The 72,089-nt window shown below is 45.0% G+C and overlaps 2 protein-coding genes and 2 long non-coding RNA genes across 4 annotated transcripts; all 4 read right to left on the bottom strand.

The window, feature by feature from the left end:
* Positions 1-9,914: 9,914 nt before the first annotated feature.
* LOC135389607 (uncharacterized protein K02A2.6-like) lies at positions 9,915-11,361 on the bottom strand. Its single transcript, XM_064619642.1, has one exon. The coding sequence runs from the start codon at positions 11,274-11,276 to the stop codon at positions 9,915-9,917; it is 1,362 nt and encodes a 453-aa protein (XP_064475712.1). The 5' UTR covers positions 11,277-11,361.
* A 40-nt stretch (positions 11,362-11,401) lies between these two features.
* On the bottom strand, positions 11,402-13,946 carry LOC135389606 (uncharacterized protein K02A2.6-like). The gene is made up of 2 exons (XM_064619641.1): positions 11,553-13,946; positions 11,402-11,485 (listed from the first exon to the last, which is right to left on the bottom strand). The coding sequence occupies exons 1-2, from the start codon at positions 13,944-13,946 to the stop codon at positions 11,402-11,404; spliced, it is 2,478 nt and encodes an 825-aa protein (XP_064475711.1).
* Positions 13,947-25,171: 11,225 nt separating this feature from the next.
* Positions 25,172-26,450, bottom strand: LOC135387258 (uncharacterized). The gene is made up of 3 exons (XR_010420989.1): positions 26,278-26,450; positions 25,649-25,709; positions 25,172-25,240 (listed from the first exon to the last, which is right to left on the bottom strand). It is a non-coding gene; the product is annotated as an uncharacterized LOC135387258 (long non-coding RNA).
* A 24,680-nt stretch (positions 26,451-51,130) lies between these two features.
* LOC135387257 (uncharacterized) lies at positions 51,131-51,457 on the bottom strand. Its single transcript, XR_010420988.1, has 2 exons — positions 51,396-51,457; positions 51,131-51,311 (listed from the first exon to the last, which is right to left on the bottom strand). It is a non-coding gene; the product is annotated as an uncharacterized LOC135387257 (long non-coding RNA).
* Between the last annotated feature and the right edge of the window lie 20,632 nt (positions 51,458-72,089).

Here is a 72,089-nt window from a genome sequence, read left to right as displayed (position 1 = left end):
TCTGTCCATGTTGCAGCCGTCATGGTGACGATGTGACGATGCACTTCTTCCCAGGAAAGAACAAGGCCGGACCAGGGACACGCTGAACCTCTGTGAGCTCCTCCTGTTCATTGGAAAAAATGCATGGTGTAACTGACACTTTGCACGCGTATAAATACAAGAATCCAACACACTAGCAGAAATGAAAGGCTCTGTTACACTCTTGCATGTTTGCAATGAAAATTTACTTTTATTTTCACTTTTACTATGATGTCCAAGCCTTACAGGACCTTGCGCACACAAGGAACTTACTAGCGTGATGAGTGCGGCCTTGCACTTCTTCGAGCGAAGATAGCGGTCAATGTCTGCGAAGCTGTTCCCACCATGTAGCCGAGTAAACATGTTGCGTACATAGTTGAGCTTTTCTACCATCTCCTTCGATTGGCCGTGGAACCTCAGTTCGGTTTCCAAAGCTAGCTACAATATTGATTTATAAATTTTGCTTGTCATGCCCTTTGTAATTTACTTGTCAATTCAAATCAAGGACAGTGACTCAGATCAATCACTGCATGCAGTATTGTTGCTTGTCCTGGTGCAGAATAGTACAATTGGAAAAGGTGCTAAATCTCAAAGAAGCAAGTGCAAGAATTACGCTTTGTTAGTATGGGCTGTGCTTGTTGCACTAATCGTCAGCTACAGTTTGCCAGTTTCTGCGCTATATCTAGCCCAATGTGGCAACACTGATTGCAGGAAATAATTTGAAAAAAAAAAGTCAGCATGTACTACGTCCTCGTTGAGTAAGTATGCTGGTAGCTTCTCAGGGTACTCTAGCTTCCTAACTTCATAGGATTCAGCAAGAAGCAGCTGGACACGTTGTAAGCTGAGGCTGACATGTTGATGTCCCAAGTCTGCCAGTGCCTACATAATATAGAAAGGGAACAGTCATGATTTTGAAAAAAAAAAAAAACATGTGGCACAAACAAATAGGTGGTTGGCTGAAACTAGGGGCTGATAATTGAGCTCGGACGTGGGACTTTGTCGTGCACACTAGCACTTCACACAGGGCCCCAAACCACTGATATTTTAACATCTGTACAACAAGAGCAAGTCTCCAAGTCTTGAATTCTATCGAACTTGTACTACACAAGTTTATTTGGTTATATTAAATATCATGAACAGCCTCCACGGACCGCTCCAGCAATAAGGAGCATTGAGGAGCATGGTAGTAAGAGTACAGCACTCTAGGCACAAGTTCATGAATCATGACACATCTGCAGAGTTAGGTTGCTGTCTCCTTGGATTTAACTCTCTGTTGCAAACTCCATCACTAAAAGCAAAGCAAAATAAACAGAAGAACTGTAACAATTCAGAAATTCGTAAGTGGTAAGCGTTTCTGTGAAAATGCGGGTCTTGGTCAGAGGCAACAAAATTTTGAAGTGCCTTCACTCACATTTAGTTCGCTCAGTGCCTCATCACAGCTCATGGCATGACCCAGGACCCCAAAAACGTCTTCACTACTCTCCATTGTGATGCACTGAACATCACTTGTGGGACGCTTATTTTTAATACGTTTTGCTCTCAACCTGCGCATCTTCCGTTTTAGTGCCAACCGGTTCATGAAAACGCTCTGCAGGGGGAATATGCTCAAATCATAATGTTGAACTGTACCAAAGCTGCATCAATTTAGTTGCAAGCGGCTCCCAATGTTACTTCATGTAGCTGACAGGGGGATTACAGTTGATTTGACACAATAAATGATGTGACCACTCACCCAACAGTGCTTGCCATTTTGTCCCTTTGTTCCAGGCTTTCCCTTAGGCCAGGCTATGTATGGATAACACTTTAGCAAGCATCGCCCCAATGCCTTGTATTGCTCGCGCAGCGTCCAAGGCTCTTCATTAACTATCAGCCCATTGTCACTAAATCAGAAAAAAAAAATCACAAAGAACTGAGCTGGGCAAATTGCGTTGGTCATGGATGCAAATTTGTTACCCGTAACACTTTAAGATGTTCTCAAATGCAGCTACTTCGAGTCTGTTTCCTTACTCTATGCAGCAAATACCAGCAACACTTACCATAACAAGCTATATAGCAAGCAGGACATGAATAGCAGAGCAAATATGTTGTGTACATTACGCAATGTGGTTCCCCTTTTGGTTTTACCAACTGTTATGGATATTTCTTAATTGTGTCCCTTGAATTTGTTCTTGAGTACCGTATGTACTTACTCCAAGTACTCAATGACGTCATCTTGGAGTTGAAGCTGGAGGAGTTTTTCCATTTTCTCGGGAAGTTCTTTGCCATCAAGAAGTGGCCCAACCATCGGTGAAAACTGTGGCAAGTGACGCGGAAAAATTAGGCAAGCATGAAACATGTTTTTAAATTCCGTGTTAGCGCCGCGAAGCAACTGTGGCTATGATCGGCGTACAGACGTGGATAGATGGAGGGAGGACAGCAGGAAGAAGTGGGGAACAGGGGGTTAGTATGCGTCCTGGGCCGACTTCAGGGGGAACTGGGCCGACATTCGTCTGGAAAGTCTTCGGAAAACCCAGGGAAAACCTCAGACAGCACAGCCGGTGACAGGTTTCGAACCCGTCTCACCTCCCAGTCTCGGCGTGGAAAGCGATCATCCTAACCACTATGCCACGGGAGCTGGTCAGCAGAATGAAACATGTAGGTCTGAACTAGTTTACAATATTTTTGTACAAAGCAAGCAAACCATAGTCATGGCTCATTATACATACAAATGCAAAATTGGAGCACAATTTTTTTCATGGTTACAAGTCTGGTCAGGAGCAAGCTTCAATGCCTTTTCAAAAGGGCTGCGAGGGCACAAAATGCAAGCATCGTGGCACACAAATCACGTCATTATTGCGCTAATGATACACAAAACATGGCGAAGGGTACAGAAGCCTGTCAGTGGACACAACTACTTCGTGATCTGTCGACTGCAGAATAAACGCATTGATTTTGCGCTTGAATTCCTTCTGAATCAGTAGATTAGCAAAAAGGTACTTTTCTGTGCCCCTGCATGTTATCTGCATTACTTTTGCAAACATAATTTCTGAGGAAGGAGTTTTCGAAATCAGTACATCTCCTGCTTTGATGTTGACGTTATCGACAAAAGTGGCGGCCACAAAGTTCACCTCACTGCCAGGAAACTGAGCTGGCATACCTGCCGAAATCAACCTCTCGTCAACACAAACAGGAGCGGAGTGCTGTTCAATATTTTCTCTGATGCAGTACTTCCTTTTTGGAGCACCAGACCCATTCCAAAGATTCACAGACGAGTGTACTTGATAGAGCTCGCTTACCGAGAATGGAAGATTCTTGAAGTTGTAGTATTTTTGGATTTTGGAAGAGCGTTTGCAGTTTCGCAACTCATTGTGGAGTGATGTTTGAGTGGGCCAAATTGCTTCACTTGCTCTACCAGGTGTACCAGCATGTGAATCTTCGGAATGAAATTAGATGCGCCATAACACTGAATGTACAGGTTATTGTGCTCTGCAACTGCTGACTCAAGGTCACTGAGGCTGTCAACGCTCATTAACGGTGACGAGCAAACCTGAACAATTTGGCCGAGTAGCACTAGGCACGACATGTGCGGACCTTCAGGCACGTCATCAGCTAGCATGAAAGGGAGATGCAAAAGTAGCATGAAGGCAGTACTAGCAGACGTGACCAGAGAGAGGTCTGCTTCGAGGGGTCGACGGTGGTCACTGCAGCTAACGCTAGAGTGAAACTGGAAGTTCTGCAGTCGGCAGTTTGAAGTCTTGCGTGTAAATAAGCATGCATTCCTTACACAGTATCGGAAGAATAGTGAGACTTCCTTGACAACAAGCCCCTCCAACAAGACATGCATTGGATCGAATAAAATATCGTTTGTGAGGGAAAAGTACTGAAATTTTGTGAGCACTGAATCTCTATTCAAGCCAAAACTAGCTGAGAGCCTTTTAGGCTCTACTTCCGCTTGGGCATTTCACACATTGGGTGTTCACACTCTCAATGCATTCTCGGAGGAGCACTTCTTTCGCAACAGTAGACCTTAAGCTTTTCGAATTACCGACACCAAGCAAAAATATGTTGCAAGTCTGGGAGCCTACAAAAGGAGGCATGTTTGCAAACATGATGTAGAATACTGTCAACTTCCCTGTATTCCCCCTCTTCATTCCCAAAGGGTTTGAAACTTTGATATCATCACAATACAGTATAATTGTGAGGGCATTCTTTGGCTTGCCTCTTAGGACTGGGTGAGATCTGACCCGCAAGCCGTCATGAAAGTCCCTAAGCAATCCTCCATTGGGGCTCCTATTAATATCACGAGAAAACCAGCTATACACATCTGGATGCCTCAGTAAATTAGAAAGCAGCTGCCTAACAGGGACAAAGTACGCTTTCTTACCATCAGGTAAAATCACCTGTTCAGGGGGGACATAAATTCCGCGCTTCACATACTCTGATTTTCTGCGCTTGTCACCGCACAGCAATGACAAGTCACAAGGAATATTGTAACATCTCATGATGTTACTTACAGATTCAACTACTTCATCTATAGTCTTCTTTTAAGTCCTGTGGTGCCCTTCCCAGGCGAAAATTTTTTGAACTGGTACCAGTTGAACTGTGTTATCGAACAGGGACCAGTTCAACCAGTCCCAGGTCAACTGGTACCAGTTGGGACAACTGGCCCCTGTTCGATAACACAGTTCACCCAGTCCCAGTTGCAACCGGTCCCAGTTGAGACTGGGACCGGTTAGAAACCAGTTTGGCCAACTGGTACCAGTTGAGACTGGGACCAGCCAGAAACCAGTTGGGCCAACTGGTACCAGTTGATCAAACTGGTCCCTGTTCGATAACACAGTTCGCCCAGTCCAGTTGCAACTGGACCAGTTCAACTGGGACTGGGTGAGCTGTGTTATCGAACAGGGACCAGTTCGATCAACTGGTACCAGTTGGCCCAACTGGTTTCTAACCGGTCGCAGTCTCGACTGGAACTGGTTGCAAACCTCATTGTTGAGCTGGGACCGGTTGAAGTGACTTCTCTTAGAGCGGCCTGTACGGACAAGGGTTAGCTTGTATGTAACCAGTGCCCCTTTGCGGGAATGCTGTTCCCAGCAACGGCAGATCCAAAGAACTGCAATGCAAAATTGTATTTTATTTGTAGTCAAACATTACACATATTCTAATGTACATGTAGCGTAACTGTAACGTAATTAAATTATAGCAGTAGATGAAGTACAGAGTTACATGGAATAGATAATACTTCATGGTTGATTGGTTCCTTGCTTGACTGCCTTGTGGACATCTTGAATCATTTAACAAAGTATTTGAGATGTTCATAATAGCACACGATGGATCGATATTTTCCTTTGAGCCCCAGCAGCTTAAGGTTTCTGGAAAGTTGAAAAGGCACAAGTGAATATGCATTCAATTGCCACATGTAATTGTAGTGTGTGCCTGGACAGTCACTCAATTTGAGCAGTCGTGGCCCCAGAAAGTACGCGAATCTCTCAACATTTCCGTTGTGCAGTAGTTGGACCTTTCAACTAAGAGATTCGCCGGCTTTCGGGGGCAATGAGAACTACTCCGGCGCACTACGCTAGTTCGACAACATCCGTGGTGTGAAGGATCTAAAACACGAGAATGAACGAAAAAAAAAGCAAAAACAAAAACATGAATGAAAAAAGTTTCTGGTAACGTTAACATAAACCGGATGTTACTCGTAAAACGGCATGCACTTGCAGGTGCCACGAATGTGACGCGGAACAAAGAGAAGAGGTTTTAGTGGAAGTAATATTTCTAAATGGTGCACAAGGGAGAAGCATAAGCATATAGTACTCACGATATAAAGCGGTCTCCACAGTTGTAGTCGAGCTGTAATCCTATAATACCCACCCGCACGGCCGCTGGCGCTCATTGTTGATTGATTTCTGGGGTTCCGCAGGGCTCTAATCTCGGCCCTTTATTCTTCTTAATATTTGTGAATGATTTGTCCTTGGTCGTTCAACACTCGCAGGTGCTACAGTATGCTGACGATGTTAAACTGTATCGGGTTATTTCCACAGTGGACGACTGTGAGCTACTCCAACGGGATGTTGTTTCAGTAAATAACTGGTGTGAAAATAATTTTTTGTTACTTAACCCTGCAAAGACGAAGGTGTTGACGATAAGCAAAAAGAGAAAGCCCACGCATTTTTCTTATGTTGTCGAAAACATTGATATCGAGCGTGTGCCCTCTGTTCGTGACCTTGGCGTCATAGTGGACAGCGTCCTTTCCTTCGGTCCACATGTGAACACCATTGTGAACAATGCTGTCAGGTCTCTGGGTGTTATAACGCGATTTACTCGTGGCTTCACTGACCCTCGGTGCTTGTTAGTGCTGTATATGAGCCATGTCAGGAGCAGACTCGAACATTGCAGTATTGTTTGGAACCGCTTGACTAAAACGGAGTCAGACCAAATTGAACGTGTACAACGTAAGCTGGTCACTACTGTTTATGACAGATATATTGGTAGGAGGTTATACTATGACTATGAGCGCATTCTTGATTATATAGGACTTCCGTTATTGTCGTGTCGAAGACGATGTATTGATTTGCGATTTTTGGAAAAACTAATTAACGGTGAAATCGACTGTCCCATGTTGTTATCATCCGTTAATTTTCTGTGTACAACAAGGACAAGGGCACGAAATTTATTCTACATTAGTCATTCAAACGTTGCTTCTCCTTTGTCTCGGTTATTGAAAGTGTATAATGACTATGGTTCTGATCGTGCGACATTTCGATAGTATATCTTTCTCTTAATTTAGTTATCTCGGAATCTTTAATTAGCCAGCATTATGCATCTGTAGCTCCCTGTTGTATATAGAGTATGTATTGTGTTTCGTGCACCACACTAAAGGCCACGGCTGTTTGTGGGCACTTTAAATAAAATCAATCAATCAATCAATTGTACTGTCGCACTGTCGTAACTTGCAGACAAATCCTTTAGATTACAAAACCAACGCCTATGTCACACATCACGCTAAGAACATAACGGGCAAAAATCGTTGTACAAGCACGCTGCTAAGCAAGCGACCGTTGCACAGTAGACGCATCATTCAACGCGGGAGCAGGAACGCACAAAATACAAATATAAGAGTTCCAAAATAACTTTCGTTAACACTAACGAACTTTACCAAAAATTGAAATATGATTGTTTCTACTAGTAAAGTTACTTTCTCATCGTTTTTATAACTTCGTCTTGCAATCTTCATATTAACCTGTCCTGGCACTGAAACCGAAACTTCCTCCCAAATATGTAAACGGGTCCAGTTCGAACTGGCACCACCTCACTTCCAGATGCTGCCAGTCCAGCTTGAACTGGTACCAGTCCACTTTCCAGTTGCCACGATCCCAGCTTGAACTGGTTGCACACATTGCCCACTTGCCACCAGCCCAGCTTGAACTGGTACCAGTTCACTTTCCAGTTACCGCCAGCCCAGCTTGAACTGGTACCTGTTCACTTCCCAGTTGCAACCAGTCCAGCTTGAACTGGTACCACAAAGTGCCCAGTTGCCACCAGCCCAACACGAACTGGTACCAGTTCACTTTCCAGTTGCCACCAGTTTGGTACCAGTTGGTTCCAGTTGACCACCAGTTGGTGCGAACTGGGAACGAGCGGGTACCAGTTGGCTTCCCAGCTCAAATTTTCGCCTGGGTTGTAGGGTACGACAAAGGTCAGAAACGAGTGCCTCAACATCATTGTGTGCTGTGTCTCCAGGAGTCTCAGAAGCAGTCACATGGCCCACATTGCATATCAACTCCATCAGAAAAGTCAAAATGTTCGGTGTCAACTGCAGCTGATGTAGCAAAACGTGCTGGCAATGCACGACAACCAGTGACATGTTCTTTGTAACGTTTAGCATAACCTTTGCTTGCATGGCAGTGTAGACAAACAAATAAGGCACGAGAGTTGGGAGAACAAGCTTTGCAATGGACCCTAAAGCGTCGATAGTTTGCAGTGGAAAACCCACAAGATCCACAAATGTTTTCAACCTTTTCTTTTGAAGAGGATCCCAATGTTGCTTCGGGGTTGATATTCTAGATGGGTTGCAGTACAGACGATGATGCAGGCTCGCTTGGACTGCTTGTTCCACCTGTGAATAACATTGTTATCGCCCTCATACAGCTCTACCTCAACGCAAACACACCTGTTGCAAGTGTGGGACCCTGACTCATCTCCACGGGCGTTATGAAGATGGTGCAGGCTTGAGACTCTGCAAAAGAGAGAGCAGTTGCTCTTGCAGTGCCTGACAAAAAGCCGTATTTAAAAGACATATTGAAAAAGACTCCTACAAAGAGGAGCCGAAACTGCTGTGAAGATGTGGTATATATTTTTTTAACCCACAAGGGAAAAGCCATAATCACCACTGATTTGTTATCGCTGCAGTATAGTGCAACACTTTCATTATTCTTTATCCAGCTCTTGTTTCCTGCAGTTTGGCTGGAGGCACAGCTTCTTGCGAGAAGCGCCTCTCCGCTCCACAAGCGCCTTGGCAACTCTGACAAAATATTTCACAAACTGATGATCACGGTCTGTTAAAACATAACCAAAGCACTTTAATTTTGACCTGGTCGGAAATGTGCAATTGAGAGCGTAGGTGAAGATGATGCCGTCGTACGAAATTGTGGCCCCCCTGTCCCCCACTCCTTCCTGCTGTCCCCTCTCCATCTGTCCACGTCTGTACGCCGCTCATAGCCACAGTTGCTTCGCGGCGCTAACACGGAATTTAAGAAAAACGAAATTGTGGCGTGATGTGTTAAGCGGGATGTCAAAAATACATAATGTAGGTTATTCACGTTATGGATAAGAGTAGTATAGATTCGAGCCCCACAACAGCCACTTTTTTCTAATCCAGTTCTAGGAACTTCTAATCCACCACCCAATTCTAATCCAGGTCAAGCCACTTCTAACCCAGCAAACCAAAGTCCATACGTGCAACGATTGTTGAATCGCGAGTTGCGACGATGCGTCCTTTCACTGGACGAGCGGCTATCCCCGAAAAATCTTCGCAAAACAACCAACTTGGCCACCCGAGTGAAGTCCCTGTGTGCTCCCATGAATCTCCCCAAGGAGAAAGTTGGGATCATCGTGCGTGCGTCGTCCGTAGTAATGCGGTGCAGCTAGCATGCAGGGAGCGTAGCTCCCTTCGTCGTCCCGAGAACCACACGCGCGATGAAGTTGGGGTCATTATGCGCTCGTCTTTCGTAGCAGTATGGAAAAGTCAGCGCACAGGGATGACGACGGAAGCTCGCGGTGTACGAACTTCCGTGTCCTCTGGCGAGGAAGGGAGATCAAACGGCAAGGTCGTGGGACGAAACATTTATTTTTAACAGTAAATTTCAGAGATACTGTAAACAAACTAAACATAAAATGTACAATATAAATAGTGCAGCTGCAGTACGCTGAACTATGCGCTCATAAAATATCACGCAGGCCGGATAATTGCGACAATGCTGGCCCATGACTAGAATTATATAAAACTAGAGACAGAACAAATATACTAATAGGTGTGTGCATAAGCCTTCCTTCATTTGTTATTTAAAAAGATGTAAGTGAAAAGCTAAAAGCAAATGAAAAAATGAGTGCTGGGTAACTTTGTTTCATGGAAAATAATCTCTCATTGCAACTGGTACGGTGCCCGCTGTTGCGTCTTTATTCGTGGTGTGCCACAGGCACTACATGGTACATACATAGAGCTAGCCGCTTGCTAGCTTGGAGTCGAAAAAACATCATCACGTAGCGGTCCGGCCTTTTATCACAGTCACCCTAGCGGCGGACATAACAAGTAAGGCCCCCTAACGAGCATAACGTTCAATCACAGTTACATACATAACACTCCTCCCCTCCTAGACCACATAGTCTTTTAGGTAGTCAGGTCGGCGTCGTTGTCTCTACGGACGAGTCGTGCGCTCAGGAACCGGAAAACTTGCTTCTGATCGTTCGGTAGGCAGTGGTGAAGATGGGACAGGAACTACTGTTGAGCCATGTCCCGTCGTAGTTTCTTCAGAGCTGATGGGCAACGATGCTTGTTCTGCCAAAGGTACATCTGGTGGTAACGGAAGCCGTGGAGAAGACTGCGGCTGGAACACTGGGTCTGGGACCGGCAGCTCAATCATTGGCTCGTAATATTCAGTCCACTCACGATGACGAATCTGATCCAAGTGACGTCTCCAAAGGCGTCCATCAACGGTGCGTACCTTGAACGACACTGGTCCTGTGATGTCTGTAATAATTCGTGGCAGCCATTTAGGACCAGAAAGATAATTCCGAATAAAAACAGCATCCCCCAGATGAAAACTTCGAAGTCTTTGGTTTCCACTCTGCATGAGCTTTTCCTGTTTGTCTTTCATCTCAGTCAGCATGTCGGGATGAAGCCTGTCCAGCACCGTATGAAGTCTTCTGCCCATTAGCATTTCGGCTGGGCTCTTTCCAGTCGTGGAGTGGGGAAGTGTGTGTTGACTCAGAAGAAACCGTGACAGCTTTGTAGTCAAGTCGCCTTTACCCAAGCGCTTGAGGACTTGCTTGGTTTCTTGCACCATTCGTTCCACCTGGCCATTAGAAGACGGATGATAAGGCGCCACCCTGACATGTCGAATTTGATTTCGCTTCATAAATTCTTGGAATTCTTGGGACGTAAAAGCTGCACCATTGTCCGAGACGATGGTATCAGGGACACCATGCGTTGCAAATAATGTTCGTAGTTTTTCACACACCGTTACTGAAGACAAAGACGTTAACTGAAAGACCTCCAACCATTTGGAGTGGGCATCCACGACGAGAAGAAAACACCTCCCTTGGAAGGGACCCGCAAAATCGATATGGAGCCGGGCCCACGGGTTCCTGGTAAATTCCCAAGGGTGCAGCCTTGCCCTTAACGGATCTGGCCTTGTTTCCTGGCACTGCAAACAGGTTCGCACCTTTCGTTCAATTTCGTCGTCGATGCCAGGCCACCATACCACGCTTCTCGCAAGTGCCTTCATGCGAACAATACCTGGGTGCACACTGTGCAGTAACCCCAGCACATGGTCCCTGGCTTGTCTTGGGATAACAACACGACTCCCCCACAGGAGGCAACCTCTGTACTCAGACAGCTCATGCTGACGTCGAGCGTATGGCTTGAACTGTTCAGTCACCTTGCCTTGGGGCCAGCCATTCACGGTCCAGTGTTTCACCCGGGACAGAACAGGGTCGTTCCTTGTACACTGCGCAATCTTCCTCGCATCCCAAGGTATCTCAGGTGCCGCTTCCAACATCCGGACCTCGAACAGTGGTTCGTCTGGAACTTCCTTCTGTGCCACAGGCAGCCGACTGAGGGCATCAGCATTTTTTAGTTGACTGGCAGATCTGTACTCCAGTTCATAGTCATACGCACATAGCATCAACGACCACCGTAGCATCCTAGGTGATAGCACTTGCGGAATAGGCTTTGTATGGTGTAGAAGTCCCAGTAGGCGCTTGTGGTCTGTTACAATACGAAAGTGACGTCCATAAACGTATTTATGAAACTTCTTGATCCCGAATCCAATTGCCAAGGCTTCACGGTCGATCTGCGCATAATTCCGTTCGGCGGCTGTCATTGTCCGAGACCCATACGCTACTGGTAGCTCCCTACCATCGGCTTCGACGTGACTTAATACCACTCCAAGACCATATGGAGATGCATCACAGGCCATGACTAAAGGCTTCTGGACATCATAGTGCACAAGGATGTCCGATGACTGTAACAACTGCTTGGCTTGTTGGAAGGCTGTCGCCTCTCGCCCTGTCCATTTCCACTTGCTCTGCGCGTCAAGTAATCGATACAGTGGCTCCAAGGTATGTGCTGCTCCTTGCAAAAACCTGTTGTAAAAGTTCAGTGCTCCGAGGAAGGCCTGTAGCTCCTTCTTGCATTTTGGTGCAGGTGCTTCATGGATAGCCTTAACTTTGTCATCAGTTGGCTGGATTCCGCCGGCGCTGATCTTGTGTCCCAAAAAAATGACTTCCTTTACCCCAAACAGGCACTTGTCCTTGTTTAAGCGGACACCATCCTCAAGGATCCTTCGCAGTACAGCTTCAAGCCGGGTGTTGTGTTCTTCCTCATTCTTGCCGCCTACCAGTATGTCGTCAAGGTAAACCTGCACTCCATCGAGGCCTTGCAACAGTTCCTCCATATAACGCTGGAATATAGCAACAGCTACTGCCACTCCGAAGGGTAGACGTGTGACACGGAACAGACCACGATGCGTAGTAATGGTTAACAGATCGGCAGTCTCCTTATCCACTGTCAGCTGCTGGTACGCTTGACCCAGATCAAGCTTTGAAAACACCAAACAACCAGAAAGTTTAGAGAACAGTTCTTCTGGAGTGGGCAGTGGATAAGTTTCCCATCGGACAACGGAATTAACAGAACTTTTGTAGTCCCCACATACCCTTATTGCGCCGTTCTTCTTGACCACTGGCACGATAGGTGTGGCCCACGATGAATGTCTAACCGGCTCAAGGATGCCTTGCTCAACAAGTTTGTCCAAAGCTTCATCCACCTTTGGCAACAATGCAAAGGGCACTGGTCTTGCCTTGTAAAACTTTGGCTGGGCGGTAGGTTCCACTTCTACCCTTACTGGCGGTCCCTTGCTCTTTCCCAATCCTGGTTGGAAGACCTTTGCGTATTTACACAGCACCGGCGTTGTTGAAGAGCCTAGGTTCTTGACACCGGCATCCAGTCGATGGATCTTCACCTCAATTTCCAGGGCCTTGAACCAATCCCTGCCAAGTAGACTCACACCAGCTCCCTTGACGACCACCAAGCGCAGTCGCTCTTGACGACCCTTGTGGCAAACATTTACAGTTGCGGAACCCAATACCCTCAACTCCTGTTGGCTATACGTACGAAGGCGGAGCTCACAGGGCTGAAGTTTGTGTTTGGACAGACGAAGTCGCCGAAAGGTCCTCTCATTGACCACAGAGCACACTGCTCCCGAGTCCACCTCCATTTCAAGAGGCTGTCCATTGACTTCTACCGACACGCGGACCGCTGGTTCTTCAGCTGTTATTTGGAAAACGCCGTAAACGTCGGCTCCTCGACCACGACGGTGGCCGTCTGGTCTCCCGCTTGAAGATTTTTGCGTCGTCGGCGAACGTCTCGCCTTAGCTTCCTTCTGGCAAACTTTCACGATGTGGCCCCGTTGTTTGCAGTAATGGCATACTGCGTGTCGAAACGGACAGTCGTCCGGTACGTGAACTCCTCCGCAGCGGAAGCATTTCGTTGATGCACTGGTTGGCTGTCCTGCACTGTCATGTTTCGGCTTCGTCTTGTTAGGCTTAGCACCTCCTGCGACGCCATCCTTCTGAAGACTGTAAACATCGGTGGGCATCGCCCCCCGAATCTTCTCGGTCTCACGAAGAGCATATTCTGCTACTATCGCCTTGTCCTGAGCCAAGGTGAAGGTCAAGTTAGACTCAGCTAACAGTCGTCGCTGGAGAGACTCGTCACGAAGTCCACAGACAAGTCTGTCTCTAAGCATGTCGTCAAGCGTTGACCCGAAGGCACAGTGTTCGGACAACCGACGAAGTTCGGCGACATAGTCGGCAACACTTTCCCCAGGCCGCTGGTCACGCTTCCCGAACTGGAACCGCTGGACGATAACCGAAGGTTTCGGGTTGAAGTGTGTTGCTAACTTAGAGACAATGTCTTTATAATCCGTTTCCGAAGGCAAAGACGGGGAACAGAGGGAACGGATAACTGCATACGTCGCAGCACCGCACACCGTGCACAGCACAGCTCGCTTCTTGTCGCTTGAAGTGATGTCGTTGGCGGTGAAGTAAAATTCTAACCTTTCCAGGTATGAAGGCCAAGCAGAACCCGGACCGGGAATAAATTCTTCGAAGGCTCCGAATGTTAATGCAGTTGCTTGCTTCCCGCCGCTGGTTCCGTTGCCTTGCGCCATACTTCGTAACTGCGTAGTTCGTAGTTCACCTCGTCGCCATGTTGTTGCGTCTTTATTCGTGGTGTGCCACAGGCACTACATGGTACATACATAGAGCTAGCCGCTTGCTAGCTTGGAGTCGAAAAAACATCATCACGTAGCGGTCCGGCCTTTTATCACAGTCACCCTAGCGGCGGACATAACAAGTAAGGCCCCCTAACGAGCATAACGTTCAATCACAGTTACATACATAACACCCGCGAACAACAGCTTGCGGAACACGCTCCAGCGCATTCATTCCTCAGAGTGACACGCACATTTATGTGAGTCCCGCCAGTAGCGAATGGGACCATACGAACGTACAGACATTTGCCTACGGAACCCAGTCACCTGTTCGCAAGTCTGTACAGCAACGTACGCTGCTAGCGTGTCACTCTGAAGAAGGAATGCGCCGGTGCGTGTTCACTAAACTTGTGTCCAGCATTGTACTCAGAAATGATGTTTCAAGACCACAATGATTGTGACGCTATTCCAATCTCCAACCATGGACTCCACTTTTAATTTGGAATTCCACTTGGAATTTATGCACACACCTAGTATCTTGAAAAACTGTCAGGTCAACTGTTGCTTTAAAAAAGTAAAAAGTAATCTGGAACAAATAACACGAATAAATGTCCGTGTCCTCAGGTTTCTTTTCGTACAACAGGAGATGAACAGTCGTGCTTGTCAGCACATTCTTTGCAGTTGACGAACAGATACAAGACATGAGTAAAAATATGTGAGAGCAGTAGCATAAGGCTAATGCCTCTGTGGTGACCGCATGAACTTAGAAATGCAGCTAAGTAACTTAAGGAAGTATAGCTCACTAATCTAGCTCACCTCATAAATCAATCATAAGATTTGTTTTTCTGTGCACAGCTTCACATCTGCGATAGAACGTGCTTGTCTGCAGAAGCCATATATACATATTCACTTTGACAGTTTAATAAGATTTTAAAGCACCAGCTCGGTTAAAATAGTATCACTTGTATTAAAAGTATGCAAATATTACGAAGCACGCAAAATGTGGATAAACTAGAATGGTGTTCAGTTCAAGTAGTACCACCGGCAACACGTGAACATGTGTATTTTTCTACACAAATTTATTCGAACGGTCGTGCAACTGTTTTTCCCTGGCGACAATGTCATCTGCTGAATGCAGATCCCATTGAAATGTATGGTGCTCGTTATTCAAGGATCAGAAAACGGTCCGTGTGAACACCACCTTAGAAGATTTTTTGAGGAGCTACAAACGTTTTGACCCATGCACAAAATCTGCCTCCAAAAGCTTCTTGGAGGAAATAACAGGTCATTACATCATTAGCGGTTTTGCAAAGTTATCTTGCAACAGTTGTTCCTGGTATACTTTATGTGGGCACTTCAACTACACTTTCTCACAATGCGGCATTTCAAAGCTTTTAGAAAAGTACTTGCTCAATGCAGAGGGGCCGAAGAAATGTCCGAGGTGATATCACAATCAAACACTCTGCTAAGAGGTACACCTCATGACTGTTCACGTATTTCTTATTCCCCAATCACTCGAAATTACAGTTTGAGGCATCATCGCCTTTAAGGAACCTGGTTTGGCGATGCTCCGCCACTCTCTCGCCCCTCGCCAAGTTCTCTTTCGTCGTGGTGACCTGTAATGCTTCGTTGGATCCTTTCCGTAGCATGTCCGAGCCACGACTTTATGATGTTTTCCACTTGCGCTTCTGTTGCTCGCTTCGCACGTGGGTTTCGTAGTACAGATTCTGAAATAAACATGGCATGCAATCATTAAATGTACTACGAAATGTAAACGAAAGCGAGTGAGAAAAATGTAAGAGTGAAAGAGAAGCGAGTGCATGACGTGTTCGTCGCAATTTACTTGAGCCACTGAAATTCGCATTGAAAGCCATGCCTATATGGTACAGTGAAAACGTGCATGGGTGAAGGAATGTTCAAATATACAAAATTCAAGATCAACAGGCAAGAACAGGCAAGAAATGCAACGCTTTTATCTACCTCAACTTCATGTGGATCATAGATGTGCCAGCAGGTGCCAGCAGGTGTGCCACGATAAAAGTTCTGTGGTGCAGGCGAGCTGGTGCATTGTAACGCAATGAAGAACGCCAGACAAGGAACAAAAAGGAAGCACGCACACACACACGTCCTCAAACGCAGCAAACCTTTTAATGACACAAAACATCTACAATCCCATGTTTTTGAAAAGGTGCGTGACCCAGCTGGGAAAGTTTTAGCTGCGTTCAATTAAGCTCCCCACTCATCATCTCAGAATAAATTTGTTCTTGTTAGCTGAGTTCAAGGACATTAGGTCCAGGGGCAACTGTGTTAGCGTTTCCTGTGTTACACCTTTCCACCCATCAGGATGTTATTGGGAGTGTAGGTGTTTTGTGCCATTAAAGGGTTTGCTGTATTTGTGAAAATGTGTGTGTGTGCACATTTCCTTTTGCTCCTTATCTCAGGTTTTTTCTCATTTTACAGGTTACATTTAACTTTGTTTCTTATGCTACACACGGCAGCATTAATCTTAGGACTTCACTTTGCATTGGCATGATCAGCGAAAATTGTTGGAACTTAGTCAGCTATTGCTAAGAGCCAGTCCCATCAAACGTAAAAAGTATTCAATGTGTTAATTTTCAGAAGGTTGTGACGGCGTTGTGGAAGCCACCATAACGACAACTAAGGTACTGTCAAGCTCATTTACAAGGAATGCTTTTCTAAGGAAAAAAGCGTTATAAAGATACCACTTGCATTTTCGCACTGCCCCCAAAAGCTCTGTTGTATATTGAAACATTTACAGCGACACTGAGTGTAAAAATACCCTTGTGCATGTCATTATCCTGTGTGGGGCCTCAACGTCCTTATGTACCTAGTTTTTTAGAAATGTTAAATGGCTATAGTAAGAACTGCTGAATCTTATTATGACATGTTGAGCATATGTTTGTAACATATTAGTCTTAGTGAACATTTGCAGGAATCTGCACCATCGGTAATTGTGAAATCAGTTTGGTCTGTGGTGATCAGCTGCACATTTTAAAGTTATCTATACGCATGTGTGGCAACAACAATGACATACCGTTACCAGAAAGGTGGTCAGAACCTTCTTTCAATAGACCGCTGGTTCGCTACGCATGAAACATTAGCTACGCTACGGCATTATATACATTCTTTTTTCTCCTGACAAACAAAATTCTGAAACAAAATATGCCAGATAACTGTGATTCATACTATATATCATTACTACCAGATATCAAACAAGATTTCATTAGATACATACTAATGATGATTCTGCAAACATTCAGAGCGCTGAAATTGTGCTTTCCTTTGCGCCCTTTGTAGCTGAAATACTTTGCCACATTGTCAGACATGAGATGTTGAAGGATCCGTCTCGCAGTGTCCCTTTCATCTGCACCCCCATACCTCATGAGAACAAACAAGAGAACGGTAATGCTATGATTGATGCGTAGCTACACCAAAATTGTGCATGCAGAACACATGCACCATGGTGTCGAACGTACCAAGTCGAGTCTTTGTGGTGCTGAAATAAGACTGGCGTCAAACTCGAGGAATTCTTCAAGGTCCTCGTACGGTTTCTTCAAAACGTCATCGTTTCCAGCCTGTTCTCTTGGTGCAGTTTCTAGCTTGGATAATATCAGATCTAGCACTGCAGTGTGATGCTCCTGAGTGAGCTTAATGGTGTGAATCATCTTCAGGGCTTGAGACTGAAATGCTTCACAATATTCTGATTATTAAAAACAGCAATTGAACAATAACAGTTTCATTTCTCCAATATGTAAGATGACCAGAGAGCAAAACTGAGAATGTTATCGGTTGGGTTCGGCTGTCAGTTAAGTTTGGCTAACATCAATCATTGTTTTCAGTTGGGCTCCCTGATGAATTGATGTGTTCGAAATAAACGCAAGAATGCTGACAAAGCCCTCTGCATGTGTATCTACACAACAGTCCATGCAGTTATTGTGTGACACTATTATTGAGGTCTTCTTACCGCTTCTGTTTTGATCCACATGTGACAATTGCTCTGTATGGGTAAACGAACCATAACATTAGTTTCTTGCATCATGCACCTAATCGAAAAAACATGCAGACGTGGACTTTTTGCTTACGCGTGCAGTGCTCATTTGCAGATATTCCAGATGTCGTTGATGAAGCTCTGGAACGTGTATCCCCTGCAGGAGAAGCAACTCAATCAATAATGAGTAGAGTATAGCAAGTGGGAAAGCTATGACACATCAAATATTGGAGAGTTTAAGGAAGGAGTGATAATTTTTGATATCACATGATCCAACCACTGCAACCTTGTGCTGAAGCATGATAACGTACCCCTCTCAGACGCATCAAGAACATGGTCCACTGAACGGCGGACGTTTGTACCTATTGAGAAGGTGCCAAATTGAGGTCAGATGTTTTGCGCTTAGAATAAATGACAAATATTCAAGGCAGAGTTACTGAGCTGATATATGTACTAAGTAGACAGCGTACTGTACATTGTTTATTATGTCCAGTATAACAGTCTTGGAATTATTACTTACTTGCTACAATTTTACTGCAAGCATAATAACAAAAAGGCAATGAGCTAGAGATAATAATATGTACTCTTTTTGTTGTTAGCTGTGCAACAGTGTTTTAAAAACATAAAATGTACGCACCATGCACAGGACGGAAGAGACCTGTGTCACAGTAAGCACTCGCTCCATCTGACTGACTTGCGCTGGCACTGTGTATTTCTGTAAGCCATTGTGGTGGAGTGAGTTGATGTCAGTGAAATGCATTAGTGCAATTTAAACCTACCACGTAGTGGTGTATGTGAGAGTTGACTGGGCCTGGCTGAGTGAAACTGGGCATGCTGGATAGGCTGACTCACTCGATGAGGCTGATTTTGGTCAGTGTCTCTTGTTTGGTGAACGGGAGCTCTCAGGCTGGCAGGGACCCCATATGAATCTGTAGGCTGTAGGCATCCTGTAATTTTTGTTGATGGGCTTGGTGATTTTTTTTCTCAGGACAGCAAAAAAAAAAAATTCATGAGAAAGTACTCATATGGTTCCTACGTACCACGGTGAAGAACTGAAAAGCCTGGGGACCCGGTCTGACTCATAGCAGAACGAGGAATGTTGGCTGAAATTTCAACAAACATAGATTGCCAAATATATCAGTGTTGAAGAAAAAAGACTGATCTCACAGAGTGTAGCTGCAGGTGACGGGGACGGCTGGAATGGTGCAAAATGTTCCATGTTCCTTTGTGGCACGCATGACACTGCGTAATGTGATTGCTTAGTGAAGAACACGCACCAGGGAGACCCCTCTGTACCTACCATTCTCTGTTTTTACCTCTACATTCTTTATCCCTCTCACTTTTTCTCCCTTTAATCATTTTGACATTTGAAGGGTACCGGAGTAGTCTAACTGACTTCAGTGTATTCATCAACTACACATTAATTTGACCCATCACATATTTACATACAAACAATGCAAACATCTAAGATCCTTAAGATCCTGAATAATCATAACAGCAGCGCGCTTGCTCTGTGTGATCCATTACGTGACAAATGAAAAATTTAAAAAAATCCATGGAAACAATACGAAGGTTGAGCAAGATACGGTTCTTGTTCCAATTTCAAAAATGATCTGTGAAAACATGACATCAAGGGGTAGCACAATTATCCCAAACACAAGTGTTCCACCGTTCCACACCAGAAGTGTTATACCTGGAACCGCAGAAGTGGTCCTGTCAGCACCAGAAACCAGGGACGGTGTAGATGGCATGGGCAAGTGGTCTTAAATATAGAATGTGAATGGCACGTTTTTAGCTGCTGCAGAAATATTTTAAACATTGCAGATCATGGTGCAGTTACCTCGAAAATCGATCAAAGTGGTGTATGAAGGAGGAGAGTCACTTTGAGGATGGTATTCCGACTGGAGCTCTGCGGACATACAAAGTGAAATTATTCAAAACCTCGAAAGATCAATAATTATCACTTATGTTACGTAGCAAACGATTTCAAATATCTGATATGAACTGGTGTGGCCATCTACCTCCTTCAAAACGCGGTGGCGTTGGTGGTCGTGGAATATCCCAAGAGTTATCGTGACTACTGCCCGGACTTAGTGCTCTTTCTTGTCGTTTTCTTTTTCCCTTTCCAAGTTCCGTATCGCTCTGGAGATCAGATGTCACTTCTGCCATTGGCAACTTTTTTCTCGCTTCGTCGTAGGATGCTACAACAGTTATTTGGTAAGACTAACAAATCACTGAAAAAAGAACTAAGCGGAGACTTACAGAACCACCCCATATCCACGTACTGCTCCTGTTTCCAGGTGCCTTCAGGTTCAACACCTTTCTTTATCATCATTGAGATCCTGCTTGGTGGTGTCTTGGTTGGCCACATGCAGCAACCATCTCTAATCCATTTTCTGTGGACAACGGCAACTGCGTTCCCTTCATTTGGGAATCTTACAATTGCGAAACTTTTACTGCCTAGAAGCAGGAAGCAATTATATAGCTAACTTGACATGAAATACCTAGATTACTAATCTGGTAAAGTGCGCACTTATTAAAACATACACTGAAAATGGCGATGTACGATAAACAAGAAATGCAGGCATCATTGTCATTCATAAAACAATTAAATCAGGGTCCATTGAAAAAAAAAAAGACAGGCTATAATTATAGCACACCTAAATCCTGATGCTAGAGTTCATTGTTTGATAACGTGTAGCCGCGCCATCGGAGCTATCATTCCGAGCACATTATTGTGGAAACTATCCAGGCTAACATATCAGAGCAGATGTAACTACTTATGCGTAACGTGGAGGAGTGGAAACACAACTGCCTTGTTTTCGAATGGCAGCTTTGCGCACTTGGACGCGATAGATTCGACAGGCCAACACTGCATCGTTGATAACCGTGACACTGAATGCACGCCCATCAACGACGATTTACACGGATACTCGTAGAAGTCGCAAACATTGAGAAACCTGCGTCCAATGATCTGAGGCTCCCCTGAAGTCTTCAAGTAAGCAAAGTTTTCAACGCACACTATGCTCCCATCCTTCAACATGCAACAGCTGTCACGCTTTCCCGTGCGGAGCATGAACTTGTCCGGGACTATGATTTTCTTGTACTGTGGTCCTTTGCACTCTGGAGGGAGCGGTCCTCTTCTGTGTTCCTGGAAAAACGTAAGGCTTCTACGGTTGATGACGGAAGAAGGGATATGCTTCTGTTCCTCAAGCCTGCAGCAAAGCTGTTCGAGTTGTTTGCAAGGCTTTCTGAGCTGCTTTTTGAGGATCTGCATATAATTTTCGAACACAAATGCACTCCAGAGGTCAAGTGCACCATGACGACGTACGTCATTAGTAAGATGAAGTAAGCCATGAATATTATGGGATACGCAGTCTTCGCCATAAAGCATGATGAACACCGTTACAAAGTGCTGCAATAACTTCTCAGCATAATCTGCAAATACTGAGTGGTAACTTGGACTTGCAAGGATACGTATTGCAACGTGAAGGACCAAGAAGTTTTTGTAGAATTCCTCAGGAATTTTCCCAGCAAGCACCAGAGGTCCCGTGTAAAGCAGGTGAAGTCTAAACTCGGTTGCTTTCCACCGGTCTAAATCGGAGAGAGTCCTTGGTTTTCGGCTGAAGTCAGATGGGACATACGGTTCCAGCTCAATATTACCAACAGATATTTCACTTTTTACTCGACTGCTCAGTCTGTAGGTTTTCTTTCCCTTAAACCAGAGCACCATCAATTTCCGTGTCACACCCAAGCAGACCATATGCATATAATCAAGTGGGACTTGCCTCACCAGGTCAATAGGCAACTGCTCAAGTACTGTGGCACCAGTGTGGTACTCGTCATCTGTTTTCCTCCGAAAGCTATCATCGGTTCTTTCTGTTCCTGTCCTACCCGGAAAACATATTCTACCATTTTTAAATTCACCCTCGACAGTACATTTGGTACAACTGTAGTATCCTGTGTGTCCTTTCACTGACAGGACATACGCTTTTGCAGGGGCATCACACACGATTGCGCCTAATTCAATACGTACAACTTTTCTGTCAATGCACAAGCCAGTCAACAACAAGGCATTAAATTCTGATACAAACGGTAGCAGGAACTCGTTCACGTCCGCAGGCTTACTCCTTCCATAATATACCCCCACAGGGAAAGGGGGCATGTCACTACAATTTGTAACTCTGCAGAGTATCGGCCAAAACTGGTCGCGAGTACTCTTTGTGAGTGGAAGTCCATCGATGTTCACATTCAAGGTGATGACATCCGGAAGACTGGCTTTGTCCTTTAGGCAGTGCCTCAACCCACTGGTTAAGCCGAAGTGACAATATTTTCCGGATCCCATTTCGGTAATTTTGGTCGCTCTTGGAGTTTGAAGTAAGGTCCTGGCACACGCCGGTAAGTCTTCCAAACCCTCCTGTGTGCGTAATATTTTCAGGAGAGACGTGATAGTGTTGTGTGCCACTGCAGACACCACGCTCCATTCTCGAAGTCGGTCTATGATTGGCGGGGTTTCCATCGGGTCATCCTCATGGTGATGAGTGTCACTTGAGTGGCCCTCGTCTAGATCGTTAACTCCGCTTTCGTAATATTGTTCACTGTCTCCACCATCTGGTACACCAAAAGAATCACGGATGTCATTTACATCGCGAGGAAGCGTTTCTTTCGTCGAAACCGCCAAAATGTGACCTTGGCTAGCGTCAGTGCTACAGAACCTGCCGCCTTCGAATGCGACCGAAGAATATGCGCCCACATTCGCTGTTACATTATTCACGACTTCTTCACTGCTTACACTTGCTATAGTCAGCAGGCTCTCACGGACGCGAACGTTGATGTTGCGTCGGAGCGTCCTCGCCGACTTCCACATATTCAGAACAGACTCTCCGCTAACGACTTCTGTTTTCTCTTTCCACCACCAGCTACGAAGACGATACAAAAGCAAAAATTATCAACACTTGCCGTTGCCTGACATGATGTTAGTCCAGTCACGATTTAAATCCAGCGGGCTACTCACTCTGGAACCTCACAACAGCAACACTCCTTTGTGCACACCACTGATCTCTATCTATAAAGGCTGGATGGCGCATGGGAGAGGGGCTCGTGGGGGAGAGGCGTGCATTCGGGCCGCCATGTTGGGAGGCCCTAAAGCGCAGTGTGCGCCCATAGAAAACAATGGTAGGCAACGGAGATTGTGAGTATTTATAGCGCTGCAGGCGTTGATCGTTGCTTGTCATCACACAATTTTGTAAGCTGCCAGTATACTGATGTATCCTAACAGTGTTTCACAGGTGTCCTGCCGTTCGATTCTTAATTACGTTATGTTTTGCATTCCGAAACTAGACCGTCACAGCAGTGCAGCGCTGGGGATTGTACTACAGTACGTTTCCCAGCCAATATTTCAACAAGAAACGATGTGAGGTTAACAACCACCATGTATGTAATATCCCGTGCTGCGTTCTGGACAAAAATTGTTCCATAAAGAACGGTCCGGGAAAGGATATACTCGCATGGCAGAAAGAGATCGTTCTGTAGAATCACAGCCGTTGTTTTATTAGGCCGTGTATCGGTTTCGTATGATTTATATCAAGCACCGCTGCAGAAAGTGTTTTTTTGTGAATGACTGCGGTCCTTTGCCTCGCAAATATGGACACACCGAAGCAGCCCAAATACGTTGTGAGCGTAATTTAATTGCTTCACGCAATTAGAACACGCTCGTTAGGACAGTTAATCAGGTAGTGATGTAAGCTTAATCAATTAAGTTACTTAAAAGTGGTAACACCTCCTTGAGACACAAGATTTACCTCTTTTTGAAGTACAGCCCTTCTATGTTTGTTTGTTTCTTCCTTCATTTGTTCTGATTATTTGCAGGCGCGGCTGTGCCAAACTGAATGTCCTTCTCGAGTACTCACATGCTTTTGCTGAATACAACTGCAGCGTGAGCAAAGCTGCTTAGGAACGGGGGTCTGCTATCCAGTGCTGACTTTGTCATGCTTGTTATGTGGAGCACGTTCAAAAAATGCAGCTGCACATCAAACTCCAATGAGTATCATCGTCATCTAAAAGAGGGCGTCGTATCACCGTTGTGAGACCAGACACGCTTTCTGAATATCTTCTATGGCACCTTCCGCAGTTTGCACAATTTTGTTCAGCATCGAAGTCTCTCATAGGAACCACTTTGCATTAACTGTGACTCCCATCTTACATTTTGATGTGCAAGGGCCTTCTTGCACTACACACGTATGGTCTGCAACAGGATAATTGAAGCAGGACGATTTGGAGCTTGAAACAGTTGTGATTTTGTCATTTTGGCCCTCGTGTACCCCGTCTGTGAAACGTAAACAAAAAAAATCTACAACAGAGAGAGGGCGCAGACAAGCTGGTTCGTGATGACAAGGATGCAACCCAAGGCAGGGAAATAAACAACAGACAACAATTTCCTCAGATGGAAAAACAATGGAAACAATTTCCTCTGAGGAAATTGTTGTCTGTTGTTTATTTCCCTGCCTCGGGTTGCATCCTTGTAAAAAAAAATCTAACACGATATGCTTTTGTAAAGAAGGTCACTGATGGTGAGTAAAGAGAATATACAAGTTCAAGTTTATTCAACATTTTATATCAAGTTTATACAACATCAAGTTTATTCAAGTTAATTCTTGCACTTATGCGTTTCAGGATACAATGAACATGCAGGGAGGTCACAAAAGACTACATTTATTGTTTTATGACCTTGCTACAATGACAATATATATTTTAGGAATGACAATGGACAGGTACTCTCTCTAAATTTGTAACACTCAATTTTAGGTTAGAATGAGCAATGAATAGCAACTTCCCTCCTGGTATTTTCTCATATATGATGAATTTTGAATTTAATGTGATCAAATATGTGTTAATATAATAATATATATAAGAATATAATATGTGATAAATGAATGTGATCAACAGTAGATGTAAACAACACCAGTAGCCAGAGAAGTGCATTCTCAAGAAATAATTTTCTTCTTATAGCATATATGTGCATGCCTATTAACTGAAACAATTATCACGGTTCTAATTTCTGAGAGTGTACTGTAGAGACGGCTTAGATCTACAACAGTTAATACAAGGTATTATATACTGTGAATACATTTAAAAATCCCATGTGACACATACTTTCTGGAGGTGCTATGGTAATCAAAGTTTGTGGGCATTACGCAGGTTCTGCACCCATTTCTTGAGTATGTCGAGGCAGCTGTGAAGTAACCTGCATTGATGATGATTATTCCAATTTTTATGGTGTATCGACAACAAAGGAAATCATACATCAGAACATTGGTTTGGGTGCAACCAGTTAAAAATGAATATGTTGTTTAATAAATGCATTGGACAAATGTTAAAACATCAGTTTAAAACATGGTTTACAATCCCTGTATCTTCTAAAAATTAAAAAGATTAAAAACTATTCTAAAAAGAATATGGGGAACTCTTCTAAAAAGAATTATACTCTCTAATTATTATATTGCTGGGTGAAGGAGCCTAAAGTGTATGGTGTGTTTCTGATGTGAACATGTAAGAAAATATGCAAAACTGAGAGAGGCTAACCACAGTGCGTGCACTGAGGTTGTTCCTTCCTGTAAAGTAGAAACCAGTGGATGAGGAACGTGATACTTACCTGCACACCCAGCCGTATCACACTGCACAGATTATTCACTGGGTAGCCCTCATGACGAAACCTGTATTGAGAGACCACTTTTGCCTTAAAAACTGCTACAAATAGCACGACACGCTACAGATTATTACTATCGTAACAAGCTGACGATACAGCTCAGACACAAAGGCGTTATTCAAGTCGCGCCACACCACCGTTACGTAGGATTCTTTGTCACAAATCAAACCAAGGCACAAAACAATACCAATGCATGAAAAAAGGTGACAATCGTGGTCTCGTTATGACGTAATACCGAACTTGTGCGTGAAGGTAATTCCAAGAAATGAATGTGGCACTTGCTTCCGCAGAGAACACCGTGTACCATGCTAGCAATGCATGCAAAAAAGCGCTCGAGTGCTCGCACATATATTGATGACAACACTACCTGTGTAGTGTAACGTGTTCTTTCAAGCATATTATGCACTCAAACTGTATTTGCCGCCGGGTAAAATGCAAGTGTGCTCGATTGAACGTCGGAAGAGCGATCAAGCAACCTGCATCCAGTGCTCGTTTTGGGCAAAAAAACACTTCATAATGGTCAACTAAATATACAGAATGAACGCCTGTTTATTCCTCGATAAAGAGTGACTCACCTGTATAAATTTAGGCCCTGTAACCTTGCCAGTACGGTTGGTACGACCGTAATTGCAAGAAGTTGCCATGATCGCTGCGGCGACTGTCGTGGGCACCGTAAGATGGCGGCCGGTTTCTTCACGCTCGCGCTCCCTATCCGCGATCCAGCCTTTTACCATCGAGATCAGTGGTGCACACACGCGAAATGAAACACAACTGGCCACTGTAAAAGAGCACCAGTTGCGTACACGTATTATTATATTCCCAAGTGTTTCGAAAATGCTAGGATAAGAATAATAACGCAATCTAGTTTTAGAGTTTGCTTGATACTTACCAGTCTCTGCATTGATGATAAACATTTTAGTAAACTTCTATGATTCCGTATTTGGCGTCGGTCATTTGCATGAAAGTTTCGGTTTCATGCGTACCTGTGATGCCTCTTGTTGGCGCTCAGTTTTTGTGAAATACTGAAACCCTCAACTCTAATCCACATCTATTTCCAGGTGCCATGAGAATAACATAATCACTGATCAAGAACGATAACGTGACGCATCGTCATTTGCATGAATAAGTGGGTGGGTAACGTACGGCAACTATGGAACGCGGGATGCATAGCGTGCTTTTGCAAAGCCGTTGGGGGAGAGTGAAAATAGATTTCCTCCTTTGCTCTCGCGTCGGCATATTTTTTGTTGGTATGCTCGCAGGGCGTTCTCAAACGGACGACTATATGGCGACAATGTGATCGTCGTTGGCGACGTTCTCAGGAACGGTCCGCGGATGTACTCGCCCGTGTGAGAGCGTGAGACTAAGAGGGGATGATCTGGGTACGATGTGTGTTTGCTGGGAAGTCCCCTGGTTGGTTGGTCACGGCTCCACCCCTTCACGCTGATTGACCGATCCAGGCTCCATCCCTTCATGGTAATCCATCTAATTTCCATGTGATTGGCTACCCTTCATTGCCACAACATCTGCTCACTCGCTCGTAGACACCAAAATGATCTATTCTATTCAATTCTAAGCCGGCTCATAGGCTTTCAAATCGCTCACCTGTCTATTGGTCCGGGGGTGGTCACTTCCATTCATTCCTAAGACCTAGTGATTGGTCTATTGGCTGCCTCTCATACATGCTCGATAGACTCATTTGTCATTTCCACTCTCTAGTTACTCGGTCACATGCTTTCAACTGCATATTGCTTCATTCCAGCTGCATCATAGACAACCACTCATTGATCAATCCCATTCGTTTCTAGGCCAGCTCACAGTTCCCCCAAATTGCTTATTGGTCCGGGAGGCCTTTTTTTTAGGCTGGACGACTCTCGACAATGGTTGGGACACAAAAACATGGTAAATAGTTTTCAACATTTATTGAGTACATCATGGCAGTCTCTGAGATATTGTAGTTCTCCCTGGGGCACCTCCATGCACGCCATACATCTCCGCTAACATTCATAGTGTTCTTCACATACGTACTGTGTGGATCACCCAGGCATTCGTCATTTTCTGTTCATGGCCCAGAGGCAAACCGCAGGAGAGAACAGTATGTGACAAAGGCATTAATATTCTTCCTGCACATCTTCTGAAGCAAAAAAGAACATTATGAGCTTCACTATTTATATCACCCACTGAAACTTACCATATTCATAGCTTGCATAAGGATAGGAGTCGATGTCATTGCAGAGGTATCTCTTGTCATTGTATGCCATCAGACTTCTTTTGACATTTCTGATGGTGTACATACACTGATTTTTTCCAACGATTGATATTTGTTCATTCGATACACTCGTGTGATTGAACAAGGTATCGTAGTATGTCCCATGGAGGAGGTGCTTGCGTACAATATTCTTTTTGACCCCTTTAGCTCTTGCAATTTGATTTCCTCCAGCTAATTTGATGGAATACATTTTAGCTTTCAAACATACTACTTCCTCAATAGGTACACTACCAGTTTCGCTTTTGAATGCCCCAAGTCTTCCACAATTCTTTTCACTGTACAGTGGATGATCCCGATGGAAGGAAGACAAATCTAAGTGGTTGTCGGCGATCGCTCATAACTCATCTTCGTAGTCCTTGCAGAACAGGCCGAGGATCAGAGAATCCGTCTCAAAGTAACAGGTAATCACTGGACAAGTGAGCTTACTCAGCAGGGTGTCATAGTAGAATGAGTACATGGTTAATTTACTGAGTTCTAAAATCGTAAACCCAATCTGGAGCGGGAAATCGCATAGCACTTTTCTTTTCCGCATTTCGTACATGACACAATCCGGGGACAAAATTTCCATCCTCACACATTCTGCCCGACTCCCGAGGTGACTCGCCGTCTCCTCATCGAAGGCTACTCGAATATCACTCATGTTAAATTTATTTAAAAGTGTTCTCCCAAAGACTGCATTATTTGAGAGTTTGTAGAAGTTTTTTTCGAAAGTCGTGCCCGAGGCAACGCGTCTGGCAACATTGTCCTCGATGTAGGGATGCAGGAATGGTACCTGTTGGAATTTTAGAATTCGGTGAATTCTTGTCATCCTTATGCCCAATCTACAATAGAGTGCGAGCAACGCGTAATGAACGACGTACTCGACCTTGTCCTTGCACGTGAGCAACAGCTTTTTGCTGTTAGCTGGCTGATACATTAATTCATGAGAAGAGAGCCATTTTTCTGGGACTACTGCCTTCTCGGGAGCCAGGGGGAAGTACCTCGTTAGAGCGTGAATAGATTTTGGATACTCCAAGTCACATATGTACACATACCCCACATCCCAATCTAAGGGGCGACGCATAAAATCCACGGAGCTAAAATCCTCGACCCATTCGAAATCAACAATGGGGAGGTGCTTTATCATACTGAATCCGTAAAGATTGTTGCAATCTATGTATGATATGTACACCTCCTCTTTATCGGGATCATAGCCACTACACAGAGGGTTGTTAGCCCGCAAATGACGCCTGCTCGCCTGACAGAGCCCGCCTCTAACGCCCGATTCGACGGTTCTGTACATGTCCTCGTCGATGATTCACTCCAATTTTGCCTGCGTGTAATTTAGAGCGCATTGCCACGAATAGGATGCCAGAGAAACACAATGAAGCAATTCCAATCCGCGTGCGCTGTCGCACAGACTTCTAAAGTGCTGCATCTCGTCCGCATGTAATAGGGCATCCGTTTTCAAGTACAGTGCATTATAATCCCTCAAATTTGAGAATCCAAAATGTTCAAATACGAGCAACACATACTGGTAGTCGTCTTCACTTATATCCTCCCCCGTGAGATCGTTTCGAAAGGAGGATTTTTCTGGCAAGGCCAATTCATCGTACACCGCGAAAGAACTGACATGGCTGTACGGGAATACACCTTTACGAAGTAAAATTTTGTACTCGTTTCCAAATGCATGCTTCAAGCATTGGAATGCCTCTGCACCCCCCCATGGATTTGACGGTTTCCACGAGCTCCCCCAGCGACGAATTTAGATATAGCATGGTATCTCTAAACAGGAAGGTGCCAATTTCGAATGAACGAATTTTTTCCATGGAGCTGGCCACAATGAAGGGAGGTGGCTTCCACCCAAGAATGTGAAATTCCCGCAGCAGCCCATCCAAATCGTAGGAGAAATTGTGTACCATGATCGGCAATTTTTCTCTCGTCGTGCACGCAACGTTACAGGGGTTACACAATGTCGCCATATAATTTGTCTCGCCTGCACTAGAATGCTTTGAATGGTCGTGATGCCGGACATGGGGTAGATCTTTGGTAAACTCCTGTTTACAGTACGCACAGTGGGTAGCAGCTCTGTGCTCAGCGCATTGCTCATCATTCAGCACCATTGCAGCGGGGCAAGCGTTCAGGGCGATCATCTCATCACACATTTCCATGTGGGATGAGATGAGGAATCCCAAGTAGCACATCCTATCGGGCCAGTCGCGGGAGCGATCGGCGCTCCAGCGGAGGAAATCGGCCGATCCTCCCCGTCAGAAGCCGATGTCATGCCGAGCGGGCCGAGCGGCGAGTGGTGTGCGAAGAGAACCGGGAGAGAGAACGACAAGGAGGAGAGACTGCGCGGTGGCGGTGAGCGGTGACGTCCCCGCACTTAGTTTTTCTTTTTGTATTGGCTGCGTTGCGCATGCGCAGCGGTTACTTCGAGCACGCTTCTCCCAACGAAGTTTCTCGTTTCCCGGCTGCTGGTACGAACTTCGTTGTTTGCCAAGTTACGACTTCGTCGTGTTCACAGGTAAGAAGCCGCTAAAGTGTGCTTCTGTGGTTAACTGTAACGTGTTGTGTTAGTAGAAGACTTCTTGCGGCGTTTGACAGAGCACATGCAGCGCCGTACATTCAAATTGTCATGCCCTCGCTATCGTGCAACCGTCGCCAATTTCCGAAGACAAAGTAAACGCAAAACGCTTATCTGCAGAAGTGTGCATAGTTGCAAGTGGTGCAAGCGTGTTTGGTTGGTTTGCTCCGCTGTCACGGTTGTGTAAGCGTTCGGGGATTAGAATCGGTCTCTTCAGTTAGATTGCTGTCTGTCTGATGTATCAGTGCGTCCGGTCTTGTGGGAAGGCACTTTGCTGTCGGCCCGCGCGGCGCGTGTTCCTATGCGACGCCAGTTGTGCTTTTATTTTCCAATTCGCAGGTGCACCGGTGATTGGTCCGAATTACGCAACGTCGCGCTGCAAGAGGTACAGGAACGTACCAAAGGAGGTCATGGAGTTGTTGCAACAAATTGAAGATGGCCAGGGCATTTTTTTTAAATATCATCTCCAGCATTCGTGAAGAAAGTGGTGTATGCTATACATTATATATATTATATATGGTATATACTATAAACACTCATATATCTAAGTATATAAATAAGGTCTCTTAGACCGGTCCTCTTTAATTTTACAGTGTAATAAATGTGTTGCCAAGGGCAAAACGACACTCGTTGAACACCCAGTATGTGGTCTCCTTCTTCTCCCGCAGGTTGACTTTCTGGCATGCATTGGACGAGCACCACTACCTTCTTCAGTTAACCTCATCATGAAATGCTTGTTGACCAATGACCTTGCCTTAAAATACAGCCTCAGGGGTCTGCAGAAGAAAAAGGCTTTCCAAGAACTCGCCCTACATGGATGTGTCGTTGTGGGTATGTGCAACTAGTACGGTTTAGATTCGGATGTAGATTGACAACTCTACAAACTTCTTTTCAGAGGCAGTGAAACGGTGGTACAGCTCTGCTACCGAAGGCGAAATTGGACGACGCATAGGAAAGTCAGCTGACCGGAATGGTGGAAGGGAGGAGAGAACAAAGAGGGTGGCGCAAGGGGACGGACGACTGATAGTCAGATAACAAGTACACACATCTTGGAGGAGCCTCTGTCAGGCATGCGTGCTGTTTTGTAATATTTTGTACCTGCAATACATTGACCTTTATGTCTGTGATGCTTTAAAACAGTATTAAACAGTTATACAGATACATGTGCATCTGACTTTTTAATACAGACATACAATGAGTATTACTAAAAGGAAGAGCACAGAGAATACGTTAGGGATCAGAATGAGGAGAAAAGACGTGACAACAATATTCGGCTGAGAGACCGGACAGATGTCGGGGGCTGATACCAGCACAATATTGGGATGATATCGGCAGAGGACAACGGCCCGACATCTATGGCCGATATCTCTACGATATCGCCAAATGTTGCAAAAAGTTACTAGGGCGACATCGGGGCGGTTATGTGCCCGATATCTTTGGCCGGTTGCTCCCAGTATTGGCCCGATACCTCCCCGATCGATTGTGCTACCTGGGACGCTTTCACGCACTGCCTCGCAGCATCTTCCCCATGGCGCATCCTGATGAGGAACACCATTGAGTCGTCGGTACGCACGAGCAGAGCACAAAAGCTAGAGGTGACGCTGCATGCCATCACCACTAGGCGCGAGTACGCTCTCCGTGTCCAGCGCGACAACGTAGTTGTACTGTTGCATGTACTGTATTTTAGTAAATTCTACAAAATTTTCCCCGGGTTCACAAAATTCTAATAGGATTTCGTTCACGTCCGCGCAAAGGCATAGATGTTTTGCCATGGTCTTTTCCTCATTAAAAGAGCGAGTGCAACGTTCGCATACGAAACGCATGTTTTTTCTCGTCAACAAATGCTCGAGGGACTTAATTCCGAAAAAATGCTCATCAACCTCCAATAAGTTCATTTTCTTTCGCTTTCAAGTTTTGCGGGTCGTGACACGTGCACTCCCTGATCGCCGTATGCGTACACGTACACAGATATCCTATTTTTCTCTTCGAACTCGTCCAGATCAGCGAATGAAACAGGGACCAGTACTCTGTTGCATAACTTTCATAATTTTTCCATCGGTTCCTTTCCTGTGGGTGCAAGAGGGCGAGCGTGTTGTATTTAAAGCACTCGCCCTCCTTACGCTCTGGTAAAGGGACATTCGTTAGGACATTCCTACGACTAGCCAAATTAGTGGGAAGTACCCCATTGCACCCGAATTCTTTAGTTTTCACAGAGGAAATACACATTTGAACTTTTTGGACGTCAGTGGATACAAACCCACTACCTTTGCGCTGGTAATTTTCAATGCGCCCGGTGGACTCCTGAATCACGTCCATCACTGATATCCATCATGAATCGTCCATTTGCGATAGCTTCGTCGCTGTGGACTTCGCGAGCAAGTGCCATAAAATGAGCTATGTGTGCAGTTATATCCCCTCGATTTTCTTTCATCATTAGAACGTCAGAACAAATGCAAAACCTAAAGGGTATTCTTTGCGCTCGCAAAATAGCAATTATATTGTGGAGGTGGTTCATTAAATATTGTCGCAAGTCCTCTACTCCCTGATCGTGAACAGATGCCAATAGCACAAACTCTTTAACGATACCTCGAAATGCTCTATCAGTTTGAAAGAAAAGCAGGAATGAATTGTCCACATAGGGATGTGATCGCTCGACATGAGCATGCAATGTGCCAGGCAGTGGCGTAGCCAGACCTCCAAGGTAGGGGGGGCTCGATACGAAAACTCGCCCTACTCCCCCCCCCCCCCCCACCGCTGATCGTGGGCGCGACAACATACACATACTCGTGCACGCCGCAAAATGCGGTTAAAAAAAACAGAACGAAAATAATTGTTTTGGACGTGCACAATACGATTACACGTATAGGCTGTCATGTCCAATGAGGTGGTGTTACGAGATTGGAAGGATTTTGAAAAGCTCATACTTTGAAAACCATTCAAGAGTGCTGCTTGGACGCCATGAACTGTAAGAACTTTCGCGATCGTCACACTGTCACCCCCATATATATATATTATTTTCTCCTCGGATTTGCACGATTTCCGTGGGTCGGTCCGTGGCAGGTAGGGGGGGCTCGAGCCCCCCCTAGCCCCCCCGTGGCTACGCCACTGGTGCCAGGTGAAATGTCTGGAGAAGATGGTGAATTCTGAGATGATGAGCCATTGGAAAATGGGTCATCATCCCCGATATCATGAGGATCAAAAAGCAGAACACGCATCTAGGCACTGAAAAAAAAAGAAGAAACACTAAGAAAACGTGCACCACAGAGCGTGGATGAAAAATACTTCCGAACTTCCACACTCCTGAAGTGATGCGAAGACTGCTGGCTCTTTACACATTCTTCCCACTTATATAGCGGCGACCTCGCTGCATGCCCCAACATGCACGTGTGCGGGGAGTCGTCATAGCCTAAAAATAACTTGCTCTGCATGTTCAAGGTCGCAGATTGCCCCTGGCTTTATATAATGCTCCCTCCGCCTACGCCATTGCCGCACCTGAGCGCAAAGTTCGTTCTCATCACATGTGATTCCAATATGCAAGTTGCTTCCATGAGCAGGCACACAACCATCCCTTTTTTGTTCACAGTGGCTGCGGAATTTCAATAATATTACTTAAATGAAACAAATTGCAGTGAAATGCAGATTCATCTCAGACACGAATTTCTACCCTCAGCGTTAAACCCTCACATACCAGCATTTCTGCTCGAATAGCAAAATAGCTGGGACTTCAAAAATTAAACACATACTAACAAATACCATCAACTGACAAAACACACCCATTTCTGCTATCAGAAAATTATTGCGTAATGCGATACACACAACTGCATTGTCCCTGCATAAAGAAAGCACAGGACAAGGGTACACAAATTCACTTATGCGATGAGGGAAAAGGCTTCAGGAGGGAAAAGGAAAAAGATCTCAGGAATAATCGCAGAGTCACGGGACATCGCTACGCGGCTAACACAAGATAACAGCAAGATAATAGCGGCGGGTAAAATTGCAACACTGCTAAACAAGCCCCAACATGCCATGATGACGTCACAAACCAGGAGAAAAGCACACATGCGCGCGCGCACACAGCAGCTCAGGAATGCACAAGGAGACGTGCTTTATAGGAATCTCTACTCCTGGCTCCAGATACTACCATTTCTGCTCAAATACCCACAACTGCAAGATTAAAGGGACTATGAAATTTCCCGAACCCCCATACTTTTTTTCGCTGGAAACTGTTTTTCCCGCCGAGGAACTGATATGCCACAAATTTTTCTGGCCGAAATCGCTCCACCCTGCGAGGAGCGCGCGCTCAAAATGTCTCTTCCGTGTTCCTCCTCTCCCGCGCATATTTCCCTGTCGATGGTGTAACTGTACGGTCGCACTTCGGTTCCCCGTTACGTCACCGGTGTTGCACAATGGCAAGTAATGCCGCGAGCTCGCGCTGTGGCTGCCGCCACTGCCGAAATCTGCCGATCGCGCGAAAGCTGCTGTCATGGAGATTTCCACTCCCGATGAACGCATACGCGGGATCCTACGGCGCATGCTCCTGGCGGGATTCCTCGGCTCGGCAATACGTCACGATGACGTGTTGCTGAGCCGGCCGTGGTCGCGTCAAGTTGCCCGTTGTGTCTCCGCTCGGCAGCTCGCCACGGCGCGGCGCTAGCTGTCCTCTCCCGCGCACGTTCTCCCGTAGATGGTGTAACTGTACGGAGCGCACTTCTGTGCCCCGTTACGTCACCGGTGTTGCGCAATGGCAAGTAATGCTGCGAGCTGTCGAGTGTCGCCGTCCAGTCACACATAGAAGGTCACAAGGTCTCTGGGCGCGTCTGAGGGTTGAAGTTGAGGCATTACGTTTTCTTGGTTGGAGGTGTTCGGATAACACGCTATAATGAACTGCTTTTTGGGTGTGAATCGTTTGCTACGGTTGAGCTGGCAAGTATGACATGTGAGATGTACTTTTTCATCGAATGTATTCGTCCTCTGCTCTGCGGCCGTTCACAACAAGGAACTCAAGTACCTCCGTGGCTGTGAGAGTTTTGCTGACGAGTTACGTGGGGCTCTAGCGATTGACCGCAACGTGTAGTGGTTGTATCGCCGTCGCCAATGGAAAGTGTCTGGTGGTTGCTTGGCATTGCAGTTATATTTACGTCAGTTGCAGTTATGTTTACGTGTTGGCAATCTGACAACACAGGAAGTGCTTTGTGAAGTGCGACTGTGATATTTGGAAGATGCCCCCTTTGTCGCTTGATTTGTTTGCACGAATTATCGTAAAAGACTGGGTGGTCTAAGGGTCTAATGTTTTATTTTACTTTGTTTCAACTTGTGTTCTTCGTCATCATTACTGTTATTATTCAAAGCAGCTTCGTGCCCTCAGGCGATTTTGATTTACTCTGCATTTATTGTTCTACAGATGGCTGTATTTCCTTCCGTCGAAGGACTTCTTGTTCGCCTAAGATTATGTTTATGCAAGAATTTATTTATGAGCACGTCACGTATACTGTATTCAATGTTGAGCACGTCGTAAATCTGAACATTTAGCATTACTAACCATCATGCCTACAAACACTCAGCTGTAGCGTATTGTGTAAGAGTATTCTGCACATCATATTTATTTCTGATAAGTGTTTGTCGTTTAACAAATTTATTGTTTAACCGGGTTTCCAATACTGTGTAATACATCCATAACCCTAAGACTGGGGGACATAATCTCACGAAACAAGTTCGCCTACTTCATTACCCTCTTATATTATTGTGTTAGGTAAGCTTGAAGTCACCAGTTGAGGTAACTGGAAAGAAGCAAAAACCCCCAGTACTGACGTAGCATGTCCAATATTTTGCAATTAGAAAAACGACAAGTAATTGGTACTATTTCAAGTAAACCGCTTGTTGGTCTTCTGGCGGAAATCTGTTTGCTTTGTGAAAGAACTGTTCCATTTGCCACTGGGACAGAGTCCTCGCTATGCAGGCTCCTCCGAGGGTGTGGGCGCACTTGTATGTGCGTCAAGGACGGGGGCATAAGGCTCAAACAGCTGTCGACATTAAGCTAAATAGTACAATAACTAAGACCTAACATCTACATAAACACATTATATGCTATACACGCATAATTTTTATTTTTAATAGAACACAGGATATGTTCTATTTTACACTGTCACACAGCTCATCAAACAACTGTATTGGAACCAGTGTTACCAGCAAATAAGGGCTGAAGTAGCTGCACGGCCTTGCAGGATGCCCAGAGCAAGTTGAACTGGATGAACACAGCAGTACACCACTGGTATGATAATGGTTGGTAGGGTTATTTTTTGGTAATGTGAAACAAAGCGCAGAGTTGTAGCAGGAACAAAATCTCATGAGGACATAGTGCATCAAAGGTAGGTCCCTTTAATTTAGAGGTGACCTGCAGAGCACTTGCTGGAGTTGTCCTGGTATGTTACCCTGGTGAAAGACTTCAGCTGCCATACACATGGGCTGCCCTGATTTGAGTGAAGAAAATAACACAGTATTCAACTCCAGTTCGGGTGAATGCAAATGATGTAATGTAACTGAGCAATGATTATAAGATAAGAAGTGTAAACAAGAAAATGTCCCCCTCAATATCATATTTGTGCACATGATAAAGCAAACTGTAAATCAAATAACAAAAAAGGTAAAAAAAAACTTGAGAACAATATACAGAGCCCGAATGGTAGGCAAGACACTGCATTAAAGAGGAATCTGGAAAGAGGGTGCACAGCATTTGTCTGCTCTGAATAGTGGGTTACAATGATCATGCTGTCTCACCTAAGAGGTTTCAGCCTCCGCTGAGGAAGTCACCTGTAAACATGAAAGCAGATGAGTGAAGAGAAAATAACGGATACATATGTTCAACATATTACATAAATTTCTGTTGAAGTATGGTTTCTAAGATCATGCTAAACGAAGTGTACTTTTATCAACAGTGCACCACTGAGTTTAGGGAGTAGATTCGGTAACTTCTTTTTTTTTTACTCTCTCTGTGCGGTAAGCGGCGGCAAGGTTCAGAGTCACGCAGATGAGAGTTAATCCACTCACGCAATCCTAAAATCTATGATAGGATTTAAAACCACACGGACTGAGAAACCTTTAGCCCCAATAACGAAAAATACTCACACCTTTGCGCCGTTTAGGTGGATGTTCTTTTCCCGATGTGGACAGGTGATGGTGCTACACCTTGGTTCAGACAACACTGAGCTCGTTGTCCAGTACGTTGAAGAGGTTCAGCGTACCCTTCGTAAATTCGATCATGCAAATGTCCGCTACAAACACAATCAGTCGATGGCACCACATCGTCTTTCCACTCCGGCGGTCCGATTGCTTCGTGGCATCAAAAGCTGTCCGTCTCGTCACTGGGAAGCATGAGACATTGGATACCAGGCGAATATTGACGTAAATTAAGGCAACCAACTATCCAACATCGTCTCGGCATGTCGACGAAAACCACAGGATGCGACTATGCGACTGCGATAGACTGCGACCACCGCGCGGAAGCTGCCGTCATGGAGATTTCCATTCCCGATGAACGCATACGCGGGATCCTACGGCGCATGCTCCTGGCGGGATCCTTCGGCTCGGCATCACGTCACGATGACGTGTTGCCGAGCCGGCCGTGGTCCCGTCAAGTTGCCCGCTGTGTCTCCGCTCGGCAGCTCGCCACGGCGCGGCGCCAGCTGTCCTCCCTTCACCGCTCCGTTTAAATTCGCTCCCGAGAATACTCCTCGCATGATGAAAGTAAAATTTTGGTTCTAGACTCGGAAAAAGGTTTTCTTTCTGATGAAAACGAGAAAAAAATTATTTCATAGTTCCTTTAAGCACTGCTTACTTCCTACTACTAAAAGAGCCATGAAAAATTACACGCACTTGTGCTTGAATAGCTATAAGAGAAAAAATAAAATAACGAGGCACACGCTAATAAACTGTGACAAAGACACCCGTTTCTGCTATCAGATAATTATTGCATAATGCCAAATACACAATTGCATTGTCCCTGCGTGAAGAAAGCACAGGACAAGGGTACACAAATCGAATTGGGAAAATCACTTCTACTCGCGCAGCATAATACGATATACGCTGAATTTTTTTACGGGTGAAAATTGCAATAAGAAGGCACTGCTATGCAAGTGCAACAACCCTTATTTTTATACCAACATTTCATGCAATGCCAGATAAATTTATCACTCGAGTCACACGAGAAGGCATACACAAAGTACTTACTGGTTAAGTGGGGTCACAGCTGCACAAACACAAACACTCACTAAGGTTTTTCATACACACAACACAGACACAACGAGCGACAGTGAAAAATAAGGAATTACACGCACTTCTGCTCCAATAGCAAAGTGTCAAGCATGACAAAACACATTTTCTACCACCAGAAAATTATTAATCAGAATAATACAATATTCGCTGAAATTAAGCTTGTGTGGCAAAACACACAACCTGAGGAACATTCACTTCTGCTTCGTTAATTTGTTATACAGGCGTGAGCGATTCGATAAGAATAAAGCACGCTGCTTGGAGAAAGCCTATACATCATGTGTAGCTCACCCTACTCTATTGAAAATGCGATAAAACTTATTTTCAAACAAAAATTTCTCACAGTAGGCATAATATGGGGTAATATCGACAATATCACTAAAAGCCAAAAACACAAGGAACCTACTTGTCAAGTGGGGTACCTGGTTCAGAAAAGCGGGCGCGCGCGCACACACACACACACACAGACACACACACTCACATTTTCACTCTCACAAACACAAAGTCTATTCACAACCACATAAATTCATATTATTCCTCACGTCAATAACTATCCAACCAGCGTCAAAACGGGGGGAACGCACATATGCGAATGCGAAGCAATAGGCCTTTCCGCCGTATGTAATACGATATCGCCAGTCGGCCGTCGCAAAACAAAAAAGAAACACAGCATCGCAGGAACGCATGTTGTCTAAAGAAAAACGGCTTCATGCTTTTTGTGCAGCAATTATAATACAGAAGGGGATTCATTTCTTTGTACTTTTGTTTGCTTGCATATGAATATTTCACAAGAAATACTGCAGAGTGTGCAGTGGTCACACTCCGGGGCGTCCTCACGCCGCAACAAATACCCGTGAGTAAGGAATGTATGACCCAACCTTAGCCGACAATGTACCACCTCATGCAGACGGTTTGGAAGTGGAGATGAGTTTCTCCCTAGATTAGGCTTGACAGAATGTAACTTATTTTTATCCTGCGTGTCCCAAAATATCTGCCACTGATCATTGATGACGTTTCTTAATGCCCGTCTAATATCCTGGATCGGGGCCTCAAGAGGGGTTATATCTTCAGTCAGTGCACTTGTGGCAACACTATCAGCTCTCTCATCACCAGGTATCCCGACATGGCTGGGTACCCAGCAGAACATCAGATTGTAAGACCTCTCCGAGATCATACTCGCTAAACACCTCGCATGGTGAACAAGCAAGTCCTTAGTTGGGTGCAAGTTGCAAATGGCTTGCAGTGAGCTCAGAGAATCTTTATATACTACAGATGATGTAATTTCATTGTGCAATATGTACTTGAGTGCTAAAATTATCGCATACATTTCTGCGGTAAAAATGGACATGCTGGTTCTGAGACGGTGTGAGCTCGTGTGTGAACCCGTAACCATGGCGCACGAAACCCCTGTGCTGGTTTTTGAACCGTCAGTGTAAAACTCTGTGCTTGCTGAAGCTTTCTCTAAGATGAAGGAATTCTTGTAACAAAACAGCGTGTGAAGTGTCAGATCTCTTGAATTTTGTTAGTGACTTGTTGAAACTTGGAGGTGGTTGCCATGGAGGCAGCATTTGGTTAAATTCCATGACCTTGTAATCGTATTCAGCAAAGTTGCATCGTTTAACTTCCTGAGAGGTGCGCATACAAAAAGGAAGTGATTGTGACGGTTGTTGCTTGTATTGAGTGTCCTGCACACATTCGAGCGCTGGATGTTGGGGGTAACACCGAACCCTAAGTGATGGCGCTAAGAAAAAACCTCCGTCTTGCGAGTGACCAGTGGTTCGACTCGGCATACAAACTCTCCACTGGCGATGTTCTGAATGCACCAAGGACCAAGCGTAGTCCCTGGTGATGTATCGGATCGAGTATCTTCAAAGCAGTTGGTCGAGCCAACCCATAAACAGCACATCCATAGTTCAGTCTAGAATGGACAGTGGAGATGTAGATGCGGTTCAGTACTTCGCGATCTGCCCCCCAGGACCGGTGTGAAAGTACCTTTAGAATGCTAAGGGATTTAATGCACTTATTCTTGAGTTGTTTCATGTGTGGAAGAAATGTCAGTTTTTTGTCAAAGATGAGCCCGAGAAATTTGTGCTCAGGCTGTACATTAATTGGGTGGCTGCGCAACTTCAAAGCTGGCTCAGGGAAAACTCCCCGAAGCCTCGAAAAGTGGACACAGACAGTCTTTTCAAGAGAGAACTGGAAGCCATTTTCATTTGACCACTTCACTAACCTGTTGATTGCCAGCTGGAGCTGGCGCTCGCATGCAAACACATTTCAAGAGCAATAGGAAATCTGCACGTCATCAACGTACAACGAGTACTTAATTGAAGGAGGAATTACTTTTGCTATTGAGTTCATTTTCGCGATAAAGAGCGTGACACTTAGAACTGACCCCTGTGGGACACCATTCTCCTGTACAAATGGTCGGGACAGTGTTGTTCCCACCTGGACTCTGAAGGTTCTCCCTTCAAGGAAGTTCAAAATACAGCGCAGCATGCGACCGCGAAGTCCCATTGCATACAAGTCTCGAACAATACCGTAGCGCCATGTGGTGTCATAGGCCTTGTGCAGGTCAAAAAATACACTGACACAATGCCTACTTCTTACAAAAGCCTCCCTAATTGTTGTTTCAAGGCGCAAAAGCTGGTCCGTTGTCGACCGTGCAGCCCTAAAGCCACATTGGTATCAATCCAAGCAGTTATTTTCCTCTAAAAAATATATGAGGCGGTTGTTGACCATGCGTTCAAAAGTTTTTCCCAAACAACTTGTGAGCGCTATGGGCCTATAGCTATATGGATCTGATGAATCCTTTCCTGGCTTCCACAGCGGGATTATGGTCGCTACTTTCCAACCAGAAGGAAGTGATCCTTCTCGTCATACGGTGTTGAAGAAATCTAAAACACATTCTAACGAGGAATTGGATAGGTTTTCTAGCATGCTGTATGTCACACGACCTGGACCTGGTGCAGTAACCTTTCTGCATGATAGGGCCCTCAGCAGTTCTGTCATTGTAAATAAGGAGTTATAACTGTACCCATTGCCAGATCCAGGGGAGATGGTCTGCTTCTTAAGGAAGTCAGCGCTATGATGTGAAGAGCTCGATATGCTCTGAAAGTGTTCTCCAAGGGCGTCTGCCTGTTCTTGCACGTTTTGGCACACAACGCCATTTACTTGTAGTAGAGGAACAGAAAAACTAGCATAATCGCCCTTTACTTTTCGGAGCCTGTCCCAAATTACCTTTGAAGGTGTGTGGTTATTCAGACTTGAGACAAAATCCTTCCACGACGCTTTTTTGGCTTGGCGCCGTGTCCAACGGGCTTTAGCCCTAGCCTTTTTAAACCGGATTAGGTTTGTTGTGGTTGGATATTTGCGAAAGATACTCCATGCCCGATTTTGCTCCTTCCGCGTATCCTTGCAGTCGGTGTTCCACCAAGGCTTGAAGCGCTTTGGCAGGTTCCCAGACGTTTGTGGAATGGATAGAACAGCTGCATTTATGATCGCATCAGTGACCACTCTGTTTGCTTCTTCAATATCTCCTCTCTGAAGAGACAGAGATGACAAATCGACTGTTTTCTTAAAATTACTCCAGTCCGCGCGGTAAAGGTTCCATCGAGGCGGTCGTGTTCTTAAGCTACTTGTTGGACCAAGAAATCTAAGTACAACTCGAAAATGGTCGCTACCGCGAGGGTTTGCTTGCACATCCCAATTGACATTATAATACAGAGAGGGGCTGCACAAAGAAATATCTAGGGGTGAAAATGTCTGAGTGGCAGAATTTATGTACGTTGGGAGACCAGTGTTCAAAAGGCAGAGCTGCTTTGAAAGTAAAACCCTTTCAATTAGCTTGCCACGACTGTCGAGCCTTGAGCTGCCCCACAGCGGATTATGGGCATTAAGGTCCCCGAGAATCATGAAGGGCTGAGGAAGCTGATCACATAACTGTTCAAACTCTGCTTGGTCTACGTTTTCTGCTGGCGGTAAGTACAGAGAGCAGACAGTTCGACCTGTCGACCTGTTCGAGACATACTTGAGCGGCAACAGCCTCTAGGTTCGTTACCAGGGGTACGGCCCTTGCAGGTACAGACTGCAAGACAACGACAGCCACACCTCCCGATGCGCGCGCGCACCCTAAACGATCCTGTCTGAATACGGTGTATCTTCGAAAGGGGTTTATGCTTTGTGGGTGTAAATTTGTCTCCTGTAAGCAAAAACAAACCGCCCTATGTTCCTTGAAGAGGTCTTTTATGTCATCGACATTGGCAATAAGACCCCGACAGTTCCAGTGGAGAATTGTTTGGCCCATAACGTACGAAAGAAAGAGAAAAAAGATTAAATCTAAGTACCTCGAAGCAGATGACTGTGCTTTCATTTCCTACTTTTTTGGCGCAGTTATTTTCTGTCGAGGGGTTTTCTTCCTGGCCTCTGCCAGTTCCTTGTCAGAGATGTCTGGGAGCGAACCACTCCCAGACAAACCCTTGACATTCTTTTTCTGTGATTGTGAGCTCGTGCTCACGAATGAGCGTTCCGAGCCCGAGTCATCGTCACAATCCTTTTTTTTTTTTTTTTTGATTGGGTGTTAGCGCCGCGAAGCAACTGGGGCTATGAGCGACGTACAGATGTGGACAGACGGAGAGAGGATAGCAGGAAGGAGTGGGGGACAGGGGGGTTAGTATGCGTCCTGGGCCGACTTCAGGGGGAACTGTGCCGACATTCGTCTGGAAAGTCTTCGGAAAACCCAGGGAAAACCTCAGACAGCACAGCCGGCGGTAGGATTCGAACCCACCACCTCCCAGTCTTCAGCACGACCTTGGTTACCACCAACGAGCGGACGCCTTAGCCCACTCGGCCATGCCGCTGGTCGTCACAATCCATAGAGATTTTCTCCACGGAGGACGATGACAGTTGTGACACCACATCTTGAGGTGGCGTCATGGATGTAGTTGGTAAGACAGTGGGTGTGATGTCAGTTTGCGTTTTGGTGGATTGTACCTGTGTTTGTGTTGCGCGTGTTATCATTCTTGGTTTCTCCTTAGCCTTGTCTGCATAAGGTTTGTTTTCGAACAAAAATGGTGATGCCCTTTTTCTTGCCTCAATGTAACTTATATTAAGTGTCACTTTCAGATGTAGAACCTCTTTTTCGGCTTTCCATTTTGGACAAGACCGAGAATAAGAGTGGTGGTTCTCAGAACAATTGACACAATGTTCGGCCCGATCACATTCCTTGGTTTCGTGTCCCTCCTGCCCACAACGTGCTCAGCAGGGGCGGCCTGTACATGCACCTGCAGCGTGTCCAAAGCGGTTGCACTTAAAGCAACGAAGAGGGTTGGGTATGTAAGGCCTAACGTCAGTTGTTAGGTACCCCACCTTAAGCTTCTCTGGTAGCATTTGTGTGCCAAACGTAAGTATAACGTTCCTAGTGGTGATATATTCGTTGTTTCGTCTGATTTTTATCTTGCGGACATCTATAACTTTTTGGTCTTTCAAGTTTATCAGAATATCTTCACCTGGCACATCGATCAGTTCAGACAGGGAAATGACGCCTCGGCATGTATTCAGGGTCTTATGTAGAGACGCGGAGATCTTGTGCCCCATCATCTCTGTCGCGTTCAGAATAGTGTTGCTATCCCTTTCGGACACACATTTGAGCAGTAAGTCGACAGACCTCATGCGTTTGATCTATGTCACATTTTTTGAGAGTGATGCAACCGCTTTTTCGATGAAAAAGGGCGACATTTTACCTAAAGGGGTGGGCTCAGGGCCAGCACTAGTCAAGACAATGAACTTTGGTGTGTTGTTTGGCGTGTTCAATAGCACAGTTTGTAAGCCATCGGTGCGAGGGCGCTTACCGCCCGCAATCAAAGATTTAGAAGAAGATTTTTTCCCCATGCGGTATTTAGAGCTGGACGATCCAAACTGTCTCCCACACTTCACGTCCATACATGTGGGAAGGTCCCGGAGTTACTGAAAACCCATCGGCCGGGGCTTGACCAAAACCCCGACCGCCTCCGTTCATGGTTTCTCTCCCTTCACCTCTCATCCCCTCGGCACGGTAGGTAACATCTTGGGACTGGGGGCTGGGGTCCGTGGTGGCGCCACTCACCAAACACCAGCCGAAGCCGGTGCCCCCTGCGGGGCATACTACCATTCACTAAATAGGGGAGTCACTAATGATTCAAATAAGATCAAATATCATTCCATCATCATTGATTGCAAACTTCACTCATAAGGAAGTTTTAATTTTTGATGACTCGCACAAAGTAATGAGCTGCTGAGAACGACAAAAATAAATACAAAATTGCCTAGCCTTTGTTGCTGTTGCTGTTTAACACGACGAGATTGAGGCTGTTTGGTGTTTCTTATCAGGAAAATACGGTGCGCAGCAGTTGCTTATTCTTGCGTGAAGTTTGCAACCAATGATGATGGAACGATACTTGATCTTATTTCAATCAATAGTGACTCCCCTATTTAGTGAATGGCTTATGAACATATGAAAACTGGTTTGGTTTAAAAATGAGAGCTACAGCGTGTAGCGAATGCTGTTCTCCTCTTACACTCTGTAGTATTTCTTGTGAAATATTCATATGCAAGCAAACAAAAGTACAAAGAAATGAATCCCCTTCTGTATTATAATTGCTGCACAAAAAGCATGAAGCCGTTTTTCTTCTTGGATGTATAGACAACATGCGTTCCTGCGATGCTGTGTTTCTTTTCTGCTTTGCGACGGTCGACCTGCGATATCGTATTACATCTGGCGAGAAGGCCTATTGTTTCGCATTCGCATATGTGCGTTCCCCCCGTTTTGACGCTGGTTGGATAGTTATTGACGTGAGGAATAATATGAATTTATGTGGCTGTGAATAGACTTTGTGTTTGTGAGTGTGAAAATGTGAGTGTGTGTGTCTGTGTGTGTGCGCGCGCGCTTTTCTGAACCAGGGACCCCACTTGACAAGTAAGTTCCTTGTGTTTGACTTTTAGTGATATTGTCGATATTACCACATATTATGCCTACTGTGAGAAATTTTCGTTTGAAAAATAAGGTTTATCGCATTTTCAATAGAGTAGGGTGAGCTACACATGATGTATAGGCTTTCTCCAAGCAGCGTGCTTTATTCTTATCGAATCGCTCACGCCTGTATAACAAATTCATGAAGCAGAAGTGAATGTTCCTCAGGTTGTGTGTTTTGCCACACAAGCTTAATTTCAGCGAATATTGTATTATTCTGATTAATAATTTTCTGGTGGTAGAAAATGTGTTTTGTCATGCTTGACACTTTGCTATTCGAGCAGAAGTGCGTGTAATTTCTTATTTTTCACTGTCGCTCGTTGTGTCTATGTTGTGTGTGTGAAAAGCGTTAGTGAGTGTTTGTGTTTGTGCAGCTGGTGACCCCACTTAACCAGTAAGTACTTTCTGTATGCCTTTTCGTGTGACTCGAGTGATAAATTTATCTGGCATTGCATGAAATGTTGGTATAAAAATAAAGGTTGTTGCACTTGCATAGCAGTGCCTTCTTATTGCAATTTTCACCCGTAAAAAAATTCAGCGTATATCGTATTATGCTGTGCGAGTAGATTAGTGCGAGTAGTAGTGATTTTCCCAATTCGATTTGTGTACCCTTGTCCTGTGCTTTCTTCACGTAGGGACAATGCAATTGTGTATTTGGCATTTTGCAATAATTATGTGATAGCAGAAATGGGTGTCTTTGTCACAGTTTATTAGCGTGTGCCTCGTTATTTTATTTTTTTCTCTTATAGCTATTCAAGCACAAGTGCGTGTAATTTTTCATGGCTCTTTTCTTCTTTCACTACTTTTACTCAGAAGAAAGCCATTTGGTAAAGCTGAATTCATGAGGAGTGGGTTTGTTTGTTTGTTAGATGTCATTAGTCGCACGGTATGTTGAAGAAGTAAGTAGTGCTTAATCTTGCAGTTGTGGGTATTTGAGCAGAAATGCTAGAATCTGGAGCCAGGAGTAGAGATTCCTATAAAGCACGTCTCCTTGTGCATTCCTGAGCTGCTGTGTGCGCGCGCGCATGTGTGCTTTTTTCCTGGTTTGTGACGTCATCATGGCATGTTGGGGCTTGTTTAGTAGTGTTGCAATTTTACCCGCCGCTATTATCTTCTTGTTATCTTGTGTTAGCCGCGTAGCGATGTCCGGTGACTCTGCGATTATTCCTGAGGTCTTAAGCCTTTTCCCTCATCGCTTAAGTGAATTTGTGTACCCTTGTCCTGTGCTTTCTTTATGCAGGGACAATGCAGTTGTGTGTATCGCATTACGCAATAATTTTCTGATAATAGAAGTGGGTGTGTTTTGTCAGGCATGTCAGTCATGGTAGTTTGTTAGCATGTGTTTAATTTTTGAAGTCCTAGCTATTTTGCTATTCGAGCAGAAATGCTGGTATCTGAGGGTTTAACGCTGAGGGTAGAAACTCCTGTCTGAGATGAATCTGCATTTCACTGCAATTTGTTTCATTTAAGTAATATCATTGAAATTCCGCAGCCACTGTGAACAAAAAAGGGATGGTTGTGTGCCTGCTCATGGAAGCAACTTGCATATTGGAATGACATGTGATGAGAGCGAACTTTGCGCTCAGGTGCGGCAATGACGTAGGCGGAGGGAGCATTACATAAAGCCAAGGGCAATCTGCGACCTTGAACATGCAGAGCAAGTTATTTTTAGGCTATGACGACTCCCCGCACCCGTGCACGTCGGGGCATGCAGCGAGGTCGCCGTCATATTAGTGGGGAGGATGTGTAAAGAGGCAGCAGTCTTTGCATCGCTTCGGGAGTGTGGAAGTTCGAAGTATTTTTCATCCACGCTCTGTGGTGCACGTTTTCTTAGTGTTTCTTCTTTTTTTTCAGTGCCTAGATGCGTGTTCTGCTTTTCGATCCTCATGATATCGGGGATGATGAGCCATTTTCTAATGGCTCATCCTCGCTCGGGAGTGTGCGGAGCTCGCTTCAAAAGTAAGTATTTTTCATCCACGCTCTCTGCTGCACGTTTTCTTAGTGTTTCTTCTTTTTTTCAGTGCCTAGATGCGTGTTCTGCTTTTTTGATCCTCATGATATCGGGGATGATGAGCCATTGGAAGAGAATTCACCATCTTCTCCAGACATTTCACCTGGCACATTGCATGCTCACGTCGAGCGATCATATCCCTATGTGGATATTTCCTTCCTGCCTTTCTTTCAAACTGATAGCGCATTTCGAGGTATCAAAGCGTTTGTGCTAATGGCATCTGTTCACGATCAGGGAGTAGAGGGCTTGCGACAATATTTAATGAACCACCTCCACAATATAATTGCTATTTTGCGAGCGCAAAGAATACCCTTCAGGTTTTGCATTTGTTCTGACGTTCTAATGATGAAAGAAAATCGAGGGGATATAATTGCACACGTAGCTCATTTTATGCCGCTTGCTCGCGAAGTCCACAGCGACGGAGCTATCGCAAATACTTTGATGGACGTCATTCAGGAGCCCACCGGGCGCATTGAAAATTACCAGCGCGAGGGTAGTGGGTTTGTATCCACTGACGTCCAAAAAGTTCAAATGTGTATTTCCGCTATGAAAACTAAAAAAATTGGGTGCAATGGGGTACTTCCCACTAATTTGGCTAGTCGTAGGAATGTCCTAACGAATGTCCCTTTACCAGAGCGTAAGGAGGGCGAGTGCTTTAAAGGGAGTATCGCATCCATCTCGGTTGATTCCGAAACTTCAGTACCACAATATTTCTCAGTGCCCTCTGACAAGGGCAGCGAAAACCCCAAGTGAATAGGTCGCGTATATGCTGAGCAATCTAATGAAATACATCGAGAGAGCAGACGACGCATAATGAGGTCCCTCTCCACCGTCTCTCCACAACGCCTTGATAACGTCACGCTCAACAGCGCCAATGAGAGCGCTTCTTCCCGCACAGCTGATCGGTGGGGCCGCGGGGCATCTGGATGCGAGGCGGCCAGCAGACACCAAGCGTAATGTCGGAATCGTCGGAATACGAAAGTGACGTCGCGTCGCTTCCAAGCGATTCTGAGGACTACAGCTCCGAAGAAATTGTGCTCGACGACGACCCTTATTCCACAGACCCTCTACCACTTGACCCTGCTGCAGGTCGTGCTGCAGGTGAAGGTGCAGCCAGTGAAAGCGAGCCGTCCGATAGCGACGACACTTTCAGGTACGCCATATCCCGATCATATCATATCTCATGATAATTGTGCACTGTTAAGCATTTTGACATTTGTCCACTTGGAAATGACAGATGCCTCTGCACTCGCTGCAGTCATGTGGAACCCGATGAACGCCGGTGCTGCAGTTCTGTCGATCGGGTGTCGGCTGTCTGTGAGGGTGCCGGGGTCAATTGTATCACCGATCACCCACTCTTCAATGACATTTGTCTGCGGAGGGAGCTCCTGGTTGTTTATGCACCAGTGTTTTGCCGTGACGACCGTCGCATGCGTGTTCTCGAGCCATCTGACAATAGGTACTGTGTCTAAAACTTCTCATACGTCGTAAATGTCGTGATTTCGTGCCACTTTCGTTTCGAGCACATGGATGTGTGTTACTAAAAGTTTGCTGCTCTTAGTCAAGCAAATCAATATTTTGTCTCCTTTATTATTGTTTCACACAGACGTCTCCGATACAGCGCGTATTGCGCGTTCACAACATGGATTCATGGATACCTTGGGATAAGAAACCGAAGGCAGATTCCAGGATGTGCTGTTCGAATAATCAGGACGTTGTTCCCGTCAGTTTCATATACGGGATACTACGAGTAACACCAGGCATATCTCCCATGTGTCATATATTGTAACATACTTCACTTTTCATAACACCTTTCAAATTCAACTCGTGCAGCAGGGTGTTTGCTCTAATTAATGTGTCCAGAGGTTTTATCTAAAACGAGTGCTACTTTTGAGCTACCTCACCAAGAAACTGGAGCTGCTAGTGGAAGCATTACCTGTTTCTTACTGAAGAAACAGGTACTGCTTCACTAGCAGCACCTGTTTCTTAGTGAAGTAGCTGAAAAGTAGCGGTCGTTTCTCTTTTGTCGCTCGCTTTAAATATAATTTCTGGACACGTTAGAGCTTTAATTATATACGCTTTCATTTTAGGACTCATCAGTGTCATTGTTGTTTGCGCATGTTCATGTAAGGTGCTTTGCTATTAGAAGATGTAACTGTATACACAATTAAAACCTCCATGATCAAGAGAGAACTGATGTTCTGAGGCTGGAACAACATAGAAGGGACAATCACATACAAGGCCTCAAGTTGCCTAAGAAATTAACGATGAAAGATGGAAGTCACTGAAAAGGTTAGCCAGCTGTAGGACTCGAACCCACATCTTCTGGATTACCGGTCCAGGGCTCTACCAATTGAGCTAACACGCCTTCTCAGCGACTTCCAGGGTGCGTCATCTGAAGGGACAAACGAGTCACAGTAATCCAGAAGATGTGGGTTTGGGTCCTACAGCTGGCTAACCTTTTCAGTGACTTCCATCTTTCACCTCCATGATGTTTGCTTTCCATAACCACATATGGTGAAGAAATGTTGCAGAGCGAAGTCACAAATTATTGAGCAGGTCATACTGTACGTCATATATGTGCATGCACAGTTCCGAAGGTTTGGACCCTTTGTTTCACTTCAAGAGCAGTGTACAGACTTAGGTCACATACTGGAATGTGTAAACAATTTTCATTGAGAATCATTTGGAAGTACAAACCACAATGAGGACAAGTACTGGTGCAATACACATTTTGAATAGTCTATCCAGCTTCACCATAGCGAGGTTTCTTTTGTACGATGTTTTTCACCTATGTTTACAAAGAAAAAAAAACTTATGCTTTTTTTTCCTTTAGCCTGGATTTATGCTTTATTTCTAAATGGAGGGTAGAGTTATTGCCGGTGTGTGTATTGCCACAGTTTTGTGTATATGGAAGCTTTCTGAACCTGATACATATATTAAACATTTCGAACAAGAACTGATTGTATTTAGTACATTTTATTTCCTCATTCTTGCTATATTTTCAGTTGCTATGTAGGGAGCTGGCATTATGGTTCATGTTGACAGGATGGTAACAGGTTCTTTTCTTCCATACGAGCAGTACGAGCTCGATGTGCTGAAAAAAGTAAAAACACAAATTTAAGACAAAGATAAAAAACTTACCATCATATGCATATCGGAGCCCGATACCACCATATTCTTGAATCCTTAGTGTGTCCTCTGTGCGCTGAAATTGTAACTGGAATTCCAATAAAAGTCACACAGGTGCGCATATGGTTCGTTAGATGCTATTAATAGCCACAGAAGGAATTTAAAAAAAAAGCAGTTCATTTGAATCAGCAACACAATTCAGAAAAGTGTATGCAGCTGGACCAAAAACAATAATGTGCACTTTGGTGGGTTCATAACGCAACGCTTGTCTCTGCATAAACCTTGTGGTGGCCCTGAAAAGGGCCTTTTTTTAGCTTAGTTTCAACGTTCAGTGTGTGATGCAGGTGGGAGCCTCATTTCTGGAACCTAAAAATAAAAATTCACAATATATAACAACATCAAGCCATGACAGTATGTGAGCAATATATGGTAGGAAAAGTGTGCACAAACCTTGCCTGATGCTTCACGACTGCTTCTGTAAGGCTTGGCCTCTCACCATATGTTGATGACCGAGTTGGCAGAGCTGCCACAGCTCCAGACTCCCTTCTGTGCTCCTGAATGCGTGTCAGCACCTCAGCAGTCAAGGCTGATGGCCTATCCAATAAGAAGATGGGAGTTGGCACGAAAACTATCTGATCAATGCACTGAAAATTGCCCTGCTCCCCATTGAACGGGATGTTTGATGAGACACTCACAGCTGAATAATTCAAAAATAGGTAATGGTGAAGCAAGGTGTTTATGGACAGAGGGATATTCGTTGCCCAATGATCTGACATTAATACTAGATTTGAATATTTGATCTCACTGTGGAACTCAATATTTGTAACATGTACAGTGGATTTCAGGAAGGTTCCTTTCCCATATTACTCCTATCTCACTTGTCTGAAAGTTGCGAAGGCACGGTTTCACCAACGTCAATTTACATTTCAACCAAGATCTCTGGTCCCTTAACTTGAATTTAACACATAACTGTTCATCACTAAAAAGAGTCATTGTCACTGAAACGTTCATCACATGACCATCTAGCATTTGTAAAGAAAGAATTGTGTGTTAACTTTACGTTTTAGCAACCCTTGATCTCGGTTCAAAGTTACCCAGCGTTGGTGTAACTGGGCAGTGTGGTAATTTGTTGGCAAATAAATAAAACTAAAACTCAACGACTGCAACATAGATTCATTCATGATGCATGCAACCAGCACATACCATAGCTAGCACTCTCCTTCAGAGGTACAGCCACCCACGTCTTCTTAACCTTCAATGCCTTGAGACGGTACTGCTTCGCGCCTTCCCTCTCCAACTGGACACGGTCTGCATTATCGTTGAAGTGGATGATCGCCAACTGTGTCCTACAAGTGGAGTACATTACATTCTTATGATACCCTTTGTCACCGTGCTGGACTTGGCTCCTAGCTCGTGGGTCCATACGCTTCATACCTAGCCATCATCCCCTCGTCAGAAAAAGCGTAGGCCTTCGGCAGGAAGTGGATGAGGACACTGTGAAAGGCCTCCAATCCATATGTCTGCTCTTGTGAGGACAGGAATGGGATATCCTTCAGGAGTGCAGGTGACAACAGGATGTCCTGGACTCGCCTGTACGTCTCTGTGTCTACAATTGTGTGTTGTCAGGTGCTTGAAATGTTCATCATGTACACTGAAAGGTTACAGCCCCTACGTTTCTGCAGTAATGATTTCAAATATACTGCGAACGACAAACTGATAATCTGCAGTTGTCTACAGGCAAAAAAGAAATAAAAAAAGGGGCATGTGCTGGATTTCTTAGTGCGTATAAAAGTTCACAACTGATAGACAAACAGTTTCTCAACAGAAAATAATCTAGTTATCTCTCAGATACTAAAAGTCATTGACACTATTCTCCAGGCATAGTGCCATGCATCTGCTGTGCTCATATTTGGTATTTGAGTTTCGCATTTTTAACACCTTTGCTTATGCCAGAGAGATGCAAAAGCACCCACCAACCATGGCTTCCAGCCAAGCAGGTAGGCAGTCAGACAGGCCCATGCCTGCCTGATCACTAGCTATGAGGTGCTCTTGCACGCATGGGCAGGGGTTGTAGATCATCTCTACTTGCTCTGTTGCAACTGCTTTTTCTTTAATTGTTTGCTGAGAATGACACATTCCATAGGGCACAGCAAAGAATTCTAGGTTACATAATTTAAAAAAAGTAAAATTATTTGCAATACCACAACAAAACGTGTGGTCTGCAACAACAACAACAAATAAGTTGATGATAATGAATGGGGAAATTCGCCTGTGGTCTGCAAAAAATCATCACTTCTGCGAGATTTCTGTGAATCGTGTAAAGTTAAGGGCTTTCAATAACAACTACCGATACATTAATATGAATACAGGAGAGCCACATATAAAAGTTTATCCTTATTGGCACGCAGTACTCACAATAATTACTTGATGCAAGGAAGGATAATTGTGTGTGCCTATGTTCACATTTCATTTTAGTAAATTTTAAACCAATTGGTCTCTCTTGTCCCCTTGCTGAAGGCAGAAGAAAGAATTTACTGCGTAAAGAATAAGAGATAAATAATACTCAAGATCTTACCACCACCGAGATCGTGGATCAGAGAATGGGAATGAGGCTGCAGTATAAGGTGTGCAACATATTTTTTTTTCTGTTTTCAGTTGTGTTAATTTTGTTGTAAGATTTTGGAATTTGTGGTGTATTTCACCCATAAGTGTCAGTAAGGAAAACTTTTATTACTTCGCTACTCTGTATATAATGTTTTACAAACTGCAAAATGTCAGTGTTTACCTTCTCTGAGCCATTGTCGTGGTTCAGAAAGTGTGCCGTGGTAGCAAATCGGGTACAATGGGTTGTCGTGCTCATGGATGTCAACAATGTGGTTAACTGCTGACAGCCACTTTGCAAGACATAGGTCCCCATCATCCCCGCTTGTACGCGGACACCAATATGCATGTCTCGTCAAGCTATCAATCCACAGCTGCACAACTTGGTGTTTCGTTGAGCAACTGAGAGCCAAGAGCTTTTTCTTGACTCCTGTTGGATGTTATCACGTGTGACATAAAACTCCCTCCAGAAAATTACACCACTCACCTTTGACAACATGCCACACATCAAATCTGTGCTTTATGTGTGGGCACAGTCGCCTTAGCACGGCTTTGATGCCAGAATGGCGGTCAGTGACCAAGGTGTCCACAGTCATGTCATGTACCTCGAGAAAGGCGAGGCATTTCTGTAGACCATAGGCTTCCATTGGATTGCTGCTGCTGACCTCAGTAGACTGCATAGGAGGAAAGGTCAGGGTCAGACATTGTATGTGAGGCACTACAACGAATTGCCATACTATTAATGAGATACTTTTGTGAGTAATGCGGCAAGTAATTTATTAATTTTTCCAAGCAATTTGTGAGTAATTTCATTACGAGTGAATACTCTGTAATAGACAGTAATTAATCGTTTTGACTAAGCTTGATTTATAGACAGTCTTTCCTGTCGTCCATGCTATTGCACTACAATAAGTGATGGTCACTGAATGTAGCATTTCATATGTGCATTCTAAGTTTTGCCTGGGGGCACTTTAGTCTCGTCCTACTACAGCCTGCTGTATGCACACTTCACATTAGACAATTAGGCAAAAGCGAGTCACTTTTGAATGCCCAAATTAGAATGTAACATGACCAAGCTCTTCTATTGTAGGTGCTTTTTTATCCATGATAACTTTTGTCACAACACTTTTCTGGTGTCCAGAAAACAACTTGAGGTACCTTAACCAACTCGAAGTGCACGATACGGTTGGCTGCAGTCTCCAGAAGCGTGTAGGTGCCATACAATGCAGTGTGGCCGGGTGAGTCGCACCTGCCATCCCCGGCAAGGGTCAGGGGCAGTGGCCGAAGCTGGTCAAGGATCTCTGCTTGTCTCATGAGGTAGACCTAAAAACATTTTCGGATGAGTGCAAATTGAGGAACCCTGGGTACACATGGTAGATGACCCATGATTGTCAGAGAAATAGTGGTAAAGCCAAAACCGTACTAGACTGCCTGCCCTACAGCATTGCATTTGCAATTGATTGAAGCACCTCCAAAGGAGGTTCTTACCATACGATCATAGCACAATCACAGAAAAATAGTTGTTCTTTCTACTTTTTACTTTGACTATTTGCTGAGGGAACTCAAGGCACAGCCAATAATCTAAGCAGCAGGAAAAATCAGGGCCATACACTCAACGCAAACATATCACGTGCCCCTTTTATCCCACTCTGTGTGGCGTGTCACAGCAAAGTCATACGTCACGTCACAGGACTCACATCATTCACAGCAGGAAAGAGGTGCTCCTTCTGCGTTCGAAAGTACTGAGACATTGTAAGTGTTGCCATCTTCATAAGCTCAAACATCCTAAACGCTTTTGAGATGTTCACAGCTGAGAAGAGGATTGCAGAGCAGACCAGGACGTTCCCCAGTGGTCGGCCCCCCAGCCAAGGTTGGCTGTGCCAAGACCGTTCCCTCCCACACTTGCAACGCATGACAGCTTTCAAGCATGTCCCCCTTGTTGTGGTGTTGATGTCAACATCATCGGTCCCACAATAGGGTCACTGGGTTAGCAGCTCTTTCAAACTGGATTCTGCCACCAGGAAAAATCGCTCATCTGGATTTGGTCTGGAAAGCCAACCAAAATTTTTAATTCTTAGATTATTATGCTACCAGCGTCTTGAACAAGCTTTGAGAAATATTTCAAAATATTTCACTTACGTTTGATGCCCACGAGATTTTGAAAGCCCTCGTGGTTGCAACATCTTGTCTCCTTCACTGCAAGAAAAGAAAACAAATTCTCAAAGTTTCTATTTACCTCATGATCTCAAGCTTACTCTTCAGTGTCTGAGCTTTCTGCGGTTTCAGACAACTGGAATGTCACATCCTTTGGGTCGGGTGGGCTGTACGCACAAGTGAAACAGATTAATTTTTCTTCATCACAAGCGCTTTTCATCTCTGCTGAGACAATGCCACAGTGTCATTTTTATGTACACCAATCCAAACAAAGTTCCCAGAAATAACAACAAAGCTGAATACATGTTGAAAAAGAAAATACTGCCCATACCATGTGGACACATCCGTCGTGTCTAAGTCCACAGGCACTGGAGTAGAGGTATGGCCACCAGGCGGTGACGTCGAAAGGCTAGCATGCTTCAGTGGGACAACACAAAGCTGTGCTGCGTCATCATGTGGCAGCAAAGCCTCTGCTAAAGAAACAGCTGCGCCTTTGTCTCCACTGGTTTCTGGACACTCTGCTGCAACTTGTGAGGATGTAAAGGAGAGTGCACCAGTGGGTGGGAAGGTTACAGCTGTTTGAGTTCCCCTGCTTGGCATCACGATGCCTGTTTGAGTGGCTGCATACACACAAGTGAAAAACATACATGGTTAAAAAAGGATGAAACGAATGCACGTTGAGCTCATGTTTCTCACAAAGTTCTTTGAAAGCTTACACAGCAGTCAATTTGGTTCAATGTCACTACTGCTTCTTTATAATAAGTGCAACAGTGTTTTGGCTTATAACTTCATATACTCATGACGGAATTCTCCACCTGACCAGTTAGGCAATATGACGGAAGCAACCAAAGTATTCATTACGTATAGTTACACTGCATAAGAAGCACAAACATATTTGTGAAGCACAATACATTTTGAAGCATAATTGCCAAGTGTTGCAGTGGGAACAGCTGTCTGTGTTTTCTTATTTGCCGTCTTTCCACCCTTCAAGCGTTGTTTCTGTGGCACCAAAGTGTACAAAAAGCCATATTAGCTGACAGTCTGGTATGGAACCAAAGGCTGAAGGGGCAGCTCATCCAGGACGAGAACTTAAAAAATTAAGCAAACACACAGTATATATATATTGTCAGCATATGTATTGTAGTATATATTGTATAGTATGAATATTGTCATCATGGGCACATTATTGATTACTGTATTTTCTTGAGACAAGCTGCATAGCTGTAGGCTCAGCTACACTTAGTGCTGGACAAAAGTTTCAGGTGTGGCACATTTTTTCATCGGACTGAGTGCAAAACGTGACTTGCTAGATGGGTGGTGGACTATTTGCATCCACCTTTCAAAATATGTGTACCCTATATTGTAGGATGCTAGAGTGTCACCCTCAGGCAAAACTCTGCCACCACCATGTCTGTTTTTACAGTTCTTTTTTGGTACATAATTTACAGTCTTACTGTTTGAGCTGTGGTAGGTGAACTGGAAAGCATACCATCCTCTGATGATGTGGCTGTCATGTGCTGCAGAACTGAACTCCCACTTGCACAACTTGTAGAGGCTGATACTCCTGCATACGCTGCCGGTTTCACAACATGAACATTCAGTGTAAATCAGAATTCACATTTCATTAACCGTACAACACGGACTTCCCTAATGGAAGTTTCTTGTACTCACCACCTGAAGCAGATTCCATCAAGCCGCTTCTCTCCACCTGTTACAGAAATTGAGCACCTGATGTGGGACATGATGCATAAAACTGTAATGCAAAATTGTTATTCTGTTGGAAAGCTGCCTCCTTTGCTCTCACTAGCTCACAAAAATGACGTTGCTATAGTTCACAAAAATGCTGGGTTACATGAGCAAAGAAAGACACAGGAGAAACAGTGACTCTGAATAATGCAAGTTATAGAGGGATGTCGCCAAAAAAAAAATACGTAGGGTGCTGGTGGGGGCTAGGAGTGTCTGGTACATCACTGCCGGTTGCGGTGTTTCATGTGTACTTTTTCTGGCGCGCATTTGCAGAAACAAATGGCTGAAATCGGCGGATAGAGCGTGAAAAAATGTACTTCCGTACGTACTTTTTGTTATATACGCCGAACAGCACAACCGACATCTGGTAGGATATACTCTCCCCTTTATTGTACGTGATTACACTCCGAGTGTAGTGTGTTTACATTGAGTCACCTAGATCCCGATCGCCTACATGGAGGCACTTCGTGAGCTATTATATCACTACACCACACTTTTGTAGGGCTTCATTCGAAATGAATCGAAAACAAATGCTTACCTGCTCATCCGGCACGTCTGTGGTTTCCATTTGCTCATCGAACAGTGTGGGCACAGCATCGGGCTTTAGTCTCTTTCGTTTGGCTGACAGTCCCATACGGAATTGCAATAAGTCCGATTCCACGTACGCCTCGTCGGCAAAATGCGAGGAACAAACGTGCCGAACATGCAGTTCCTCTGCCACGACAGGAAGACTGCCGGCGATTGCTGCTTCCCACTTTCATTTCGTGTCTCTGTCCTTGGCCCCGTGAAATGTCAATTCTGGGTTCGCACCAGACGATTTTTTACAGCCAGGAACATTACAACGTGTTCCCGAACTCGAAGACATATTGCAATTTCACCACTGAGCGAAACTCACAGCACTTTCGAGGAAATTGGTTGTTTCATACACAGAGACATGCACGACGCCATATGTACAAAGCAGACGATATCCCCGAGAGAAAATGGGGGAGCGGCGCCGGCGGTGCGCCGACCTCGCATTGGTCCTGTTGAAGCCTTCATCACAGTGACGTCATCCGATGTTTCGCTGATCGAAAAAACGCGTTTATTTATTACAGGAACATTTTCTAGCCAAGATAATTGATGAAATGAATTGTCGAATGATGCCAACCATTCTCGTAACCATTTCCTACCCATGTCTCCGGATGCGATAGTCCCTTTAAATAGAATACGCTCGCCCTCTTTCACCCACAGGAAAGGAACCGATGGAAAAAATATGAAAATTATGCAACAGAGTACTGGTGGCCTACTCACTTCCGTATTTCATTCGCTGATCTGGACGAGTTCGAAGAGAAAAATCGGATATCTGTGTACGTGGACGCGTACGTCGATCAGGGAGTGCACGTGTCACGACCCGCAAAACTTGAAAGCGAAAGAAAATGAACTTATTGGAGGTTGATGAGCATTTTTTTGGAATTAAGTCCCTCGAGCGTTTGTTGACGAGAAAGAACAGGCGTTTCGTATGCGAACGTTGCACTCGCTCTTTTAATGAGGAAAAGACCATGGCGAAACATCGACGTCTTTGCGCGGACGTGAACAAATTCCATTAGAATTTTGTGAACCTGAAGAAAATTTTGTAGAATTTACTAAAATTCAGTACATGCAACAGTACAACTACGTTGTCGCGCTGGACACGGAGAGCGTACTTGCGCCAAGTGGCGATGGCATGCAGCATCACATCACCTCTAGCTTTTGTGCCATGCTCGTGCGTACCCACGACTCAAGGGTGTTGCGCATCAGGACGCACCATGGGGAAGATTCTGTGAGGCAGTGTGTGAAAGCATTGATGGAAATGTGGGATGAGATGATCGCCCTGAACGCTTGCCCCGCTGCAATGGTGCTGAATGATGAGCAATGCACTGAGCACAGAGCTGCTACCCACTGTGCGTACTGTAAACAGGAGTTTACCAAAGATCTACCCCGTGTCCGGCATCACGACCATTCAAAGCATTGTAGTATGGGCGAGACAAATTATATTGCGACATTGTGTAACCCCTGTAACATCGTGTGCACGACGAAGGAAAAATTGCCGATCATTGTACACAATTTGTCCTACGAATTGACCGGGCTGCTGCGGGAATTTCACATTCTTCAGTGGAAGCGACCTCCTTTCATTGTGGCCAGCTCCATGGAAAAAATTCATTCATTCGAAATTGGCACCTTCCTGTTTAGAGATACCATGCAATATCTAAATTCGTCGCTGGAGGAGCTCGTGGAAACTGTCAAATTCAGGGGGGGTGCAGAGGCATTCCAATGCTTGAAGCAGGCATTTGGAAATGAGTACGAAATTTTGCTTCGTAAAGGTGTATTTCCGTACAGCCATGTCAGTTCTTTCGCGGTGTACGATAAATTGGCCTTGCCAGAAAAATCCTCCTTTCTAAACGATCTCACGGGGGAGGATATAAGTGAGGACGACTACCAGTATGCGTTGCTCGTATTTGAACATTTTGGATTCTCAAATTTGAGGGATTATAATGCACTGTACTTGAAAACGGATGCCCTATTACATGCGGACGTGATGCAGCACTTTAGACGTCTGTGTGACAGCGCACGCGGATTGGAATTGCTTCATTGTGTTTCTCTGGCATCCTATTTGTGGCAATGTGCTCTAAATTGCACGCAAGCAAAATTGGAGTTAATCATCGACGAGGACATCTACAGAACCATTGAATCGGGCGTTAGAGGCTCTGTCAGGCGATAAGGAGGAGGTGTACATATCATACATAGATTGCAACAATCTTTACGGATTCAGTATGATAAAGCACCTCCCCATTGGTGATTTCGAATGGGTCGAGGATTTTAGCTCCGTGAATTTTATGCGTCACCCCTTAGATTTGGATGTGGGGTATGTGTACGTATGTGACTTGGAGTATCCAAAATCTATCCACGCTCTAACAAGGTACTTCCCCCGGCTCCCGGGAAGGCAGTAGTCCCGGTGGAATGGCTCTCGCCATTCCAGCGAGGGCTTCTCAATGAATTAATGTATCAGCCAGGTAACAGCAAAAAGCTGTTGCTCACGTGCAAGGACAAGGTCGAGTACGTCGTTCATTACGCGTTGCTCGCACTCTATTGTAGATTGGGCATGAGGGTGACTTAAATTCACCGAATTCTAACATTTCGCCAGGCATCATTCCTGCGTTCCCACATCGAGGACAATGTTGCCAGACGCGTTGCCTCGGGCAGGACACTCGAAAAAAAGTTCTACAAACTCTCAAATAATGCAGTCTTTGGGAGAACACTTTTAAATAAATTTAACATGCGTGATATTCGAGTAGCCTTCGATGAGGAGACGGTAAGTCGCCTCGGGAGTCGGGCAGAATGCGTGAGGATGGACATTTTGTCCCCGAATTGTGTCATGTACGAAATGCGCAAAAGAAAAGTGCAATGCGATTTCCCACTCCAGATTGGGTTTACGATTTTAGAACTCAGTAAATTAACCATGTACTCATTCTACTATGGCACCCTGCTGAGTAAGCTCACTTGCCCAGTGATTACCTGTTACTTTGACACGGATTCTCTGATCCTCGGCCTGTTCTGTAAGGACTGCGAAGATGAGTTACGAGCGATCGCCGATGACCGCTTACATTTGTCTTCCTTCGATCGGGATCATCCACTGTACAGTGAAAAGAATCGTGGAAGACTTGGGGCATTCAAAAGCGAAACTGGTAGTGTACCTATTGAGGAAGTAGTATGTTTGAAAGTTAAAATGTATTCCATCAAATTAGCTGGAGGAAAGCAAATTGCAAGAGCTAAAGGGGTCAAAAAGAATATTGTATGCAAGCACCTCCTCCATGGGACATACTACGATACCTTGTTCAATCACACGAGTGTATCGAACGAACAAGTATCAGTCGTTGGAAAAAAGCAGTGTATGTACACCATCAGAAATGTCAAAAGAAGTCTGATGGCATACGATGACAAGAGATACCTCTGCAATGACATCGGCTCCTATCCTTATGGAAGCTGCGAATATGGTAAGTTTAAGTGGGTGATATAAATAGTGAAGCTCATAATGTTCTTTTTTGCTTCAGAAGATGTGCAGGAAGAATATTAATGCTTCTGTCACATACTGTTCTCTCCTGCGGTTTGCCTCTGGGCCATGGACAGAGAAGGACGAATGCCTTGGTGATCCACATAGTGCCTATGTGAAGAACACTATGAATGTTAGCGGAGATGTACGGCGTGCATGGAGGTGCCCCAGGGAGAACTACAATATCTCCGAGACTGCCATGATGTACTCAATAAACATTGAAAACTATTTACCATGTTTTTGTGTCCCAACCATTGCCGAGAGTCGCCCAGGCTAAAAAAGAAGGCCTCCCGGACCAATAAGCAATTTGGGGGAACTGTGAGCTGGCCTAGAAATGAATGGGATTGATCAATGAGTGGTTGTCTATCATGCAGCTGGAATTATGAAGCAATATGCAGTTGAAAGCATGTGACCGAGTAACTAGAGAGTGGAAATGACAAATGAGTCTATCGAGCATGTATAAGAGGCAGCCAATAGGCCAATCACTAGCCAATCACTAGGTTTTAGAAATGAATGGAAGTGACCACCCCTGGACCATTAGACAGGTGAGTGATTTGGAAGCCTATGAGCCGACTTAGAATAGAATAGAATACATCATTCTGGTGTCTACGAGCGAGTGAGCAGATGTTGTGGCAATGAAGCGTAGCCAATCACATAGAAATTAGATGGATCACCATGAAGGGGTGGAGCCTCGATCGGTCAATCAGAGTGAAGGGGTGGAGCTGTGACCAACCAACCAGAGGACTTAGAAGTGGCTTGACCTGGATTAGAATTAGGTGGTAGATTAGAAATACCTAGAACTGGATTAGAAAAAAGAGCGATTTGGAAGCCTATCAGCTGACTTAGAATTGAATAGAATAGATAATTTTGGTGTCTATGAGCGAGTGAGCAAATGTGGCAATGAAGGGTAGGCAATCACATAGAAATTGGATGGATCACCATGAAGGGGTGGAGCTTGGATTAGACTTGGCTTGACCTGGATAGAAATGGGTGGTGGATTAGAAATTCCTAGAACTGGATTAGAAAAAAGTGACTGTTGTGGGGCTCGAATCTATACTACTGATAAGCATCATGTCACAACCATCATTACACTGGAATAGCCCTTCCACTCCAGCACACTTCAAATTTAGGAAATGAGCTTGTCCATTTGTCGCAGGCTGCTCATCAATTACTAAAACACATATTGGCACTTCCGGCGGAAGGAACTTTAACAGTGACATCTTTTCATACCCGAACCGTTTAATTGTGAACTGGTTAGCATTTATTTACTAGTTAGCCGTACAGTATTATTTTTGTTCTAGTTCACTTCTGGCTCAAATGAGCCATGGAAACTGCAGTTCAGATTCGGGTTGGTTTCTAGTGAAAATAACAGTTCTGTTCAACACCCCGGTCACAACAATTGTTTTGGAGGAGTTTGAAATGCTTCGAAATGAATTTGGCTTCACGATATATGGAAACTTTGAAAGCGTGTTCTACTTAAATTACATTGCATGGTGCATGTCAAATCTGACATGTTTACGGAGAATATGCAGAATACGGAGAAAAAGAATGCCTTCTCGCAATACTTTTCGAAGCCTCGGCACAAGTTTAAAATCCCTCAGGTGTGCAAAAATAATCCAGACCAACCACTGCAGTGTCGCACATGATCACAGTTGTCTCGCAATGTAAAGCCACAAATTGTTAATATTATTTTCCGGGCCCACTCAAACAAAACAAAACACACCATTTGACAAACCTTTTTTGTCTGTGAAGGCTTGGTGGTGTTCATCTTGGGACATGATGGAAGACGTGTCTGCCAATTTTCCTAGGGGAAAATTTAGAAAATATTATATTGAGAGATCCTGCTGAGTATGTGACTAATGTCTCCTCCATAACTGTATTAATACTCCACGCAGCAAAGCAGTGAAGCACAGTATTATGCCCCGGGGCCCCCACCACTGTAAATGTGGCACTGGTTAGCGGCAAGGAGAAAGCACCAGGCTATACCCTGAATGTGATTTTGCACTTGACATTGAAACATAGCCAGCAGATTTCCTTGAGGAGAACAGCTGTCGGTTGAAACGAAAGCTCATACAAACCTGCTGTATCTGGTGTACTCTTGTGTTGTGCATCCTGAGCCGAGACAAAGGACACATAAGCAGCGGAAGTTCCTGGGTGCAGCAAATTTGAACTCAATGCATTTTTCTCGTCAACACTTTGTGCAACAGTTTTCTTATGTAACCATGTGAAACAATTCACGCATCTTGTATTTACTTACCAACACTAGTTGTGCCAAAGTTGTCCAACAGAGACGGACCTGGTGGATTTGGTGCTTGCGCGAAGACATCTGAAATAAAGTGTAGCGATTTTGAATGGTGGCTCGACTATTTCGTTTCAGAAAATTCTGTTCATAGTACGTGTCATGTCCCTCAAAGTAACATGCACGATAGCTTTCTGACTCATGGCGCAACACAAGTATATGCAGGTAATACAGGGAGCCTTTCCTCCATCCTTGCAAAGCAAACAGTAATTAAAAGCCCCCAGCATCATCGGATGATCAACGATCGGAATAGAGATATGAAGAAAACACTAGGTTGCAATAAAGACTGACCCATTCACATGATACCATAATTCGTGGCTTTATGTCGCAAGACAGCTGTGATCATGAACGACGCCGTGGTCAGCCTCTGCATTATTCTTGCATATCTGCGGTCTCTTTAACATGTGCCAAAATTTCGACACATTGCCCACTGCATTTAACGTCCCTTGTGGAAGACTATGTGCCTAAGCAATTCACACACTGCCACCGAATCGTTGGCCTCCCCGGTCAGCACTGAACCTGTGTCCTTGAGATTAGAAGGCGATCATGCTACCAACCAAGCCACCCTGCACCGTCCCTATTCATACTTATCATGTCAAAAACAGTAGGTGACTCCCGTTCCTAGAGAAGGTACCCATCACATCTGATGCAATGCCTACAAGTCGTTGCTGAGTTCCTCTCCAGCACTGGACTAATGGATGAGCTCTAATAGGACACCTTTCTATCATCATCACTTTCTCATCCCTTCCACAAGAGCAATGGGGCAGTGTACCACCATAACGGCGGGGAATGACCCACCACATCATCAAGCCATTTATGTATGTGTGTGTGCGTGTCCAGAAGGAATTTTGTCAACGAGATCTGTCTGCGTCTGTTTTTAGCCTTGGTCATTCCAGCACTCGGGCTTTCTAACTGCTTTGTAAGATGCGCCAACCGGCAGCATTGCTCTGTTACGTCCCTATACAGATATAGCCGGTGATGGGTATTATTTAATGTTTTACTTGCCAACACAGGTATCATAAGGGGCCAACACAGCGTCTGATAACTACAAATCCTACCAGATAGAATCTGAAAGCTTCACTCAATACATTGGTATCTCATGCCAGTACCTCACCAATGGTTATACAGCACTAACACCCCTTTTTCACGACTCCCAAATTAACAGAATTCAATGGGCAAGTCCAAAAACGCTACTTACCAATAGCAGAATGTGATACAGGAGAGTGGCCGCAAAATTCGCACCATCCCGGTGGAAATGGTGCAGACCGCAGCACTTCCACGCTTCTCATAAAGGACGTACATTCACATGCCGTGCAGGCACCTTGGACGGTCCCGCGCAGAGGTGGGCACCCTCGCGAGGGCTTGTGAGGGTGAGGGCTCCCTCACCTCACCCTCACCTCACGGAATTTGAGGTGAGGTGAGGTGAGGAGCATCTTTTGGAGTAATGGTTGAGGTGAGGTGAGGTGAGGAAAAATCTTCCTAGAAGACGCTGAGGTGAGGTGAGGTGAGGGACATTTTCCTTGGGAAAGACTGAGGTGAGGTGAGGTGTGGAAAATTTTCTGAAAACTTTTTGAGGTGAGGTGAGGAAATTTTTTCTTCAGAAAGCCTGAGGTGAGGTGGGATGAGATACATTTTCTGAAAAATTTTTGAGGTGAGGTGAGGTGAGGGAAATTTTGTTAAAATTTTCTGAGGTGAGGATTCCTTTTTCATGTGAGGTGAGGACTTTTTTTCGTGTGTCGAGAGAAGAAAAGGGAGAATTTGTCCGAAAATATTTAGGTGATATGAGGCAAGTTGGCAAAAGGTAGTTGTTAGGGCTGTCTTCTTTACTTTATTTGTTTTTTCGGTGACTGTTGTAAACCAAACGACGCGAGCCGTTGCACATCACTATCAATAATCGCTGCTTATTGGCTGGTCCTGAGTCCTGACGATGGGTCTAGAGACTCTGGCTGCACATCTCACAAAAAGTAGGGGGCACGACATTGGGTGCACTGATGACGTGACACTCATACGATTATGATTCACAAAGCTGCGCTTCGATTCGACCACCACTGTAGCGCTCAACCTATCGGATGCCATGCGAAGGCGGTGAACGAGACAATTAGCAATGCACCTGCCATCCCACTAGCTGATGGCGAGCGGCCATGATATAATGCGTAGGACATGATCCGTAAATAATTTTAGCTATCATCGCCATTCATCAGGTACTCACCGCAGTCGTGGCGCTTTCTGGCCTTTGTTGCGCTTGCGCCACAAACACCTACAGTCACAATCTACCGCTGAAGCAGAGAGTCGGGACCTGATGCTTTAGTCTCGATACTTGCTTTACGCTGCGTACTTTCGTAATTTAAAAAAGTGAGAAGCGTCGACCTTGAGCAGGGAGGGGCACCCTCCTAACTGCAAGTGAGGTGAGGGCGCCTTGAACCCCCTCACCTCACAGAATTTGAGGTGAGGTGAGGTGAGGGAAATTTTTTATGCAAGGCTGAGGTGAGGTGAGGTGAGGGAAATTCTCTGAAAAGGTTTTGAGGTGAGGTGAGGTGAGGAAAGATTTTTTCAGGAAAGGCTGAGGTGAGGTGAGGTGAGGACATTTTTCGGATAATGTTATGAGGTGAGGTGAGGCGAGGAAAATTGTCTGAAAAATTATTTGAGGTGAGGGCAGGCGAGGAAAAATCTCTGAATTTTTTTGACGTGAGGTGAGGTGAGGGAAGTTCTCCGAAAAGTAGTTGAGGTGAGGTGAGGTGAGGACAAAGCTCCGTCCAGGAAAATCGAAGTGAGGGCAAAGACCGTGAGGAGTTTTGCCCACCTCTGGTCCCGCGTGAGTCTCTGTTAGTGCTCATTTGACTACTATGAAACATTTAAAAGAACAGTCGACGTTTCGCCAGTGGCATTGTCCTCGTCAGGACTAAAGTGTTAGGAATGTAGCACATGGCTTAAGTAGGTTCTTGGAGTGACGTCGGGGTTGGTAGAGGTGCGCCACGTGGCGGCTGTCAACTTCAGCAATTTTCTCCGAGGAGTGAGGTCATTATCCGTGGGTCGCTGTCCGGTTTATCAGGAAATTTCAGAGCAGGGTGGGTGCTGCTTCGACAGGGAACTGAAAGGCGAAGTGTGGTATCGATGTTTAGGTGACAAGGCTTCGTATTGTAGATAGTACACCAGGATCTTCGTTGATTGTTGATTTTAACATGTAAATGATGTAAGACTCGCGTTGCTCCCTACCTCTATCTGAATTAAAGCTTGATTGAAGAATAAAAAGGGCGACATCATTTATTGAATTTGGCTTTTTGTGAACGTCCGACCGGTGGTTGTTGAATCTGATCCGAAAAGATGTTTTGGTTTGACCTACGTATTGTGCTTGACACGCGTTGCACTGAATATCATAAATGACGTTGGATGAATTATAGTCAAAGTCACCATGAATTTTGACGAAGAAACTAGAATTTGTGCTCTTAAGCACGTGGGCACTTTGCATTAGTTTACATCTTTGGCACCTGCGGCTATTCCACGGATGGCATCCTGCTGTCGGACTTGCTGGTCGGTTGACCTTGGAGCCAACTAGATTATCATAGAGGTTTTGCTTGCGTCTGTAGGTCAGACGTGGGGGTTCTGGGAAGATTTGCCCCATGTGCTCTGACTGAAGAAGAATACTGTGGGGGCGATTAAGTATACTGTTGATGTTTGAAACATTATTATTAAACCTTAAAATGAGGTTAACGGAACCACTGCCTGATTTGCGGTTGCGGTTTTGGAACAGGGCTTTGCGATCTGCCCTGCGAGCCTTCCTTATTGCGTCCTCAACTAAATTGGGTGGGAATTGACGACTGATGAATGTTTTTTCAAGTTGGTTCAAATTTCTATTCAGATCACTCTCGCTGGAACAGATGCGTCAATAACGACTGCCTGGCTGTAGGGGATAGCAAGTTTAGTGTGCCGCGGGTGGCAACAATTGAAATCTAGTGTTTGTAAGTGCTCAAACGTCGCCATGCAAGTACTGGACAGCTGTTTCGGCCTTATTGGGCCATCGTCAGCAGTACGCAGGCAGGCAACGTTTGAGCGGATGCCGTCAGAAGGTCACGTAGCACGTGATTCCTCCCGTCAGGGTGTGTTAAAGGTCAGCTATGCCTAAATAGTCGAAACGGTTGTGATATTCTGAAAGCCCACACACAACTCTCCCCAAAATGCACCTTCATCCTCCCAGTTCGGTACAGTACCAGGTAAAAAAAAACTTATTGTGAACAGGGAATATCTCACTAGAAAAGCCGGCACTTGTGTATTGTTTCAATTCAAATTGCCAGGCTAAAGCACGACTTCCTTGGCGGTTCTAGTTTTAAGGCGAATTTGAGGCCTTACATGATATCAGGCAGTGTAACGGACTGGACCACTTGTAAAGCATTCAGGCAGGTTGTCAAGCAACCCAGAGAGCTACGAAAGGTTTTGCTCGTTGTCAAGTGTTGTCTTGAGAAACACCCGTATTTGACCAGATGGTGCCACGGTGGATGTCGTCTTTGCTGGGCCAGTCCAGACCAGTCAAGAGCAGTCTGCTCAGCTTAGCAACAGCCATACTGTCCAGGCTGTTAATCTGCAGTCTGCAGCATCTGATGGAAGTCAGGCTACCCAGTCAGACAGCCTGGAAGGGAAGGAACTATGGACTGGGCCAAACACTCGGTTCTTGATTGCAAAATATAAAGAACAGAAAGAGATGGTGGGGAAGAAGGGTGGATTTCGGTTAGTACCACATTTTTATGGCACAACAATTATTATAGGTATGCATACTTGATTTTGTTCAAATTTCTTACCGCACGAGACGTGCGTTGTGGCAAGCGACGCTATCTCAAAGGAGTTTGGTAGCAGTATGACCACCATCCAAGTCGAGAACAAATGGAAGTCTCTCGAGAGGGCCTACAAACGGACGAAGACAAAGAATGGGTCCTCAGGCCATTCTAGGGTTTCCTGTGGGCATGAAGAGTAAGAATACTGTGGGATCCTGCAGTAAGTTTCCAGTTGTTAACTTGCTGTTCTCACTGGGAGTTGGGCGATGTGCTTCAGAAAGAGCACCACATCAGCCCGACGACCCTTCTTGCTCCAGGATTAACCATTGAAAAGGACAGCTCCAGGTATTTCCTCTCTACCCTGTTACAAAGGCATGCAGTGTACAAACTCGCTTTCCTTCAAGCACTCCAACCGACACTGAAGGGAGCAGCAGCCCGGCGGACGAGACACAGGCAACTCCCGAACCCCGCACTCCGCAGAGTGGTGAAGCCCACACTTTGCCGGGTGGTAAGAAGCGACGGACGAAAGAGATCCAAGCCCTTCTTCACACACTGGAGGAATCTAGAAAAGGACGTGCTGAAAGATTCGAGAAAAAAAAAGTCTTTGTTAGAGCGCCTTGTGGTGGCATTTGAAGAATCTGATAAAGAATAGACTTGCTGCACTGGCGACGTGTGTCTGTCTTGCTTACTGCAAATCAGGTTTTTGCAGCAACCCTTTACACAGTCTCATACATTTCAAGAGTTTGCCAGTTACATTGTGAGTAGACGTCAACTCTGCTGCTGTGCGATGGTCTTTCGTAGGTTCTCGCAACATTCCACTGAGTTGCTATCAGTTCTCACCCAGCCTTCTTCTTCATTGCCAACGTCTTCGTGATGATAGCCACCCAGATCATCAAAGAAGTCTCGTTCTTCCTTACACAGATTGTGCAACACACACGCGCCCATAATGATTAAGCAGCATTGCTTGATGCTGGCAGCATCGACCAGGTACTACCTTCTGAACCGTTGTTTCAGGAGGCCGTATGTGTTTTCGATAGCAACCCGTTGCTGGGAATGGAGCCGATTGAACTTCTTTTTCCACACGGGGAAGCTGCTTTCAGTGTCCCGGTACGGTCTTAGAAGCCACGGTAGAAGGGGGTAAGCGGAGTCACCGAGCAAGTAAACCCCACTACACTTTGCTGTGGCATCATTGAACAGTGGGCTCTCACGGAGAACCCTAGCATCGTGTGCTGTGAAATAAGTTTTGAGTTGCTTGGCGTCCATCAATGTTCCCGATAGTGCGTATACATCGTTTTTGTATGGTCTGTATCATGTAAATGTTAGACAAAGTAGTGCTTCCCCAAGCTAGATGGCAGCAGTTATAAGCAACGGTAGGAAAAGTGCATTATATAAAGTGATTTTTACTTTGCATGGAAGAATGGCTTTGAACCTATGCATTTTTCCTGTGACATTCGCGAGTTCGGAACAAAGGTAGTTTACATGGTTGTCCCAGGACAACGTTTCTTGAAAGTGCACTCCTAGAAACTTCATTTTATCAACAATTTCGATGTGGCAATTGCCCAAATATAAGTTGGAAACTGTGGCTAGGGGTTCATTCTTTGGCCTGAAAATAACTGCCTTGGTTTTTGTCAGGTTTAGTCGAAGCGAATTTGAATTTGAATTTTTATGACTGAATTCGAAGTCAGGTATACTCATATGTATATCTTAAACATTAGTAGTCTTAACAGTTTTAAGTCACTATCTTTATGACGTTCTCATTGTTGTTTTAATTTCGTGATTCCAGAAAATCCAGAGCATTCCTGCAGGGCACGAACTTTTTCGAACAGGAAGCCTAAGTAGCTAATAAAATAAAAAATAAAAGAAGGAAGGACGAAAAAAGAAACAACATGCAAAGTTTCGCTCTTAGTTCCGGATGAACCGTTATTTGAACTGGGTACCGGTATTTTTTTAACGGTACAGTTCCGGTTCAGCTTTAAGATGGCGTCGACTGTTTCGGTTCGGTTCCGTTCCGGTTCGGCCAAAAATAACGGTTAATAACGGTTTTCGGTTCGTGTTCAGGTTCGGTTCGGCACTCTTGTTCCAGTACATCGCGCGTTTCCAATACGTTATGGTTTTGACCAGTTTGGACCAGTATAGCTATTCCAGGAAGGAGGATGACCAGGGAAGGCGGTACGAACCGATAAACGAATACAAGCAAAAAGCGATAATAGGGAGGAGAAAGATACGCCATTGGCGGTCACGAAGTGGCTTGGGCCAATCTGGCGAGTGTGTGTGTTGGGGGGGGGGGGGGGGGGGGGGGCACCAACTCGCTCAGACTCCTGCTCCTCGCCCGACGCGATGTGTCGTCTGATGGAAGTAGGTACGTTTCTCGTGCGCATTGCGATTTCATTTAGTTACACTTTTGCATTTCGTCGAAATCTATTAGGGTGACGGACAATATTCACTGCCGGCCGACCGTGTTTGTGGATACTTCATTGTCCACAGCGAAGCAGACGCTGTCCGTGAATAACCATACTTCTGCAAACGGTGCTTCGGCAAGGCCTAGGGCGAGGCAACAGTCACAGAGTGACAGGCTCCGGTACTCTTGTAGACTTTGACTATTGCGTGTTTGTTGCGTGTCTACACTTTTGGATCTGGAGCATATGTTTCGCGAAAGTGTTTTAATGCGACTTCATAACTTTCCTGTCGGGGGAGGGAGGCAAGCAGCGTATGTGTTGGTCATGGTGTTTCCTTCTTTCTTTTTTGCATGGCAAAGTTATGCATAATTATGTACACTCTAAGAAATTTCGTTGAAAAATAGACATATTTACATGAACCGTTGACGTAAAATTTTACAGAACCATTTGTAGACCCGCTTTAACAGGGCGGCTTGGTAAAACGAAACAAAAGTGGTGGGATCACTCTGGTTTACACTTCGCAAAATAAACTTCGAGAATAAGCTCCTCGAAATAAATCACGAAAAAATCCACGGTGTAAAGATAAAGCCGTAAAAATCAACTTTTGCGATACAAACGCTTCAGATTCAAACTTTCAAAATAAATCGTCTCTGATTGGTCGACAGCCACGACAGCCTTAGAGCAACGAAGGCTTTTGGCTCCCGCGTCTCAAAATAGTTCCCCGCAGGGTGAGGCTTTTTGTGGTGGGCTGGGAACGAGAGTACCGAGTCTGGACCAATCGTTTACTGTATTCTCCGCGGGCTATTGGGATTCTGTTGACACTGCTGTTAATGATTTGTTCTGCTGCTCACCTGCCAAATTTGAGTATGTCGAACTCTGAATTCGTGTCGTGTCACCAAATGAGTTGCTTGCTTGCTTGCTTAATATGGGTTATGGAAGGTCAGCCTTCCTCGCGGAGGCTTGCTTCCCGGTGTTAGTTCCACCTATGGTTGACACCTGCTATATTATGAACATTGTCGCGAACATCGCCATTCTCCTGCAGCTGCCTTGGTTGAAGTCGTACACTCTTAGAAATGAACTTCACCACATAGCACGCTCCTAGCCAACCATCACCCCGAA

Source organism: Ornithodoros turicata, chromosome 3, assembly GCF_037126465.1.
Source record: "Ornithodoros turicata isolate Travis chromosome 3, ASM3712646v1, whole genome shotgun sequence".
Lineage (NCBI taxonomy): Eukaryota > Metazoa > Arthropoda > Arachnida > Ixodida > Argasidae > Ornithodoros > Ornithodoros turicata.
Note: the sequence above shows the minus strand (reverse complement) of the source record. Positions and strands in the feature narration are given on the sequence as shown.

Excerpts from the sequence above, each read along its gene's own strand:
- LOC135389607 (XM_064619642.1), bottom strand. The coding sequence starts at position 11,276 with ATGTTGGAAGCGGCACCTGAGATACCTTGGGATGCGAGGAAGATTGCG.
- LOC135389606 (XM_064619641.1), bottom strand. The coding sequence starts at position 13,946 with ATGGCGCAAGGCAACGGAACCAGCGGCGGGAAGCAAGCAACTGCATTA. Across the intron at positions 11,486-11,552 it reads AGATCGACCGTGAAGCCTTG|ACCACAAGCGCCTACTGGGA; the intron begins GCAATTGGATTC and ends GTATTGTAACAG.